This window comes from Lepidochelys olivacea (genome assembly GCF_965140295.1).
Source record: "Lepidochelys olivacea isolate rLepOli2 genome assembly, chromosome: 14".
Taxonomy (NCBI): Eukaryota; Metazoa; Chordata; order Testudines; family Cheloniidae; genus Lepidochelys; species Lepidochelys olivacea.
The window spans coordinates 45,743,270-45,811,035 of NC_140424.1; the positions used below are offsets into that span (position 1 = coordinate 45,743,270).

Sequence of the window (67,766 nt, forward strand, 5' to 3'; positions counted from 1 at the left end):
AGACAATATCCTGCACCGTTTTTCTCCCTGTCTCTCCCTCGTGGATTCACACCCTGCAGCTGCACGTGAACTGTGCGCTGGACGGGGACACCCCCGTGCGAGGGCACTTTCGCTTTGCTTTCGACGGGCAGGATTTCCTCGTCCTGGAGAGAAACCAATCCGCGTGGGCCCCGCTGGCACCCGGAGCCCTCAACGAGACGCTCTACCGGGAGGCCGGTCACACCTGGACCCTGCTTGCAAAGCAGTCCCTGCAGGGGCGGGCGTGGCCACCCTGAGGAGCCTGCTGCGGGGCGGGACGGAGGCCCCAGGACGGCAGGGTGAGTCCGAGCAGCCTTCCGCTTCCCACCCCGGGCCCTGCCCTTCCCAGGTAGCAGAGCCCAGCAAAGCCAGGCCGCGCCTTGCGACGAAGGGCTGATGGGTGGAGCTCGACCAACAGCTTTTAACATCCCACAAACCCTTGCTTCCTTCGCCGGATGGTGCACCCCGGGGTGACCCTCTCCCAGCTCAGCCTGTGGAACTCACTGCCACGGTCACAGGCCGGGAACTGACGGAGAGTCACAAAGACGCTGGACTCTTGTGAGCCACAAAAATACCCAGACTAGTTATTCCTGGCTGTTGCCGGCTTGTGTTCTCCCTGTGTCAGGACACAAGGACAAGGGGACGCTCAGGCTTGTCTACACTACCAAGCTGTCAACAAAACCTTTATCTTTCACGGGTGCTTAAAAAAGCCGCCCCCCGCCCCAAAAGACAGAAGTTTTGCCTTGGCAAGTGGGAGTGTGAACGCAGCTTTTTCGGCCGGAGCACTCTCCTGTCCCCAAAGCAAATGCCGCTCGCGGGACTGGAAGTATTCTGTCGGCCAAAGTGCCAACAAAGCACGTTTACACACTCCGACGTTCAGTCGACACACCCTTGTCGCTAAAAGCTGCGTGGTGTAGACCAGCCCTCCGTGGAACTGAAAGGGGGCAAGTTCCCACCTACTCACACCCAATAAAAGGATGCACATGGGATTGGCCTGTGGAACTCTCTGCCACAGGATGTTGCAGAGGCCAAGAACGGAGCATGATACAGCAAGGGAAACTTCTGTGACTCGCCACAATATCCAGAATAAAGAACAGGAGGACTCGTGGCACCTTAGAGACTAACCAATTTATTTGAGCCTAAGCTTTCGTGAGCTACAGCTCACTTCATCAGATGCCTGCAGTGGACAATACAGGGGGGAGATTTATATACACAGAGAACAGGAAACAAGGAGTGTTGCCGTACACCCCATAACGAGAGAGATCAGGTCAGGTGAGCTATTACTAGCAGGGGGGGGGACCTTTTGTAGCGATAATCAAGGTGGGCCATTTCCAGCAGCTGACAAGAACGCAGCCCAAAGGGCTTGTCCACACGGGAGCTTCACAGCGCTGCAACTTTCTCGCTTGGGGGGGACACACACCCCCCCCCGAGCGCAGCACGGTCCAGCACTGGGACTCGCTCCACGAGCCACGCTAACGAGTCACCAGCGAAGACGGGCCCTCAGGCAAGGCTACAGCACCGGAGGCGGTGGCTGGACCTGAGGAGTCCTCGGGAGGCATCTTGGCAGCCCCCCCCGCCCCGGGACCCAGCGGGAGGCGCTGCCGGGGGAGCTTCAGGCCAGGAGACGTCTGGAGCGGACCTCACTCACCTGAGCAGCGGCTGGGGCTACGGCGAGTGTCTGACCCTGTCACCCCCCCCACCCCCCCCGCAGTCGCCGCTCCTGCCCCATGCTGGGGGCTACGGCGAGTGTCTGACCCTGTGACCCCCCCCACCCCCCCCCGCAGTCGCCGCTCCTGCCCCATGCTGGGCAACGGGGAAGCCCCCTCCCCCACCCCCAGGGAGGGGCAGCAGCAGGGGAGGTGGCCACACATGATGGCAGCCCCCACCCCAGCCCCCAGCGCGGGGGAGGCGAGGGGGCTTCCTGGGCCTGGGAGGGGCCCGTGGAGCACGTGCAGTGACAGTGGTGGGGGGGAGTGTGCTGGCGGGGGGGAGAGGGGGGCCCCTCCCCCAGAGCTCACTGCTGCCGGCGGGGAGAGGGCTGGGGGGAGTCCTCCTCTCTGGCCCCAGCCCCGGCGCAGCCTGCCTGCCCCCAAACTCCTCATCCCCGGCCCCACCACGCCCCAGAGGCCGCACCCCCAGCCAGAGCCCTCACACCCTGCTCCCCAACCCTCAGCCCCGGGCCTCAGCCCCCTCCTGCACCCCAACTCCCTCCCAGAGCCCGTCCCCCTCACCCCAACCCCCTGCCCCAGCCCAGACCCCACCCCCCAACTCCCTCCCAGAGCCTGCCCCCCACACCTGCTCCTGCCCCCCAACCCCCTGCCCCAACCCAGATCCCACACCCTGCACCCAAACGCGCCCCCAGAGCCCGATGCCTCCTCCCTCTCATACCCAAACTTCCTCCCAGACCCTTAGGGAGGTGGCGGGGGGTGGGGGGCGCAACTTGAACCTGTTCTGGGCACCACCAAAAATTATACAAACCTGCCGCCCCTGTCTGGTGGGTTAGAGCAGGGGGGCTGGGAGCCAGGACTCCTGGGTTCTGTCCCAGCTCTGGGTGGGGAGTGGGGGCTGGTGGGTTAGAGCAGGGGGGACTGGGAGCCAGGACTCCTGGGTTCTCTCCCCAGCTCTGGGAGGGAAGTGGGGGCTGGTGGGTTAGAGCAGGGGGGGCTGGGAGCCTGGACTCCTGGGTTCTCTCCCCAGCTCTGGGAGGGAAGTGGGGGCTAGTGGGTTAGAGCGGGGGGGGGGGGGGCTGAGAGCCAGGACTCCTGGGTTCTCTCCCCAGCTCTGGGAGGGGAGTGGGGGCTAGTGGGTTAGAGCAGGGGGGGCTGGGAGCCAGGACTCCTGGGTTCGATCTCTGGGTGGGGAGGAACCAGTGCAGCCATCCACAGAGCATTCCCTGCTGCACCAGAGAGGATCTTTAATGTGGGGGGCGGCAGATTACAACAGCCACCCTCTCCGTATACACCACACACGGTCAGCACCCTGAATCGGGCACCCACTCCCTATAGCCCTGCCCGCGCCCCCCCCCCAGTGTGGAGAGTGCCACGGCCTGTCTGCCAGGCGGGGGGTGAGGATGTTCTGCCAGCCTGAGAGGAGGAGGGGTAACGGCGGGGGGGGGGGGGAGAGGGGGTGTCGGCTGCCAGGCTTGAGGGGTGGCTGGGTGAGTAATGGGGGAATCGTCTGAAGACCCAGGAGGGAGCCCAGGTCTAGGGTGACCCTGGTGGGGGGAGTGGGATTGTACCGGGGGTGGGGATTTGGGCACATCCCCCAGTGCTGAGGGATCTGGGGGGCTGGGGAGAGGCTAGGGGTCTGATCAGATCGGTATATCCCTGTATTGCCCCGCTGAGCTGTACAGGGCAGAGGACTCCAAGTCTGTGGGGACGGGGGTCTATCCTGGGGTTCCTCTAGCCCTTTAAGGGCCCTGCTATTCACAGCGGGTGCGTGGGGGGCAGTCCTTGTGGTCTCAGGGGCTCTCTCTCTGGAGGGGGTGGCAGGGTCTGGTCCCTATATCCACCTATAGCCCCAGTATACAAGTGCGGTGTGCAAGAGTGGGGGGCAGCCTGTCTGGGCTCTGGGGTTCGGCGTTGAGAATGGGGTGTGTAGGGGATCTCTTTTGAGGTCCTTATATCTCTGTATTGGCCTGCTGGTCTATACAGTGTCGTCGGCTCTAATTTGGGCTGGGGCTTGAGGCCAGCAATCAGGTCATTATATCGTTATTTTGTCCTACTTGCATCAGGCGCTTGGAGTTGGGAAGGGGAGGTCTCTACAGCCATCTATAGGCCCCCGTATATACAGCCACAGTGGGGGAGGGGTGCAGGAGGTGCTGGGCCGTACAGGCCCCACGGGGGATCTGGTCTGAGCCGTCCTCGCTGCGGTGCCCGGCTGGCACGGAGACAGGTTCCGTCTCGGTCCCATGGATCGAAACCCCATGGGGAGGGGTGGCTAAGCTGGGGGGCGACAGACAGGATGAGTCGGGATCCTCCACTGGGGCTGGGGGGCTGGAGCTGGGGGTCTCGGTGCCCAGGGGCGTTAGGTGCTGCCTGCAGGGTAAACACAGCGAGAGAGGCGTGAATGAACCGGGACAGAGACAGATGGATGGAGAGACCAAGACGGGGTGGGGGGGCAGACGGACAGACGGAGAGACCGAGACAGAGGGGGGCAGACGGACGGATGGAGAGACCGAGGCAGAGGGGGTGGTGGATGGAGGGATGGTTGGAGGAGGGGTCTGTGTGGGGATGGGGGGATGAGGGGAGGGATTGTTGGAGGGGTGGAGGAGTGTGGGGAAGGGTCTGTGGGGGGAGGAATGGAGGGGTGTGGGGAAGGGTCTGTGAGGAGATGGGGGATGAGGGAAGGGGTGTGGGGAGGGGTCTGTGGGGAGATGAGGGGAGGGATGGAGGGGTGTGGGGAAGGGTCTGTGGGGGGAGGAATGGAGGGGTGTGGGGAAGGGTCTGTGAGGAGATGGGGGATGAGGGAAGGGGTGTGGGGAGGGGTCTGTGGGGAGATGAGGGGAGGGATGGAGGGGTGTGGGGAGGGGTCTGTGGGGGGAGGGATGGACGGGTGTGGGGAAGGGTCTGTGAGGAGATGGGGGATGAGGGAAGCGGTGTGGGGAGGGGTCTGTGGGGAGATGGGGGGATGAGGGGAGGGATGGAGGGGTGTGGGGAGGGGTCTGTGGGGGGAGGGATGGAGGGTGTGGGGAGGGGTATGGAGGGAGGGGGGTGGGGAGGGGCCTGTGGGGAGATGGGGGGTGTGGGGAAGGGTCTGTGGGGGGAGGGATGGAGGGTGTGGGGAAGGGTCTGAGGAGATGGGGGGATGAGGGGAGGGATGGAGGGTGTGGGGAAGGGTCTGTGGGGAGATGGGGGGATGAGGGGAGGGATGGAGGGGTGTGGGGAGGGGTCTGTGGGGGGAGGGATGGAGGGTGTGGGGAGGGATATGGGGGGTGGGGAGGGGCCTGTGGGGAGATGGGGGGTGTGGGGAAGGGTCTGTGGGGGGAGGGATGGAGGGTGTGGGGAAGGGTCTGAGGAGATGGGGGGATGAGGGGAGGGATGGAGGGTGTGGGGAAGGGTCTGTGAGGGAGGGATGGAGGGTGTGGGGAGGGGTCTGTGGGGAGATGGGGGGATGAGGGGAGGGATGGAGGGGTGTGGGGAGGGGTCTGTGGGGGGAGGGATGGAGGGGTGTGGGGAAGGGTCTGTGAGGAGATGGGGGATGAGGGAAGGGGTGTGGGGAGGGGTCTGTGGGGAGATGGGGGGATGAGGGGAGGGATGGAGGGGTGTGGGGAGGGGTCTGTGGGGGGAGGGATGGAGGGTGTGGGGAGGGGTCTGTGGGGAGATGGGGGGGTGGGGAGGACGCAGGGACACTCAGCCAGGCGGCCGTTACCTCCAGCATAGTTGTGCCCGGGGAGGGGAGAATAACCTGGAAGGGGGAAGGAAACAGAGTCAGTCAGAGGGGATCCTGCCCCCCGCCGCACATGCGCTGCCCCAGCCAGCAGGGGGCAGCAGGGGACACACTCACACACACACACACACACACTCACCAGCAGGGAGCAGCAGGACACACAGACACACAGACACACACACCAGCAGGGGGCAGCAGGGGACACACACACACACACACACACTCACCAGCAGGGAGCAGCAGGACACACAGACACACACACACACACACACTCACCAGCAGGGAGCAGCAGGACACACAGACACACAGACACACACACCAGCAGGGGGCAGCAGGGGACACACACACACACACTCACCAGCAGGGAGCAGCAGGACACACAGACACACACACACTCACCAGCAGGGAGCAGCAGGACACACACACACACACACACACACACACACTCACCAGCAGGGAGCAGCAGGACACACACACACACACACACTCACCAGCAGGGGGCAGCAGGGGACACACACACACACACACACACACTCACCAGCAGGGAGCAGCAGGACACACAGACACACACACACACACACACTCACCAGCAGGGAGCAGCAGGACACACAGACACACACACCAGCAGGGGGCAGCAGGGGACACACACACACACACACACACACACACACACACACTCTCACCAGCAGGGGGCAGCAGGACACACACACACACACACCAGCAGGGGACACACACACACACACACACACTCACCAGCAGGGGGCAGCAGGGGACACACTCACACACACACACACCAGCAGGGGACACACACACAGACACACAGACACACACACCAGCAGGGGGCAGCAGGGGACACACACACACACACACACACTCACCAGCAGGGAGCAGCAGGACACACAGACACACACACACACACACACTCACCAGCAGGGAGCAGCAGGACACACACACACACACACACACACACACACACTCACCAGCAGGGAGCAGCAGGACACACACACACACACCAGCAGGGGGCAGCAGGGGACACACACACACACACACACACTCACCAGCAGGGGGCAGCAGGGGACACACTCACACACACACACACACACTCACCAGCAGGGAGCAGCAGGACACACAGACACACACACACACACACTCTCACCAGCAGGGGGCAGCAGGGGACACACACACTCAATCCCCAGCACCCCGGAAATGGGCCTCACATTGTCCCCATCTCTTGCAGGGACCCCGGGGACGCCCGCCCCCCTGCGTTGGGAATTGGGGGCTCAGGACCCCAGGCGAGAGGGACACATGGCCCCAGCCCCCCCCTTACCCGGGGCGGGCGCCCTCCACCAGAAGACCATGCCGGTGCCCAGCAGGATGAGGCCCAGGATCAGCACCACGACAGCCATGCTGACCTTGACCGTCAGCCCCGGGGACAGGCTGGGCCCTGGGGGACACAGCAGGGGAGGAGTTAACGGGGGGGTAGACTGAGGAGCCCCCCACAGCACCCCTGCACCCCCAGCCGAAGTCCTACCCAGATCCCCTTCACCCCGTGTTTCTCTCCCCGCTCCCTGCCCCAGACCACTGCCCCCCAGCACCCCATTCCCCTGTTCTGCACCCCACTCCTGCTGCCCCCCTAACCCCAGCATGCCCTCCCCCACCCTGTACCTCTGCCCCCTGCACCCCCTTCCCCCTACTCCATACCCTGCCCCCCAGCATGCCCTTCCCCTGCCCTGCACCCCTCTCCTGCTGCCCCCCATCACCCCAACCACCCAGCACTCTCTCCCCCCCACCCGATGCCTCTGCCCCCCAAACCCGTACCCTGCCCTGCTCGGGCTCACCCCACTGCTCCTGGTGGGGCTCGGGCAGGCTGGAGTGCTGCACGAGGCAGGTGTAGGTGTCCCCGGGCTTGGGGGCGGTGAGCAGGCTGAGGTGGGTCTGGTAGGTCCAGTCGCCATTGGCCAGCGCCGGGCTCAGGCCGTTCTCGGTGGGCTCCACGGGGCTCCTGTTCCGCAGCCAGGTGACCAGCACCTCCGCCGGGTAGAAGCCCCAGACGTGGCAGGTGAGGCGCATGGTCCCCGCGGGGTTCGGCAGGGCCGTGGAGACGATGCGGACGCTGGGGGGCGCTGTTGGGGGGGAGTCACTGTGTGAACCGGCTCCTGGTCCCCCCACCTCACACGGGGATCAGACCCACGGGCCCCCTGCCCAGTATCCCCCCACATCAAATCCTTCCCCTGCCCCGGCTCGGTGCCCCGGGCCCCGCAGCCCCCTCCCCCGCCCTGGCTCGGTGCCCTGGGCCCCGCAGCCCCCTCCCCCGCCCCGGCTCGGTGCCAGGGGCCCCGCAGCCCCCTCCCCCGCCCCAGCTCGGTGCCAGGGGCCCCGCAGCCCCCTCCCCCGCCCCGGCTCGGTGCCCCGGGCCCCGCAGCCCCCACCCCCGCCCCGGCTCGGTGCCCCGGGCCCCGGGCCCCGCAGCCCCCTCCCCCGCCCCGGCTCGGTGCCCCGGGCCCCGCAGCCCCCTCCCCCGCCCCGGCTCGGTGCCCCGGGCCCCGCAGCCCCCTCCCCCGCCCTGGCTCGGTGCCCTGGGCCCCGCAGCCCCCTCCCCCGCCCCGGCTCGGTGCCAGGGGCCCCGCAGCCCCCTCCCCCGCCCCGGCTCGGTGCCCCGGGCCCCGCAGCCCCCACCCCCGCCCCGGTTCGGTGCCCCGGGCCCCGGGCCCCGCAGCCCCCTCCCCCGCCCCGGCTCGGTGCCCCGGGCCCCGCAGCCCCCTCCCCCGCCCCGGCTCGGTGCCAGGGGCCCCGCAGCCCCCTCCCCCGCCCCGGCTCGGTGCCCTGCAGCCCCCTCCCCCGCCCCGGCTCGGTGCCCTGCAGCCCCCTCCCCCACCCCAGCTCGGTGCCCTGCAGCCCCCACTCACTCTTCCTTTGCCCCGTGCGGCTCCAGAGCCGCTGGCTCTGGTTCTGGCAGGCCTGGCGCCCCCCTGCCATATGCCGGCGCCAGTCGGGGTCCGCGTTGAGTTGGGTGGCCATGCCCGTGGCTATGTTGTGGAGCAGGCCCATGTCACAGGCCTCGAAGAGCTGGTCGTGGTCGTTGTAACACACCAGCGGGTTCTTGTTGAAGACGAAGGTGAAGCTGAACCAGAGCACGGAGCCGTTGGCTGCCAGGGGGCACTCGGTGGCCAGGTGCACAAGGAACCCGCCTGCGGGGTCGGGGCCGTCAGAAGCGGGTTCGGGGCAGGGCGGGACATGGGGGATGGGCACAGAGACGTTGGGACCATGGGGGGCGGGAGTGACCAGTGGGGTGACGGAGGGATGGGTCAAGGAGGGCGGGCCACTGGGGGGATGGGGATCAGGGAGGTTATGGGGACAGGTGGGGACCGGTTCCACACTAGGCCATGCCCCCGGGGTGTAGACCAGGGGACGTTGGGTTGAAACCCCATCCAGAGGGTTCCTCTGCAATTGTAGAGCCCTACTGTGGGTGTGTACGCTGGGAACCATGGGGTTAACCCCCCCTACACACACACAGCCCCGAGGGGTACAGATCGGGGCTACCCCCCCGACACACACAGCCCCCTAGGGCTACAGACTGGGATAATACCCCCCCCACACACAGACACAGCCCCCAAGGGGTACAGACAGACTGGGGTTATACCCCCTGCACACACAGACACAGCCCCCAAGGGGTACAGGCTGGGATAATACCCCCCCACACACAGACACAGCCCCCAAGGGGTACAGGCTGGGATAATACCCCCACACACACAGACACAGCCCCCAAGGGGTACAGACAGACTGGGATAATACCCCCACACACACAGACACAGCCCCCAAGGGGTACAGACTGGGATAATACCCCCACACACACAGACACAGCCCCCAAGGGGTACAGACAGACTGGGGTTATACCCCCTGCACACACAGACACAGCCCCCAAGGGGTACAGACTGGGATAATACCCCCACACACACAGACACAGCCCCCAAGGGGTACAGACAGACTGGGATAATACCCCCACACACACAGACACAGCCCCCAAGGGGTACAGACAGACTGGGGTTATACCCCCTGCACACACAGACACAGCCCCCAAGGGGTACAGACTGGGATAATACCCCCACACACACAGACACAGCCCCCAAGGGGTACAGACAGACTGGGGTTATACCCCCTGCACACACAGACACAGCCCCCAAGGGGTACAGACAGACTGGGGTTATACCCCCTGCACACACAGACACAGCCCCCAAGGGGTACAGGCTGGGATAATACCCCCCCACACACAGACACAGCCCCCTAGGGGTACACACGGGGTTTATATACACACACACACGACACACAGACACAGCTCTGTCGGGGTCCAGACAGACTGGAGTTATACCCGCATCCACATACAGACACAGTCCCTTAGGAGTAGAGACTAGGGTTATACCCCCCACACACACACAGATACGCTCCTCCCCCCAGGGGTACAGACAGACTGGAGTTATACCCCCGCACACACAGACACAGCCCCCTAGGGGTACAGTCTAGGGTTATCCCCCCCCACACACAGACAAGCCCCCCCCCTAGAGACAAAGCCCCTAGGGGTATAGACTGGGGTTATGCCCCACACACAGACACAGCCCCCAAGGGGTACAGGCTGGGGTTATCCCCCATCCACACACAGACACAGCCCCCAAGGGGTACAGGCTGGGGTTATACCCCCTGCACACACAGACACAGCCCCCAAGGGGTACAGACTGGGGTTATACCCCCTGCACACACAGACACAGCCCCCAAAGGGTACAGGCTGGGGTTATACCCCCTGCACACACAGACACAGCCCCCAAGGGGTACAGACTGGGGTTATACCCCCTGCACGCAGAGACACAGCCCCCAAGGGGTACAGACTGGGGTTATCCCCCATCCACACACAGACACAGCCCCCAAGGGGTACAGGCTGGGGTTATACCCCCTGCACGCAGAGACACAGCCCCCAAGGGGTACAGACTGGGGTTATCCCCCATCCACACACAGGCACTGTCCCCTAAGGTTAGACATGGGGTTTAAGCCCTAGCCTGACATCTCCAGCATGGGTCCTGGTCCCGGGGCACAGCCCTGGGGACAGGTGGTCAGACGGTCGCTAGGCCGGTTTCTGAAGCGGGGACCCCCGGAGAGGATTATAGGGGGCAGGGACCCTAAGCTCCCCCCAGGTCCGTGGCACCGACGGGCGCCCTCACCTGCTCCGTGGTGGCTCAGAGCCATGGACAGCAGCCACAGCACCAGCTTCATGGCGGCCCCTCGGTCCCAGGCCAGGGCAGGTCTGTGTGCGGGGTCCCCGGCTCGGCACGGGGGTCTCGGGTCTCTGCTCCTTGAAGCAAGTTTCCAGCTCCCTGGCTCTGCGGCGGGCGCGCTCTGGGATCTCTGGCTGGAGGATCTCTCAGGATCCCACAGGCCCTTCTCCCTGCTCCGGGATCCCCAGCTCTGCGGGGGGAGATCGCTGGATCCCAGGGGCTCCGGGAGAGGCTCTCTCTGGATCCTGGGTGTCGGACGTCTCTGCTGCTGGATTCCAGCTGCTTTGGGGTGATCCCACGGGATCCCTGGCTTGGTGGGGGGCGCTGGGGATCTCTGGGCCTGTTGCAGGAGAGCTGTCACTGGGATTCCTGGGTCTGGGGGGGCAGATCTCCCAGGCTCTGGGGGGGCAGATCTCTCTCTGGGATCTCTGGGTCTGGGGGGGCAGATCTCTCTCTAGGATCCCTGGGTTTGGGGGGGGTAGATCTCTCTCTGGGATCTCTGGGTCTGGGGGGGCAGATCTCTCTCCGGGATCCCTGGGTCTGGGGGGGCAGATCTCTCTCTAGGATCCCTGGGTCTGCGGGGGCAGATCTCTCTCTGGGATCTCTGGGTCTGGGGGGGGGCAGATCTCTCTCTAGCATCCCTGGGTCTGGGGGGGCAGATCTCTCTCTGGGATCCCTGGGCTCTGCAGGGGTCCCTCTGGCTCCGGACCGCACAGGCAGGTCCCGCTGTCCTGACCCCCCCGCCAGCCGGCCCTGGCCAATGGCAGCCGGCTCCGCTGCCGGCATCATCAGTCGCTGGGTGGAGGCGGCCGGGCGGGGAGCCCGACGGGGAGATGTCCCGCCGCGCCGTGGGGCTGGGCCCAGACTCGGGGCAGCCCTCGGGCCGTGGTGGGTTTATCTCCCCGGACCTCCCGCGGCACCGGGGACCTGTGACAGCCCCCCGCCCCCATTACAGGTGGGGAAACTGAGGCACGGAGCAGCCATGGGGCACGGGGCCAGACGTGTGGCGGAGGGCTTGGCTGCAGGGGAAAGGGACGAGTGCCGGGGGGAGGGGATCCCGGCCAAGGGGGCAGCTGGGGGGAGGGGATCCTGGCAGAGGGGGGCCCTGGAGGAGGGGATGGGATCCTGGCAGAGGGGGCAGTTTGGGGGAGAGGATGGGGTAGGAGATCCTGGCAGAGGGTGCAGCTGGGGGGGATCCTGGCAGAGGGGGGCCCTGGAGGCGGGGATGGGATCCTGGCAGAGGAGCAGCTGGGGGGGCTCCTGGCAGAGGGGGCAGCTGGGGGGGGATCCTGGCAGAGGGGGCCCTGGAGGCGGGGATGGGATCCTGGCAGAGGGGGCAGCTGGGGGGGCTCCTGGCAGAGGGGGCAGCTGGGGGGGATCATGGCAGAGGAGCAGCTGGGGGGGATCCTGGCAGAGGGGGGCCCTGGAGGCGGGGATGGGATCCTGGCAGAGGGGGCAGCTGGGGGGGATCCTGGCAGAGGAGCAGCTGGGGGGGGATCCTGGCAGAGGGAGGCCCTGGAGGCGGGGATGGGATCCTGGCAGAGGGGGCAGCTGGGGGGGATCCTGGCAGAGGAGCAGCTGGGGGGGAAGAGATCCCGGCAGAGGGGGCAGCTGGGGTGGATCCTGGCAGAGGGGGGCCCTGGAGGAGGGGATGGGATCCTGGCAGAGGGGGCAGCTGGGGGGGATCCTGGCAGAGGAGCAGCTGGGGGGGATCCTGGCAGAGGGGGGCCCTGGAGGCGGGGATGGGATCCTGGCAGAGGGGGCAGCTGGGGGGGATCCTGGCAGAGGAGCAGCTGGGGGGGGATCCTGGCAGAGGGAGGCCCTGGAGGCGGGGATGGGATCCTGGCAGAGGGGGCAGCTGGGGGGGATCCTGGCAGAGGAGCAGCTGGGGGGGAAGAGATCCCGGCAGAGGGGGCAGCTGGGGTGGATCCTGGCAGAGGGGGGCCCTGGAGGAGGGGATGGGATCCTGGCAGAGGAGCAGCTGGGGGGGATCCTGGCAGAGGGGGGCCCTGGAGGAGGGGATGGGATCCTGGCAGAGGAGCAGCTGGGGGGGATCCTGGCAGAGGGGGGCCCTGGAGGAGGGGAGGAGATCCCAGCAGAGGGGGCAGCTGGGGGGATCCTGGCAGAGGAGCAGCGGGACGGCTGCTCTCGCCGGAACAGGGGATGGGCCCCATTTCTCCCAGCCTGGGGATTTCACTTCCCTGGTGGGCAGGGCTGGCCCTGGCGTGTCTGAAACCTCGCGGCCTGCTGCTTCCCCTATTCTGGGCCCAGCTTCCCCTATTTCAGGGGTTCGCAACCGTTTCCTTTCTGGGGGCCCCACCCCCCACACCCCGCCCCCCCGTGCTATAAAAGCTCCACCGCCCACCTGTGCCTCCACACCTGGGTTTCTGCCCACGCAGCCGGGGCCAGCGTTAGGGGGCAGCCAGGGGGGCAGGTCCCTGGGGCCCCACCCCACGGGGCCTCCCATGGAGCTAAGCTGCTCAGGCTTCGGCTGCAGCCCCAGGTGGTAGGACTCGGGGCCCCCGGGCTTCAGCCCCATGTAGCGGGGCTTTGGCTTTCTGCCCTGAGTGTCTAACGCCGGCCATGCTTGGAGGACCCCCGGAAACCTGCTCGAGGCTCCCGAGGGGGCCCCTGGGTGAGAACCACGGCCCCATTTCTCCACGGTGCACCAGACACTTCCCCTCGGCCCAGGGCCAACGGCCTTCTGTTCCCAGGAAAGCTAACGCCCCCCCCCACGTATCCCCGCCCTTCTCCCCTCCCCCAGCCCCCGCATGGGGAAGTGGAGCCTGGCACTTCACAGGCATCTGGGCGGCAGCTGGCCCCCGGGACTCAGCTCCCAGCTGCATGGGGACGTGAAACCAACTGGCTCAGCTTAGACACTTTCATTTCCTCTCTGAGGGAGACAGAGACTTTGATTATCCAGAGGGAACTGGCCAGTTCGGGAACGGGAGTGAGGAATGGACCCAGGGCCTTTCCCTTCCAGGGGGCATTGGTTCCGATTCGGCCCCAGGGCAGGGACAGGCTGGCTCAGGGGGGCAGGGAATGGGACCCGGGGCCTTTCCCTTTCAGGGGGCGTTGGTTCCAATTCAGCCCCAGGGCAGGGACTGGCTGGCTCAGGGGGGCAGGGAATGGGACCCGGGGCCTTTCCCTTCCAGGGGGCGTTGGTTCCGATTCGGCCCCAGGGCAGGGACTGGCTGGCTCAGGCAGCAAGGAATAGGATGCAGGCTCTGATCAGTGTAACGAATTTGGTGGGTCTCAGCCCAGATCCTAGCAGGGCAGGTGCCCCCAGCACGGGCAGTAACCGGCCCCTTCGCCAGCAGCCAGGCTGAGGGCTGAACTGGCCGCAGCATGTGAGCTCCCCTCCCACCCAGCGGGGTCCCTGCAGGACAGGAGAGGGGGTGGGGGGTGGCATGGGGCGAAGGCTATGGGGAGAGGTCCCGATACAGAGGGGCAATGGCAAAACAGCTCCAGGAAATAGACCTTTATTAGCAGGAGGCTGGATAAGGCACCGATACGCCGGAGTGGGGCAACCCCTGGCACAGGCTGGGGGTCGGAGTCTGCCCCTGGGTGCTGCACTGCTGGAATGCTGGGGGGGGCAGAGCGTGGTACCCCCGGAGGAGAGGCACCAGGTTCCCAGGGACGTGCCCCGTGTGTAGGGAGTGTGTCCAGTCTCAGCTCCGTGCTGACTGCAGCTGGTCCAGGAACTGCCTTTCCCACAGTTCCCAAGGGCTGGAATGGGGAGGGGTTCGGGGAACACGGGGCGTCTCCTTATAGTTCTTCAGGCGTTTCCAGCCACTCGGTGTTCACTCTGAGGGTGAAAACACAGAACAAGGAGACTCAATGGCAGGGATAGAACCCAGGAGTCCTGGTGCCCAGCCTCCCTCTTTGTAATTCAACAGACGTCCCCCTTCCCTTCAGAGCCAGGGATAGAACCCAGGAGTCCTGGCTCCCAGCTCTAATCCACTGGACCCCACTTCCCTGCCAGAGCTAGGATAGAACCCAGAACTCCTGGCCCCCAGACCCCTGCACTAACCTTCCCTCCATCCCAGAGACAGAGACAGAACCCAGGAGTCCTGGCTCCCAGCCCCCCTGCTCTAACCCACGAGACCCCACTCCCCTCCCAGACCTGGGAAAAAACCCAGGAGTCCTGTCTCCCAGCCCCCCCGTTCTGCCCCAATAGACCCCACTCCCCTCCCAGAGCTGGGGCAAGAACCCAGGAGTCCTGGCCCCCAGCCCTGCCGCTTTACCCACCAGACCCCACCCTCCTCCCAGAGCTGGGGAGAGAACCCAGGAGTCCTGGCCCCCATCCCCCTGCTCTAACCCTCTAGACTCCCCCCATCCCCAGCTGGGGCAGCGCCTGGTGTACCTGTGGGGCTGGGCCTGCGGGATTTGAGGAGGAGGACGATCCCGGTGACCATGAAGAAGATGCCCAGGGCGATGGCCAGGCCACACAGTACGTTCTCCAGCAGCTCTGATGGGATGGGGTTCTGGGGCACTAGAGACACCGCGGGGGGGAGAGATACAGGGTGAGGCCAGGGCTACCAGGGAGGTTGGGGGGGCTCCTGGCAGTGGGGGAGGCGGGAGGTGTGGGGCACACAGGCCAAGGGCGGGAAATCAGGGAAGGATCCCAGCAGCAGGGGGGTAGCGAGGGAGGTGCAGGATCAGGTGGAAGGGGATTGGGTATGGAGGGGATCGAGTTCAGGGCGGGGGCTTGAATCAAGTGCAGGGGGGAAATTTCTCACCCCAGTCGGCCTCAGTGGAGAAGCGGTCCCCGGGCTGCGTGATGGTGCCGGTGGGGAGACGTGCAGGGGAGGGATAGAAGGATGGGGGAGGATCGAGGTGCAGGGGGGAGGATTGGGGTGCAGGGGGAGAATCGGGGTCAGGGGGAGGACTGGGGTGAGGAGGGAGGAATGGGGTGCAGGAGGGAGGATCGGGATGCAGGGAAAGGATTCGGTTGCAGCGGGAGGGCCGGGGTGCAGTGGGAGGATCAGGGTGCAGGCGGGAGGCGGAGGTGCAGAGGGAGGAACGGGGTGCAGTGGGAGGGTCAGGGTGCAGGGGGGAGGAACGGGGTGCAGGAGGGAGGAATGGGGTGCAGGAAGGAGGATTGGGGTGCAGGGAAAGGATTGGGTTGCAGCGGGAGGGCCGGGGTGCAGTGGGAGGGTCAGGGTGCAAGGGGGAGGAATGGGGTGCAGCAGGGAGGAATGGGGTGCAGGAGGCAGGATCGGGGTGCAGGGAAAGGATTGGGTTGCAGCGGGAGGGCCGGGGTGCAGTGGGAGGATCAGGGTGCAGGCGGGAGGCGGAGGTGCAGAGGGAGGAACGGGGTGCAGTGGGAGGGTCAGGGTGCAGGGGGGAGGAACGGGGTGCAGCAGGGAGGAATGGGGTGCAGGAGGGAGGATCGGGGTGCAGGGAAAGGATTGGGTTGCAGTGGGAGGGCCGGGGTGCAGTGGGAGGGTCAGGGTGCAGGGGGGAGGAGCGGGGTGCAGGAGGGAGGAATGGGGTGCAGGAAGGAGGATTGGGGTGCAGGGAAAGGATTGGGTTGCAGCGGGAGGGCCGGGGTGCAGTGGGAAGGTCAGGATGCAAGGGGGAGGAACGGGGTGCAGCAGGGAGGAATGGCGTGCAGGAGGATCGGGGTGCAGGGAAAGGATTGGGTTGCAGCGGGAGGGCCGGGGTGCAGTGGGAGGGTCAGGGTGCAGGCGGGAGGCGGAGGTGCAGAGGGAGGAACGGGGTGCAGTGGGAGGGTCAGGGTGCAGGGGGGAGGAACGGGGTGCAGGAGGGAGGAATGGGGTGCAACAGGAGGGCCAGGGTGCAGTGGGAGGGTCAGGGCGCAGGGGGGAGGAACGGGGTGCAGCAGGGAGGAATGGGGTGCAGGGGGAGGAACGGGGTGCAGCAGGGAGGAATGGGGTGCAGGAGGGAGGATCGGGGTGCAGGGAAAGGATTGGGTTGCAGCGGGAGGGCCGGGGTGCAGTGGGAGGGTCAGGGTGCAGGGGGGAGGAACGGGGTGCAGCAGGGAGGAACGGGGTGCAGGAGGAGGGTAGGGGTGCAAGCGGGAGGGGGGAGGTGCAGCGGGAGGGTCAGGGTGCAGGGGGGAGGAACGGGGTGCAGCGGGAGGGTAGGGGTGCAGGGGGGAGGGTCGGGGTGCAGCGGGAGGAACGGGGTGCAGGGGGGAGGATCGGAGTGCGGGGGGTGGATCAGGGAGCGGATCGGGGGGATCTCTCACCCCAGTAGGCCACGGTGGTGAAGCGGTCCCTGGGCCGCGTGATGGTGCAGGTGTAGACGTCCCCCTCCTGCGGGGTGAACTCCAGGTAGGAGAAGAGCAGGAAGCCCAGGTCCTCGGTGGGGTAGTACCGTGTGGTGTTGATGCCCTGGCTCACCGGCTCCCCCAGCCACTGCCATGACACTGTCACCGAGGCTGGGAAGAGGTTGCCCACCTGGCAGATCAGGGTGTTGGGTTTTCCCAGCTCCAGGGGCCGGGCTGTGAACACGTTGGCCATGGGGGTGCCTGCGGGGAGAGGGGAGATGGTAAGGGAGGGCCTGCAGGGGATGGAGCACTGGGGATATGTGGGGAGGAGGAGGAGGTGCTGGGGGGCCTGGGAAGGGGGGATGGGGTTGCTGGGGGGACGTGGGCAGGGAGGGGGTACCACCGTAAGGGGCATGGGCACCTGTGCAGGGGGTGCTGTGGGGTGAAGGGCATGGGTGCACAGACACAGGGAGGGTACCTTTGGCCTCGGGCAGGGCAGGGCAGTGTCAGGGATCGCTGGGGCTGCCGTGGGGAGGGGACGTGGGGCTGGGGGAGACAGGGGCACCGAGGGCCAGGTACCTTTGGCCTCGGGCAGGGCAGGGCAGTGTCAGGGATCGCTGGGGGTGCCGTGCGGAGGGGACGCGGGACTGGGGGAGACAGGGGCTCCGAGGGCCGGGTACCTTTGGCCTCGGGCAGGGCAGGGCAGTGTCAGGGATCGCTGGGGGTGCCGTGCGGAGGGGACGCGGGACTGGGGGAGACAGGGGCTCTGAGGGCCGGGTACATTTGGCCTCGGGCAGGGCAGTGTCAGGGATCGCTGGGGGCTGGGGGTGCCGTGCGGAGGGGATGCGGGACTGGGGGAGACAGGGGCTCCGAGGGCCGGGTACCTTTGGCCTCGGGCAGGGCAGGGCAGTGTCAGGGATCGCTGGGGGTGCCGTGCGGAGGGGCCGTGGGGCTGGGGGAGACAGGGGCTCCGAGGGCCGGGTACCTTTGGCCTCGGGCAGGGCAGGGCAGTGTCAGGGATCGCTGGGGGTGCCGTGCGGAGGGGACGTGGGGCTGGGGGAGACAGGGGCACCGAGGGCCGGGTACCTTTGGCCTCGGGCAGGGCAGTGTCAGGGATCGCTGGGGGTGCCGTGCGGAGGGGATGCGGGACTGGGGGAGACAGGGGCTCCGAGGGCCGGGTACCTTTGGCCTCGGGCAGGGCAGGGCAGTGTCAGGGATCGCTGGGGGTGCCGTGCGGAGGGGACGTGGGGCTGGGGGAGACAGGGGCACCGAGGGCCGGGTACCTTTGGCCTCGGGCAGGGCAGGGCAGTGTCAGGGATCGCTGGGGGTGCCGTGCGGAGGGGACGTGGGGCTGGGGGAGACAGGGGCACCGAGGGCCGGGTACCTTTGGCCTCGGGCAGGAGCAGGGCAGTGTCAGGGATCGCTGGGGGTGCCGTGCGGAGGGGCCGTGGGGCTGGGGGAGACAGGGGCACTAAGGGCCGGGTACCTTTGGCCTCGGGCAGGAGCAGGGCAGTGTCAGGGATCGCTGGGGGTGCCGTGCGGAGGGGCCGTGGGGCTGGGGGAGACAGGGGCTCCGAGGGCCGGGTACCTTTGGCCTCGGGCAGGAGCAGGGCAGTGTCAGGGATCGCTGGGGGTGCCGTGCGGAGGGGATGCGGGACTGGGGGAGACAGGGGCTCCGAGGGCCGGGTACCTTTGGCCTCGGGCAGGGCAGGGCAGTGTCAGGGATCGCTGGGGGTGCCGTGCGGAGGGGACGTGGGGCTGGGGGAGACAGGGGCTCCGAGGGCCGGGTACCTTTGGCCTCGGGCAGGGCAGGGCAGTGTCAGGGATCGCTGGGGGTGCCGTGCGGAGGGGATGCGGGACTGGGGGAGACAGGGGCTCCGAGGGCCGGGTACCTTTGGCCTCGGGCAGGGCAGGGCAGTGTCAGGGATCGCTGGGGGTGCCGTGCGGAGGGGCCGTGGGGCTGGGGGAGACAGGGGCACTAAGGGCCGGGTACCTTTGGCCTCGGGCAGGAGCAGGGCAGTGTCAGGGATCGCTGGGGGTGCCGTGCGGAGGGGACGTGGGGCTGGGGGAGACAGGGGCACCGAGGGCCGGGTACCTTTGGCCTCGGGCAGGGCAGGGCAGTGTCAGGGATCGCTGGGGGTGCCGTGCGGAGGGGCCGTGGGGCTGGGGGAGACAGGGGCTCCGAGGGCCGGGTACCTTTGGCCTCGGGCAGGAGCAGGGCAGTGTCAGGGATCGCTGGGGGTGCCGTGCGGAGGGGATGCGGGACTGGGGGAGACAGGGGCTCCGAGGGCCGGGTACCTTTGGCCTCGGGCAGGGCAGGGCAGTGTCAGGGATCGCTGGGGGTGCCGTGCGGAGGGGACGTGGGGCTGGGGGAGACAGGGGCACCGAGGGCCGGGTACCTTTGGCCTCGGGCAGGGCAGGGCAGTGTCAGGGATCGCTGGGGGTGCCGTGCGGAGGGGACGTGGGGCTGGGGGAGACAGGGGCACCGAGGGCCGGGTACCTTTGGCCTCGGGCAGGGCAGGGCAGTGTCAGGGATCGCTGGGGGTGCCGTGCGGAGGGGACGTGGGGCTGGGGGAGACAGGGGCACCGAGGGCCGGGTACCTTTGGCCTCGGGCAGGAGCAGGGCAGTGTCAGGGATCGCTGGGGGTGCCGTGCGGAGGGGATGCGGGACTGGGGGAGACAGGGGCTCCGAGGGCCGGGTACCTTTGGCCTCGGGCAGGGCAGGGCAGTGTCAGGGATCGCTGGGGGTGCCGTGCGGAGGGGCCGTGGGGCTGGGGGAGACAGGGGCACTAAGGGCCGGGTACCTTTGGCCTCGGGCAGGAGCAGGGCAGTGTCAGGGATCGCTGGGGGTGCCGTGCGGAGGGGCCGTGGGGCTGGGGGAGACAGGGGCTCCGAGGGCCGGGTACCTTTGGCCTCGGGCAGGAAGCCCGTGGTGATGTTGGTGAGTACCAAGAGCAGGTCCTGGCATAGTCGGGAGTTGTTGCGGATCTGCTCCGCGCTCTCCTGGGCGCCCACCCAGGGCTGGAAGTCGGGCAGCCGGGGCTCCCAGCGCGCCCCCGGGAAGTCGAAGGAGAAGAGCTGGTCCCCGTCGAAGGTGTCGGCCAGGCCCTGCGAGGGGCGGTCCGGCTGGCAGAACAGCACACGGGACAGGACGTGGGCCGGGGGCGCTGCGGGAGAGAGACACCGAGCGGGGTCAGCAACGGGGCACGCACTGCTGTGCATACACAACCCTACACAAACAATCCCCCACACGACACACTCCTCACCCCCCTGTCACACACACTGTGCACACCGTACCCCGTTTTCTGTGCCCACACCAGCTCCCACACTCCTCACGCACACAGACACCCCCCCTTACACACACATGTTCACACCCACGACGGCCACTCACATGCAAGCACACACAGTCACACACCCACAGGGGCATGACAGCCTCTGCACACACACATTCCTTTGCACACACACACTCCAGCCCCGGCACACCCAGAGCCCCCCACCACACCATGCTGCTATCCCTCACACACAAATCCACATCACAACCCATGTGGAAGCACACTCTTCCCACACACCCACACTCCACCCCCTGTACACACAACCACACACATGCATTAAATACCCTATCTACACACACAGTCTGCATGAGCACACAGTCACACAACACACCACAAGCCCCCCAACCCTGACCCCACACTGCACACCTACACAATCACACCCAACCAATCCCCCCCACTTTTCACTCCCCTGTGTGCACAATCACACACACGCAAAATCTACCGCCACCCCACACTCCCAGTTATATGGTTACACACCATACACACCCAGCAATACCCATGAACACAACACTGGACACGGACACACACTGAAAGAGCAGGGATAGCTGCCTCACCCACACACTCACACAATCCTCCCCACACACACCCAGGCAGCGCCTGGCTAAGCCCTGGGAAGGGCTTGCTCTCACGCACGCACAGTATAACACACCCTATTTACACACGATCTCCATGCGTGCCCAATTCCACACACACACACACACAACCCCGACACACTTTCACACACCCCCCCCGCAAAAACACACACTCCCCGAGATGCACGCAGGGACCGGTTCACACACAGTCCCACACACCGTCCCCACGTGCACAATCATTCGCAGACACAGTCCCCCTGTAGGTACACCCAGACAGGCCCCTTGTGCGCACACACACTGCCCGTGCGTGCACACCCACGGCGACACCCCCAACCCCCTTGTGCACAGAACACACACCCACACTGGCCGTGCAATAACGCCCGCGGGCAGCTCCTACCCTCAGTCGCGGGGGTGGCCGCCGCCCCCCGCAGCAGCCCCAGGGCCAGCAGCAGCCCCCAGCAGCCGGGCGCCTCCATCCCCGCCTGGCTGCCTCTGCTCCCGCGCCCGCCTGGGCTCCCGGGGCATCTGCGGCCGGCTGCCGGCCAATCCCCGGGCGCCCGCCGCCTCCTGGCCAATGGCTGGGCCCCGCCAGCGCTTGTCACCTGTTACCAGGGAGACGCCCGCCGCGGGGAGCCGGGTAGCACAGATGGGCCGCCGGGATGGAGACACGTGGGAAGGTCCGAGGCCAGGAGGGACCATTGTGAGCATCTGGTCTGACTCCTGTCTAGACAGGCCAGAGCCCTGCTCCGGATTCACCCCCGATAGCCCCTGCTCCGGATTCACTCCTGTCTAGACAGGCCAGAGCCCTGCTCCGGATTCACCCCCGATAGCCCCTGCTCTGGATTCGCTCCTGTCTAGACAGGCCAGAGCCCTGCTTCGGATTCACTTGTGTCTAGACAGGCCGGAGCCCTGCTCTGGATTCACCCCCGATAGCCCCTGCTCTGGATTCGCTCCTGTCTAGACAGGCCAGAGCCCTGCTCCGGATTCACCCCCGATAGCCCCTGCTCTGGATTCGCTCCTGTCTAGACAGGCCGGAGCCCTGCTCTGGATTCACCCCTGTATAGCACAGACCAGAGCCCTGTTCCAGATTCACCCCAGATAGCCCCTGCTCTGGATTCACTCCTGTATAAACAGGCCAGAGCCCTGTTCCAGATTCACCCCAGATAGCCCCTGCTCCAGATTCACTCCTGTATAGACAGGCCAGAGCCCTGCTCTGGATTCACCCCTGGCTAAATCAGAGCTGATCTCTTTGGGATGTCCACACAGCCAAACAAAAACCGGAGCCGCGCAGAGCCAGGGTCTGCAGAGGTGGTCGGCCGTGTCAGGGTTTTCCCCAGGAATTGAAATCAGAGGGGAGAGGGTGTTTGAATTTCCAGGGGGGTCAAGGGCTAGGCCCTGAGGCGAAGGTGGACCGTACGTTTTCACCAGGAAGGCCATTTGGCGCTAAGTCTGGGCCCCACGTTCTAGACAGGATAAAACACCAATAAACAGCAGCCTTGGGGCGGCTGCCGATTTCTAGTTGTTTATGAATCGGAATGTGACATTATCAGGTCGGCCAGCACGGCCGAAAGGAACGCACCGGGCCGGGCGCCGGCTGCCGGCGTTGGCAGAACAAACGCAGCGATGTGAGGCAACGCGTCGCCATTCCTCCTTTCAAACCCGTTACGGGCTCTCAGGGACGAGCCTCTCAGCACCCACCCGCTTTGAAAGGGAGTGTTCAGGGTTCGGTTTCAATTCAAATTTCCAGCCAGACTCAGTGGAATTGTTTTCCAACGAGAAAATTTGGAACTAGACCCAGTTGGAAAGTGGCTAAAGTGGCAACTCTGCATATAACGAGTTGACCACTAGGGGGATATGGGGGAGCTCGAGGGGGTGTACACCCCGCGGGGTGGGGGGGGGTAATGGGCCCAGGCACTGGACCTGGGGTGGGTGCAGAACCCGAGCTCCAGCCCCAGCCCAAATGGCTACATGGCTGTTTGTAGGGCCGTAGCATGAGCCCCAGTCTGCAGCCCCCACCCGGGGTCTGAGACTCACTGGTGTGTGTGGGGGGGTGTTGCCATGTAGACACACCCTGACAAACCCACCCCCCCATCTCAGTGCCCTACATTGCCAGGAACGGGGAATAATCCACCGCTGCCCTGGGCATCTTAGTCGTTAGTTCCACTGGGGTACAAATTCACACCTTATTTCCCGTCAGAATTTGTCCAGCTTCAACTTCCAGCCATAAGAGGTCGTTAGACCTTTGTCGGGGCTGGGCCAGTGGGCGCCTGGCCAGTGGGGTGCCCCCAATGCAGAGCCTCACTGCGTCCTTGTGCTCCCCCGTCTGTCTGTCTCAGATTGTGGAATGGCCTGTCTCTGTACAGCCCTGAGCCAGGACTGCAGCCTGCCGGCACCCCAGCAAGAGAGAGAATAATTAACAATAGGAGGCGAATAAGAGGGGACTTGAAAACAATAGTGGTGTGCTCATCTCATCAGAAGCTCTCAACACATTGTACAAAGGAGTCAGGATGATTATTCCCCTCATATAGAGGGGGAAACTGAGGCACAGAGAGGGGCTATGACTGGCTAACGTCACCCAGCAGAGCCAAGTATAGAAGCCACGTTTCCTGCGCCCTAGCCCAGTGCTCTAGCCACTAGGAAACACTGTCTCTCCTATAGTTAGACTGTGGAACTCATTACCACAAGACCTCATTGGGGCCAAGAGCTCAGCAGGATCCCCCAAAGGGTGGGAGATTTCTATGGACAGTGAGACAATCCAGAGTGACACTAGATAGGATCAAACATCAATTGACTGGGGTGTAAACTCTCAGACCCTAATATGATATGGCTGGGGAGTGGCGACTCATCTCCTGAAGGCAGATGAGCCCATCCTTGTAGGGCTTTTGCCCCTGTCTCTGGAGCAGCTGGTGCTGGCCGCTCTTAGAGACAGGATGCTGGGGTAGATGGGCCCACTGAACTGATCCAGGCAAGGAATTCCGCGGTTCCGCAGGTAGAAAAATTAGCGAAATGATAATAATACAATGCTAATTCTGCTTTGCCATCCAACCCCTGCATCTGTACCAGCTCCGTTGGATGTCAGCGACCCAGGGCAGGGACAGCACTTATCTGCGCCCAGACTCAGCAAAGCACTTACCCACGCATTCAGCCTTATGGGACTAACTTAAATCCCTTCGGAGTGAATGGGATTTAAGCACATGCTTCAAGTGAAGTACGTAAGTGCTTTGCCTTAATGTACACCCCCGAGCACGGGCCCCGATTCAGGAAAGCATGTGCTGTGCCAAGCATGGACTGGGGTGCTGTAAAACAGTCATTGGAAATGCTTTATTTATACGGATCAGGATGTCTATATGCATTGCCTAGGGTAGGGGCGCACAAATACCACCCTTCCTATGTATTTATTTCTACTGTGCTCATATTCGTGTATCGTTTATTTATAAATATTAACATTTGGATTAATTAATTATATGCAGTTCCGTGATTTCAGTTAGAGCCGGTAGGTGCTCTGGGAACATGATTTCTATCAGGGCGGACTGATTTAAATCAAATGGTGACATCACCAGCAACGCTTAGATCTATTTGCTGTCACTGGCAATGTTTTTCTATAAGATTTGCTCTAATTCTGGGGTTTGCAAACTACGTCCCCTGGGCCAGATCTGGCCCGCCAGCTGTTTTAATCCGGCCCTCGAGCTCCGCTGGGGAGTGGGGTCTGGGGCTTGCCCCACTCCTGCAGTCCAACCAGGGAGCAGGGTCGGGGACCGCTCCACAGGGCTCTTGGAAGCAGCGGCATGGCACCCCTCCGGCTCCTACGCATAGGGGCAGCCAGGGGGCTCTGCTCTGCCTGCTACACCCACCCCAATGCCACCCCCGCAGCACCCATTGGCCGGGAACCACAGCCAATGGGAGCTGCAGGGGTGGTGCCTGCGGATGGGGTAGCATGCAGAGACGCCTGACTGTGCCTCCACGTAGGAGCCGAAGGGGGTCATGCCCCTGCTTCCAGGAGCCACTTGAGGTAAGCATCACCCGCAGCCTGCACCCCTGAGCCTCTCCCTGTGGCCCAACCCCCTGCCACCCTCCAAACCACTCGATCCCAGCCCAGGGCACCCTCCTGCACCCCAAACCCCTCATCCCCAGCCCCACCCCAGAGTCTGCACCCCCAACCAGAGCCCTCACCCCCTCCTGCACCCCAACCCCAATTTTGTGAGCATTCATGGCCTGCCATACAATTTCTATTCCCAGATGTGGCCCTTGGGCCAAAAAATTTGCCTGCCCCAGCTCTAATTCAATCAGGATTGAATTCAGGGCAGTCCTATCGCCTGTGTATACATGAGGTCAGACTAGAATGATCCCAGTGGGTCCCTCAGGCCTAAGAGTCAATGAATACTTAATCCCAGCCTTATTATGGGAAATGAAATTCACATCATCACCAAGCACAAGGATTCAAAAAGTCATGAATCAGTGCCTCCCCCCAGCAAAAAACTCCCATAAGTTTGGTTTAAAAATCATGAAATTTTCAAAATAACAATTTTGAGATCTTTTATTTGCCTTCTAGATTTGTGTTTTCAAGCTTTTTTCTACAGCTAAGGGAGCTAGAAGCTTGGGTTTTTTTAAATGAAAGCTGAGATTCTTACATAATATCAGGTTTCAGAGTAACAGCCGTGTTAGCCTGTATTCGCAAAAAGAAAAGGAGGACTTGTGGCACCTTAGAGACTAACCAATTTATTTGAGCATGAGCTTTCGTGAGCTACAGCTCACTTCATCGGATAGTCTCTAAGGTGCCACAAGTACTCCTTTTTCTTTTTACATAATACCATGACTCTGGGACCTGGGGCTTTAAGAAAACCACCACATATCATGAGACTTGCAATGAAATGGGGAGAGTTGGCAACGCTGCATTCACTCCCCTTTAAAAGGCTAGCACAATAATTAAGTCTTTAGCAATTACGACTACAGCTCAGATCTGAGTGGGAACATACACAGAACATACCCTTCACTGCCCAACTAGTCCCATTAGAAGTATTTCCTCCAGGAGTCACTCTGGGATCCTTCTGCAGAGTGTATTCATTTAAAGCCATGACCTTTATGACTCATCAATGGAGTTACATCTATTTAATTTATCTTAGTAGAATGGCCTGTTTTGAATGACTCTTCTCTTCCGGGCTCTGAGAGACTCCCAAGGCTTTCACGGAATAGGTTACAGAATTCACCTTCCATTGGGCAGGTCTGCACTGGAGGTCTTATTAACTCAAGTTAATTGCCTGCCAATTAACCTGCGTTTACAAATGCTAGTCAGGGCACCCAGTGGGTATGGCACAATGAAATCAAAGGGAGCTGAAGCTAGATACGTTCAGAGTAGAAGTGAGGGGCAATTCTTTAAACAGGGAGGGTAACTAACCTGGGCTCTGGTGGTTCTCCATCACCTGGAGTCTTTACATCAAGATTGCAGCTCTTTCTAAATAGGGTGCCCAGATAGCAAGTATGAAAAATCGGGACAGAGTGTGGGGGGTAATAGGTGCCTATATAAGAAAAATCCCGGAATATCAGGAATGTCCCTATATAATCAGGACATCTGGTCACCCTATTTCTAAAGGACAAGATGGAGCTAAGCGAGGGCCGTGAGCTTGATGCTGGAATGAGTGGCTGAGATTCTCTGCCTATGATGTAGAGGAGGTCAGACTACAGGGGACCCTTTTGGCCTTAATAGCTATTAATCAAACTTCAGCTGGGATACAAACAGGTTGGAACAGGTTTCAGAGTAACAGCCAGTGTTAGTCTGTATTTGCAAAAAGAAAAGGAGGACTTGAGGCACCTTAGAGACTAACCAATTTATTTGAGCATAAGCTTTCGTGAGCTACAGCTCACTTCATCGGATGCATACTGTGGAAAGTGTAGAAGATCTTTTTATATACACACAAAGCATGAAAAAATACCTCCTCCCACCCCACTCTCCTGCTCGTAATAGCTTAAGAGTGATCACTTTAGATAAGCTATTACCAGCAGGAGAGTGGGGTGGGAGGAGGTATTTTTTCATGCTTTGTGTGTATATAAGAAGATCTTCCACACTTTCCACAGTATGCATCTGATGAAGTGAGCTGTAGCTCACGAAAGCTTATGCTCAAATAAATTGGTTAGTCTCTAAGGTGCCACAAGTCCTCCTTTTCTCTTGGAACAGAGGCTGTGTGGCCAGCTCTCTCGGGCAGGTGAGTGACCTCTCAGCTCCCGGGGTCGTGAGATTGTGTAAGAACCTCGGCGCTCGTCTTTAAAAAGCAAGTTGTTAACTCTAATGGTTGGGGAGAAAATCTTGAAGCAATGATCCCAAATGGCTCAAAAAACCAAACAATAATAGGAGGCAAGTAAAAAGAATCCAGCCTTTATTACTTTCTTTAGATTGCATGATTTTTAAGCCAATCTCATTATTTCTGTGGCTCTGGCTCACAATGGGTTCTCTGTCAGGGGCAATTTTAAAATCAAGCTTGGTTGTTTTTCTAAAAGCTACTCTAGCTCAAACCGGGGTTAATTCAAGGTAGCCCTGTGGCCTGTTCTCTACTAGCCTGGATGATCGCAGTGGTCCCTTCTGGTCCCAGCCTCACTGGTCTTTGGATGCAGGGGTGTCACTGTTTGCCCTGCACTGATCTCGATTGCACCCCAGGATGTGACCAGGGGGGTTGAGGAAATGCTGGAACTATTTATCCCTGACCCTTGCAGAGGAGTTAATGTCACTTTTTACGATCATTCCTCCTGAGTTAATTGCATGCAAATCACAACCTTCATGTCCCGTCCCTGGAGTCATTGTTCAAAGGGTTGGGATCCGTCTCTAGACTAGCCTTTCCAAACTAGTTCACACCATTGAGTTAAATTGCAATTTAATAACTTCAATGGAAACTTTCTTACCTTTAATTTCAACTGTGATCTTAACTGGGTGAATGGTTTGCAGAGCCCAGATCTGAGCCCTGGAAGGATTCACAGCTGGGCTGAATTAACAGGTCATTGAACTGAATGGGGTTTTGCTGAAGCTGTTATTTATTTCCTGCAACACTGTCTGACTGATGGGGTAAGAATTGACAGGGTTCACTCCATCTTTGCTGAAAAATTAAATAGAAATCTATTTTTTTAAACCAAATCTTAAACTCTGCAGAAGACAGCACTAAGACTAAAATCTTGCAAACTGCTCCAGGGCCTGAAGTCCATTTCGGCAGCAGCTAGCTCCCAATATCTATTTGCTTTTAAATTCCTTTCTGCCCAATATCAGGCTTGATCCTCTCATGCCCTAGAGGCAGTATAGCGTGAGCGTTCAGTGCTTTACAGCACTGGTCTGTCTTCTTGGATATGGACCTGCATGTATTTTGCAATATGTGATTTCATATTGCATTGCTCACCACTCTTTTACTTTGCATAATTGACGATAATATTTCACAGACTGCTACCCTATTTTATGCTGTAATATGCTGTTGTGCATTGCATTGCATTTCCTCTTGTATTGCCTAGAATGATTTCCTGGGTATATTTTTCCATTTTTTTATAGTGCATTGTATTAGTGACTATCGTATGGTTTTATTTCACTTGACATCAAGCTGTACTGCATTATTTCACAGTGCATGATTGTATTCTGTGCTGCATTGTAGAGGTCACACTGCACAGGCCCAGAACCTATGCAGTCTGTAGTAGCCTTGCTCCCCGTGCTCTGCTGTCACAAGCTGGAGTTCCTATATCTAAACCCCAATACTGTGATGTACATGTGTGACCGGGCTCCCAGGGGGCCACACTGGAGTTACTCAATTAGGGCAAACTGCAAAGAATGGGGCAGACAATCCCCAAAGCTGGTGAATAGTCCAGTACTTAGATTCACCAAGCCACAACACAGTTCCCTTGAAGCAATCCTGCTGTGGGCTCCCACCCAGCCAGCCAAGCCAAATATGATGAGGATTACTGAAAATCGTATTAATCATATAGGAAAGTTCTACCAATCCCAAAGGATTGGACACATTACCTCCCAGGTTAATGAATATTCCAGATCTTACCCAAATACACACTATAGCCAATTCTTATTAACTAAACTAAAATTTATTTAAAAAGAAAAGAGAATATTGGTTAAAAGATCAGTATACATACAGACATGAGTACAGTTCTGAGCTCAGATTCATGGTAAAGATGGTGAGCTTTGTAGTTGCAAAGAGTTCTTTCAGAATCAGTCCATATGTTATAGTCCAATGTTCATACTCAGGGTGATCCAGATTAGGACTGGAGATCTCAGTCTTACGATTTAAGATTCCCCTGCATGAAGCATCAAGCAGATCTGAAATAAAAAGGATCAGGACCCAAGGGATTTTTTATACAGTTCCAGGCCTTCTCTTGACAACTTGGAGTCCTTAGGTGAAAAACAGGCAATCATGGAGACTTTGAAGTAGACCTGTAATCCCCAGGTCCTTTTCTGCAGAACTGCTGCCGAGCCATTCGGTCCCCAGCCTGTAGCAGTGCATGGGGTTCTTCCTTCCTAAGTGCAGGACTCTGCACTTGTCCTTGATGAACCTCATCAGATTTCTTTTGGCCCGATCCTCCAATTTGACTAGGTCACTCTGGACCCTATCCCTACCCTCCAGCGTATCTACCTCTCCCCACAGTTTCGTGTCATCCGTGAACTTGCTGAGGGTGCAATCCACACCATCCTCAGGACCGACCTTGGGGCACTCCACTTAATACCGGCTGCCAACTAGACATCGAGCCGTTGATCACTACCCATTGGGCCCAATGATCGAGTCAGCTTTCTATCCACCTTGGAGTCCATTCATCCAGCCCATACTTCTTTAACTTGCTGGCAAGAATACTGTGGGAGACCGTACCAAAAGCTTTGCTAAAGTCAAGATACATCATGTCCACTGCTTTCCCCATATCCACAGAGCCAGTTATCTCATCATAGAAGGCAATCAGGTTGGTCAGGCATGACTTGCCCTTGGTGAATCCATGTTGACTGTTCCTGATCACCTTCCTCTCCTCCAAGTGCTTCAAAATGGATTCCTTGAGGACCTGCTTCATGATTTTTTCAGGGACTGAGGTGAGGCTGACTGGTCTGTAGTTCCCCAGGTTCTCCTTCTTCCCTTTTTAAAAGATGGGCACTATATTTGCCTTTTTCCAGTTGTCCGGGACCTCCCCCGATTGCCACGAGTTTTCAAAGATAATGGCCAATGGCTCTGCAATCACATCAGCCAAGTTCCTCAGCGCCCTCGGATGCAGCACATCCGGCCCCATGGACTTGTGCATGTCCAGCTTTTCTAAGTAGTCCTTAACCTGTTCCTTCACCACTGAAGGCTGCTTACCTGCTGCCCAGTGCACCTTGTCTGTGAAGACCGAGGCAAAAAAAGCATTGAGTACTTCAGCTTTTTCCACATCCTCTGTCACTAGGTTGCCTCCCCCATTCAGTAAGGGTCCCAAACTTTCCCTGACCACCTTCTTGTTGCTAACATACCCATAGAAACCTTTCTTGTTACCCTTCATATTCCTTGATAGCTGCATCTCTAATTGTGCTTTGGCCTTCCTGGTCGAGCAATATTTTTATACTCCTCCCTAGTCACCTGTCCAAGTTTCCACGTCTTGTAAGCTTCCTTTTTGTGTTTAAGCTCACCAAAGATTTCGCTGCTAAGCCATGCTGGTTGCCTGCCATATTTGCTATTCTTTCTGCATATAGGGATGGTTTGTTCCTGCACCCTCAATAAGGCTTCTTTAAAATACAGCCAGCTCTCCTGGACTCCTTCCCCCTCATATTCGCCTCCCTGGGGATCCTGCCCACCAGTTCCCTGAGGGAGTCAAAGTCTGCTTTTCTGAAGGCCAGGGTCCATATGCTGCTGCTCTCCTTGCTTCCTTTTTTCAGGATCCTGAACTCAACCATCTCATGGTCACTGCTGCCCAGGTTGCCACCCACTTCTACTTCCCCTACCAATTCTTCCCTGTTTGTGAGCAGCAGATCAAGAGAAGAACAGCCCCTAGTTGGTTCCTCCAGCACTTGCACCAGGAAGTTGTCCCTAACGCTCTCCAAAACCTTCCTGGATTGTCTGTGCACTGCTGTATTCCTCTCCCAGCAGATGTCAGATGTCACTATGTTTACAAAAAGAACAGGCGGACTTGTGGACTTTCTTAGAGACTAAGAAATTTATTAGAGCATAAGCTTTCGTGGGCTACAGCTCACTTCATCGGATGCATCCATTCTATGCATCCGATGAATTGGGCTGTAGCCCACGAAAGCTTATGCTCAGATAAATTGGTTAGTCTCTAAGATGCCACAAGTCCTCCTTTTTCTTTTTGCGAATACAGACTAACACGGCTGCTACTCTGAAACCTGTCACTATATTTACAGTTCATTTAAATTTTAATATTTCCTTTGGTCTCTGAATTAAGAGAATACAGCATAGACAGGAACTGTTTGATAACACTGTTAACCTCTAACCATACATATGGAAACACACAATGCCAAAATGTCTCTAAGGGTTGAATTTGGGTCACCCATCCTGCAGGATGCTTAACCCTTTCTGGCCCTGCATCACTCCAAGCACTAGAGTCATTCCACTGACGACTTGTGGGAGTAAAATCAGGCACTCGCTTAAGCGTTAGCAGGACTAGGACCTTCTAAACCTCCTCCCACGGTTGCCTTCTGCTACTTCATGCAGTATTCTTCCTGTTTTGCATGTGCTGAATTTCCACCTGCCTGGCACCTGTGCTTTGCACGATTAGCTAGTGTGCACAGGAACAAGGAGGAGCCCGCTGGCCCCTTAAGGAGGAACAGATTTCTTTGGGCATAAGCCTTCCTGGGTAACAACCCCACTTCTTCAGAGGCAGAGTTCAAGCGGGAATTCTGCAACGCACTTTCTTGCTTCGCGCTTCCAAATTCACTCGCGCAGAACGCGGCCCGCCGGGGCTCGGGCTGACGGCGCCCGCCGCAGCCGCCAGGTCGCCGCGCGGGTCTCCGGGGCCCGCCGCAGCCGCCAGGTCGCCGCGCGGGTCTCCGGGGCCCGCCGCAGCCGCCAGGTCGCCGCGCGGGTCTCCGGGGCCCGCCGCAGCCGCCAGGTCGCCGCGCGGGTCTCCGGCGCCCGCCGCAGCCGCCAGGTCGCCGCGCGGGTCTCCGGCGCCCGCCGCAGCCGCCAGGTCCCCGCGCGGGTCTCCGGCGCCCGCTGCCTGCCAGGGGCCCCAGGGGCCCGCTCCCGCTGCAGCCGCCAGGTCCCCGCGCGGGTCTCCGGCGCCCGCTGCCTGCCAGGGGCCCCAGGGGCCCGCTCCCGCCGCAGCCGCCAGGTCACCGCGCGGGTCTCCGGCGCCCGCTGCCTGCCAGGGGCCCCAGGGGCCCGCTCCCGCCGCAGCCGCCAGGTCACCGCGCGGGTCTCAGGCGCCCGCTGCCTGCCAGGGGCCCCAGGGGCCCGCTCCCGCCGCAGCCGCCAGGTCCCCGCGCGGGTCTCCGGCGCCCGCTGCCTGCCAGGGGCCCCAGGGGCCCGCTCCCGCCGCAGCCGCCAGGTCCCCGCGCGGGTCTCCGGCGCCCGCTGCAGCCGCCAGGTCGCCGCGCGGGTCTCCGGCGCCCGCTGCAGCCGCCAGGTCGCCGCGCGGGTCTCCCGCGCCCGCTGCCTGCCAGGGGCCCCAGGGGCCCGCTCCCGCTCTCCCCGCAGGGCTGCCCATTGCACCCTGCGGGACGCCGCCGCCGCCCCCCCGCTCCCGGGGGCGGCCCAGGCTCCCTTGCGGCGCCTCCGGCCGCCACAGCCGCGCCCCGCCCCGCCCCGCCCCGCGGGGCCACTGCATCCCCGCACTGCAGTCACGTGCGCGCTGCACGCTGCCCGGCACTGCAGAGCCCCTCCCCCGCCGAGCAGCTGCGCGCGGCCGGCCCCGCCCCGCCCTGGAGGGGGAGGGGGAGAGTCGGGTCTGCAGCGAGAGCCCCACGCGCATGCGCCCCCTCCCCGCGCATGCGCCCTGGGCTCCTTGTGCCGCCGCCATGCTGACATTAACCCAAAGCAGGAGCCCGGGGGGGGCCTGGTGGGCAGGGCCCCCCCCGCGGGCCCTGCGTCTCGGGCCCGGCCGGCGCGCGGCCCCCCAGCGGCCTTCCCGGCACCGAGCGGGGGCACGGGCCCCCCGGGGGGGAAGAGCGAGTTGGCGCGTCACGTGACGGCGGGAGCCAATCAGCGCGGCGGTGACGTAGGCGGCGGCCCCCTCCGCCCCGGGGTGTGCTGGGCCCCCGCGCGGGCGGGGCGCCGCGGGGATTGCGGCCGGGCTCCGCCGGGGGCGAGGCGATGGGACCCCCGCACCGCGGGCCGGGGCTTTGCCGCCCGCCCGGCAGCCCCTCCGGTGAGTGCGTCCTGTGCCTTTAAGGGCTGGGGGGAGGGGGAGCCACGTGGCGTGCGGAGCCGTCAATCAACCGCGTGCCCGCCCCCGGGCTGATTTTCCGCCAATCGGGGTCGAGGATGGCGGTGATTGTCGGGCGCCGGGCCTCGCGCCCATCGATGGGTCACGTGGTCTGCTAGTGGGGGGGCGCCACCATTGTGTGGGGCCGAACAATGGGGGGGGGCTCTATAGCCGGGGGGGGGTGAAGGTGCTGTAACGAACAGCCTAGAGGGGTAATTAGCAAACATTAGCATATGTCTGAATAAATTGGGGAAACTCGGGTGGGGGTGAGGACAGGCACTTGGGGGGCTGGGGATTCCTGGGGCAAAGGGGCCAGGCTTGACGGGGGGGCCTGGGGGGGGTCACTGGGGGAAGGGGGCAGTAAGCGCCTGGGGTGGGGCCAGTCGGGGGGGCTGAGGGATCCCTGGGGGGGAAGGGGGCAGTGAGAGCCTGGGGTGGGGCCAGTCGAGGGGGGGGCTGAGGGATCCCTGGGGGGGAAGGGGGCAGTGAGCCTGGGGTGGGGCGAGTCGGGGGGGGGTGAGGGATCCCTGGGGGGGAAGGGGGCAGTGAGAGCCTGGGGGGGCCAGTCGAGGGGGGCGCTGAGGGATCCCTGGGGGGGAAGGGGGCAGTGAGCCTGGGGTGGGGCGAGTCGGGGGGTGAGGGATCCCTGGGGGGGAAGGGGGCAGTGAGAGCCTGGGGGGGCCAGTCGAGGGGGGCGCTGAGGGATCCCTGGGGGGGAAGGGGGCAGTGAGAGCCTGGGATGGGGCCAGACGGGGGGGCTGAGGGATCCCTGGGGGGGAAGGGGGCAGTGAGAGCCTGGGGGGGCAGTCGAGGGGGGGGCTGAGGGATCCCTGGGGGGGAAGGGGGCAGTGAGAGCCTGGGGGGGGCTGAGGGATCCCTGGGGGGGAAGGGGGCAGTGAGAGCCTGGGGGGGGCTGAGGGATCCCTGGGGGGGAAGGGGGCAGTGAGAGCCTGGGGGGGCAGTCGAGGGGGGGCTGAGGGATCCCTGGGGGGGAAGGGGGCAGTGAGAGCCTGGGGGGGCAGTCGAGGGGGGGGCTGAGGGATCCCTGGGGGGGAAGGGGGCAGTGAGAGCCTGGGGGGGCAGTCGAGGGGGGGGCTGAGGGATCCCTGGGGGGGAAGGGGGCAGAGGGAGCTCGTGGAGGGCCCAGTCAGGACGCGGGGGTGGGGGAGGTCCCTGGCGGGGGGTCCCTGCGGGGAAGGGGGAGCCAGGGGCAGGCCGGGCGAGGGGGGCTGCGGGAGCTGGGGTGGGGCTCGCCAGGGGAAGGGGGCGGGCCCGGCGCGGGGGTCCCGCGGAGCAGGGGGAGTCCCGGTGGGGGAGGCGCACGGGGTGTGGCCGTGTCTCGGAGCCTGCGGCGGGGCCGCGGGGGGGGGGGCGCGGTTCGGATCCGCCGGGGCCCCCCCAGCTCCCGGCCGCCCGCCCGCCCGCAGCGCGAGGCGGGTGCGTGATGGGGTGACGCACCCCAACCCCGCGCCTCCCGCTCCCGACCCGCGCCGGGCTTGCGGCGAGGAGCAGGGCGGTGGCGAACTCCCCGGTGCGCAGGGCCGCCGCCGCGCTGGGTCATGGCGCGGGCCCTGCCCTGCCCTGGGGGCCCTGCCCTGCCCGGGGGGCCCCGCCCCGCCCCGCCCCGCGACCCGGTGACTCCGGCGGCTGCAGGGACTCAGGCCTCGCTGGCGGCCTCGCGTCCCCGCCCCGCAGGGCAGCGCCTCAGGCTGCCGGGGCCGACGCGGGCCTCGGGCCCGGGCCCCGCGCCAGCCCGGCCAGGCCTCTCCGTGTAAAATGGCGGCTGCGGGCAGAGCGAAGGGGGAGCCCCCTCCCCGCGGCGTGCGGCGCGAACCCCGGCTCTGAGCCCGCTGGCCCCCCGCGCCCCCTCGCTCCTGGGGTCCCCCCGCACCGGGCGGGTGACCTGCGGAAGGACACGCAGGGGCGGGCACCCACGGGCGGAGGAGAGGGAGGGGCCGCGCCCCCCCCCCCGCCCGCGGGAAAGGGGGGGTGGAAAGCACCGGACGCCCCCTCAAGTTACCCCGTAACCGTTGCCCTTTCCCCGCCCCCCGCAGCGCGTGCGGGAGGAGATTTGCTGCCTGCGTTGGAGGGGGAGCGGCCAAGATGGCGGCTGCCGGCCCCGTGGGGGCCGCCTGACGGCGGAGGGGAGAGGCCGGGGGAACGGGTTCCCAGGCCGGACCCCTTCCTGCCGGGGCCTGCCCGGGCGCCTTGGGAGCAGCCGTGTCCGCTTGCCTTTGCTGGTCCCTTGGGGGGGGCTCGGGAAACCCCACATCTGCCCCCTGGGGGGGCCAGGGCTGCCCCCGCGGCCTGAGGGGTGCTGGAGCCCAAGGTGGAGGTCGCTGGGGGGGGCGGCTCTGCGGGAGCGGGGGGCGTCTGCTCGGGGGGCTGCTGGCGGCAGGGCCGGGCGAGCGCCCCGGGGCTTTGCTGGGGTTTGGGGACAGACTTCTTGGTGACGTCTGTGTGGCTTGGGGGGGCTTGCTGGGAGGGGGGGCCGGTGCGGTTGACATCTGTTCCGGGGGGGGGGCTGCAGACAGGCTGGTGTCGGGGGGGGGCGTGGGGGGCTTGCTGGGAGGGGGGGCCGGTGCGGTTGACATCTGTTCCGGGGGGGGGCTGCAGACAGGCTGGTGTCGGGGGGGGGGCGTGGGGGGCTTGCTGGGAGGGAGGGCCGGTGCGGTTGACATCTGTTCCGGGGGGGGGCTGCAGACAGGCTGGTGTCGGGGGGGGGCGTGGGGGGCTTGCTGGGAGGGAGGGCCGGTGCGGTTGACATCTGTTCCGGGGGGGGGCTGCAGACAGGCTGGTGTCGGGGGGGGGCGTGGGGGGCTTGCTGGGAGGGGGGGCCGGTGCGGTTGACATCTGTTCCGGGGGGGGCTGCAGACAGGCTGGTGTCGGGGGGGGGCGTGGGGGGCTTGCTGGGAGGGGGGGCCGGTGCGGTTGACATCTGTTCCGGGGGGGGGCTGCAGACAGGCTGGTGTCGGGGGGGGGCGTGGGGGGCTTGCTGGGAGGGAGGGCCGGTGCGGTTGACATCTGTTCCGGGGGGGGGCTGCAGACAGGCTGGTGTCGGGGGGGGGGCGTGGGGGGCTTGCTGGGAGGGGGGGCCGGTGCGGTTGACATCTGTTCCGGGGGGGGCTGCAGACAGGCTGGTGTCGGGGGGGGGCGTGGGGGGCTTGCTGGGAGGGGGGGCCGGTGCGGTTGACATCTGTTCCGGGGGGGGGGCTGCAGACAGGCTGGTGTCGGGGGGGGGGCGTGGGGATGCGGCTCTGGCGGGATTTCGGGTCCCCGTGTTTGGGGGGCACCAGCGGCCGGGGGGGGGGGGCTGCTGTTCGCCTCGGAGCAGTGGAGGGAGCGCCAGGAGCCGGGGCCGCCCCACGCGCCAGGTTGGTTGGGGCAGGCTTGCGGGCGCCTTTCCTTGGCGCTCTCCGTCTTTTGGGGTGTGGGGCGCCGGGGGGGCGCCCAGGCTGGGGGGCGGCGTGACTTCGGGGCACGCCTGTGACAGGGTTTTTGGAGCGGTGGGCTGAGCATTGGGGGCCGCCTGAAGGGAGCCGCGGCTTTATTGTCCGCCCGGTTCCCGGCTGCGGCTCAAAATGGCGCTTCCCTCCCCCTCCTTCGCGGGGAGCAGAACAACAACATCCAACTGCCAGTTCCAACGGCCGCCCCGCCCCCACGTGACTCAGCAGCCAGTCAGCCAGCAACGAATGGCAGCGCTGGCCAATGGCGGCGCGCGCCGGCTAGGCCGGCGGCTCGAGCGCCTTACGAGGGGGCGGGGAAGAGCGGGTATGTGACTGATGGTTATGGAGGCCCATGAGAACGCGGCGCCTGGCAAGCATCCGTCCAATGAGCCGGCGAAGGGGCGAGCCCGGTCGGTGGGGTGATGTCACAGGTGTCGACGCCCAATCAGAGGCGAGCCGCTGTCTATATAAGGCCGACCGGGGGCAGGCCGAGAGGCGCCATTTCGCTGAAGCGGAGGAAGGAGCTGGTCGAGGCCTGGTCCGTGAAGGGGGCGGACTCAATCCGGATCCATCCTCCGCCGGGCGGCCCCCAACCCCCGCCTCCACACTACCGACGGGCTCGCAGGACCTCCCCGGCTTCCGTAGAGACCCCTGCCTGCGGCCTCGAGGGCCCTCGCAGAACGCCCCCATGCCCCCGGCAGCCAAGATGGAGCCGGGCCAGTGATCCCAGCGCAATCCAGTGCCATCCGCCTCCCTGACGGGGACCATCCTTCTGGGGACCGGCCTCTACGGGCAGAGCAGGCGCCGAGGGACCCAGCGAGCCCTATATTGACCGGATCCCGGCAGGATTTGGAGCCCGTCGGGGGCTCCGAAGAGGGGGCCCCCGCCCTGCATCCCCCCCTCCCTTCAGTGCCGCCGCCATTTTCTTTGCTCCCATTCATGTAAACTCCGGTGAATGGTGCTGGGGCCCCCGCTGCCTCGGATTGTTGCCCCCCGCCCCTGGCTGGTGCCGCCGCTAGCCTAGCTGGAGAGCGTCGGCCCCGCTGCTGCGCATGGGCCCGGCACCCCGGCTGCCGCTCGTCTGAGCCCCTGCGTCTGGGTAGCATCCCCCGGCGGGGAGGGGAGGGGGTGCCAGGCCGATCCCCCTCCCCTGGCGCCTTCCCCCGCGTGTGAAGGGCCTGCTGGGGGGAGCCGCCCGCCCGCCCCCCGCCTGTGATGCTCGGCCGCGGGCACCCCTGCTCCCAGAGGTGCGGGAGCAGCATGTGTCGCTAAGATTCCTCTTCCCCGCGCCCCCCCCCCGCATCCTGGCAAAGTGGGGGGGTCATCCGAGGACACAGAACCTGGAGGAGGAGGAGGAGGTGGACTCTTGGGAGAGAGACCCTGGAAAGCAGCAGCTGCAGGCATGTTGCAGAATGTGAATCCCCACAACAAGTAGGTACCTCGGGCTCTCCCTGGGGGAGCCCGGGCGCCCCCCCGGTTTGCATTTGGTGGGGTGATGTCTGCCCAGGGGATGGCGGCAGTGGACTCTGCCACCGGTTTTGATGGGGGTACCTTGTGTGCCCTGCTGTTACCCCCGCAGGCCCCATGTATGTTCTGCATCGCTGGCTTCACTGCGGGGAACCGGTGGGAATTCAGTGACCGCTTGTCATGTGTTGGGGGGCTTGGGTTTGTGTGCGCTGTCCCTGCCCCTTCCTGGGGGAAATGGGGCGACTGGGGCTTGGCGCTGGTTTGCCCTGGGGTGCGCTTGTCCCCCTGGCATGTCTTGGGGAAAGTTGGTATTCAGCCTTCCTGCTAAGCACTGTCCTAGGTGACTATTGCTGCGTTACATGGGGGAGAGCCAAGCAGATTGGGGCCCTTCTAGTTATGCAAGGTTAGGGTTTTCCATTGATTCGTTTTCTGGTAGCAAGGCGCCTGGCAGCCTGTGTTTCTGCGATGCACCCTTAATTGGGGGGGCCAGCTCCTACTAGCAAGTGTGTGCTTCGCCTGCTAATGGGTTGTGTAGTAACTGTTTGCTTCCTTGTGTTAATTGGGAGCGCCAGATGCTGCCAGGGTGTTTGTGGAGTGGTTTTTGGTTTTTTTAAATAATGCATTAAATGGGGGAGCTCTGCCTCTGGGCTTCCTGTGTTATGTAGGGAATTTATGCATTGGATGGTTTGGGTTTATTTACACAGAATCAATTTCTATCCTGCTCTTTTGTGGGAGGATACTGGGTCTGCACCTGCCACCTTTGGGCGTTAGGTGCATGGGTGCTCTGAGCCCTGCCACAGCTTTCATTGCACTGCTGTTTCTTGGCTGGGGTGTTTGATGGGGGCCTGCCCAGAGGGGGCGGGGGGACACTGTGCTGTCACTGGAGTTGTGCCTTGCAGCAGGGTCATTGGAATGGGGTTTGGGGCTTGGGCTTGGGTTGGGGAGTGTATTGGGAGGGGTGAGTTTTCTGTGCAGTCATGCTTGTGGCACAGGGAGGAGGGCTGCAGTCAGGCACATGTCAGCCCTGTGTGCGTGGCCAGTTTGCCAGCTTCCCCTGGCCTGCTCCCACCACTGTTCACTAGCCTTGCTCCTCTGGGAGAGAAGGGAGGTTGCCCCTAGTCCCTGGGGGTAGAAAGAGTTCATGTTAAGGCAAGAAGGGTCATTAGGAACATACCTGATTTGTACAACAGAGAGAATTCTACTCCATGATCCCTGCTTCCAGCTCCCTTGTTATCTCGGGTGCCTGAGAGGGGACAGGTGTGAGGTCAACCCTTTGGGGTTGCTTATGACCTCAGCCTGTCTCCAGACTTCCCAAGGGGACCACCTGGGCTGGACCTGACACTGAACCCAACCCAAACAGAAGCACATGCAGCCTTGTGGGGGTGACTTAAATCCCCTGAAAGAAAATAAGCTTCTCAGGTGTGGACTAGATCTACTATGTGGCTTTTGCCTCCACTCCAGTGACTCCCTCTACCATTGCTGAGCAAAGGATGGGTGCATCTCGCTTCTGGGCCTCTCCAGGCAGAGGGTGTGGGGCGGGTGTCGGCCACAGTGCTTGGGGGGGTTCAGCACTGGAACAGGTTGACCCCTCTGTCTGCCACACTTGTCCCCTGGGTGGGAAACGGGGAGTGACCCCCCGCCCTGTCATCCTGGGAATTAGGCTCCTGGCTCATCTGAGGCACTGTGATTCCTGTCCTTTTATCCTTGGCATTGGAGTGTGTCCCCGGGCAGCCTGGGGAATCCCTCCGCACATGGCCTCCTGCCCATGAGGGACGCTGCTGTGCTGACAGCTCCATGACCCTGACATGTCAGCTCAGGGCATTCTGACAGGGAGACGACCCCCCCCCCCCGGATCTGGACCCCCAGGGAAGGCAGGAACGGTCAGAACTAGTCCCCTGGCAAAGACCGCTTGCCTTGGAGTTGAATGGTAGTTGCTCAGGGAGGGATGAAGTGGTGATTTTGCTAGGAGTCTCCCAAGTGTTATGGGTGACAGCATGCAGGCCCCTGGGGCTGCTGTGGTTCTGCCAGCGTCACCCACTCCTGACTCACAGGCACCAGCCCTCCACCTTTGGTCAGCCTGTCCAAAGGCCCTGGCTGGTGTGGGGAGGGGGGGGGAATCTCAGTGTCCCAAGATTACTCCCTGATTTCTGGCTGGTTGCCAGGGATAGGAAACCCAGGTTCCCCAAACTGTGGAGCCAGGGGACCCCCCACCTCATTCCTTGTTAAGTGCGATGCAAGCTGTGAATTGGGATTGTAACAGCCGGTCAGTTCCCCTGGTTATTACAGGGCTGTGATTAGAGGGCCCCATAGCAACCTGGTGACACAGTCCTAGCTCTTGACATTGCCTTGCTGTGTGTGCCCCTAAAGAGTGGTGGGGATGTCTGGTTCCTAGGAGTTTGGCCCTGGGGATGCTGTTCCCCTGAGTTTATTCATTTTCTGTCTCTGGCTAGTATGCACAGCACAGCTCTGTATAGCGCAGGGGATTTGGTTCATTAGAGCAGCGGTTCTCAATAAAAATTACTAAATAACCCCAGGAGTGGGGACCTGAGCTGGCTGGGGGAGGTCAAAGCCAAAGGCCCAAGAGCTTCATGGGGGGTGGGGGGGGGGCAGGGTGCTGTAACCTGAGCTCATTTGCCCAGGGCTGAAGCAGAAGCCTGAGCCCTGGGCAGTGACAGTCTAAGCTGGCCCTGGCAACGCATTGCATTAGAGGGAAATGGCTGAAAGGTACCAGCCTGGGATAAGGTCAGACTGGCCTTAAAGTAGGAATGAATCTATAGCTTCTTCCATGCTAGATTACTGAGTAGCAGGAGACCTCCATGCAGTGTGACTTCTGGGCGTAATGCTGCGGAAGTGGAGTCCCCATCTCCTGTCCCTTCCATTTCCTTGGGCAGGGCCCTGCCCTGTGCCATTCGGTATCTTCTGCTTGGGACCTTGGGCAGTGACTTCTAGGGGGCAGTCCTGTCCAGAAGGGATAGCAATAGATGAGGCTTTTCATGGAGCTAATCTGCCGCCCTTTGTTTCCAGACATAACCTGGATGTGTGCCAGAACTTGGCTCTGCAGCCCTGAATCTCTCTGGTGCCTGCAGTGTGGATTCGTAGCTAGTCCCTCACTGGTGACACACTAGTGTTGTGTGGGGTGTTGGTGTTGGACAGCAAGATCTCTGGGGTCTGGGCCCTTAGGAAAGGCCTTTGGTTCGGGCTCCCATAGAAACAGTAGGGAATGCAGCCCTAGGCTAGCAGCAGCTGGCTAGAGTTCATGGCCTCTCCCTGGGCACACGTGGGGCTGAGAATTCAAGTCCCTGAGAAACAGATTGTCTTGTACACGTTTTGCTTCGTTTTGGATGGATGTTTTCGGAGCTTAGAAATAAGCAGAGCAATCTTCCCAGCACTAATTGTGTCCTGGGAGCGGGGGCATGTAGCACAGGCCCCTCTTGGCTTTGCTTCAGGAATGGTTTTGGGGAGGCTTTTCAGAAGAGCTCCTTCCCGGACCCAAGAGTAGCTGTCGCCAACAGGCACAGAGTTCTTTCCCTGCACTACAGGTGTCCTGCCCCAGTGGGGTCTGCAGGCCCTTTTGCTCGAAGTGTTGCTGTGTGCTGGTGGCCCAGGGCCAGATGGCATGAGCTTCTTTCTTAGTCCTAGAGTTGCCCTTTTAATGGTGTCTTTGCTCCCATTTCAGGATTTTGGGGGAGGGCAGTACTGGGCTCATGGGCCTGGCAACGGAGTCGACCCCGGGCAAGCGGATCCGCAAGCCGTCACTGCTCTACGAGGGTTTCGAGAGCCCCACCATGGCATCGGTGCCAGCCCTGCACCTGCCCCAGGTGAACCCTCCACCACCGGAGGTGTCCAACCCCAAAAAGCCAGGCAGGGTCACCAACCAGCTGCAGTATCTCCACAAGGTGGTGATGAAGGCCCTGTGGAAACATCAGTTCGCCTGGCCCTTCCGCCAGCCCGTCGATGCTGTCAAGCTGGGCCTGCCGGTAATGAGCCCTGTGGGCTGGGCATGGGAGTGTCTGAGGCCCAGGGGGTGGGAGGTGCGCATGCGTGTGTGTGTGTCCCCAGTTGATCCTTATTGGCTGGGGGAGTGTGTGCAGTTCCAGGGGTGTTAGGAGGATGCCTCGTTCAAATATTGCTTCACCGTGTGGCCTAACTTAAAGTATTCCCTGCCCCCCAGCCTGACAGTCCCAGGGACAGCACTGTCCCATCCTGGGATCTGTGCCACAAAGATGCAGCTGCAGGTGCCTGGGCTGTGCCATCCCCAACTCCTCCTTCCCGACCTGTGGTGTTCTCTCAGCTGGTTCCATGCTGTCCCAGAGCTGAGGGTCTCCAGGTCCCTGTAGATCCGGCCTGCTTGGCTTGTCCTGGGAGCTTCCCCAGAACAGCCGCTCCTCCCTACTGCTCCCTCCAAAGGTGTGGATGAGGTGAGGCAGCCGCTTTACAGGTAACCCGGACACTTCCCCACCTAATCTCTTGTGCCCTGAATGCGTTTTGCAGATTCCCATCCATGAATTTGTAGAAGACATCACGTGACCCCAATATTAAACGCCAGCCCCCCGTGCACCTGTGGCGCTCAAGGATTTAAAGCCCGGAGGTAAATTCCACTCTTTCCTTAGCTTTAGTCTCCCAGCCCCTGTCGCACCTCGCCTGGGACAGTAGTCGTCCAGGTTGTTGGGTCACTGGGGCCACAGCCATTCATGGTCGCCAGCTGTCCCAGTAGCTTAGGCTTCTCCCGGCAGAGCTGATCTCCGCTCTGGGGTGCGCAGGGGTCCCCGTCCCTGAGGCTGAATCCAGCATTGGCTGGAACGCTGCAGGCACCCTAGGAAGTGTTCCTGAGGCTATACAACCCCTGTCCTTTGCCAGGTGACTCGAGTGTAGAAACTGGAGTGAGATCTGTGTGCATGAGTGACATTACACAGCTCCTGCGTCCGTGAGCTGCTCTTGGGTATTTCTGGACTGAGATGCCACCCCCCTCCTTTGATCGTTTGCCTCTGGGGCGTGGGTGTGACTGGGATCCTTGTTGTAGGGCTCATGCCTTGTGACTCACCTCCTGGCCCCTTGTGCTCTTCTGCTGGCAGGATTATCACAAGATCATCAAGCAGCCCATGGACATGGGGACCATCAAGCGGCGCCTGGAGAACAACTATTATTGGGGGGCGGCGGAGTGCATGCAGGACTTCAACACCATGTTCACCAACTGTTACATCTACAACAAGGTGAGAGCCAGCCCTCCCTGCAGTGCACTTGTCGCGGAGTCCCCAGGCGATGCTCTGGAACTGCTCCCTATGAAGCCAGTCAGGACTCTGGGGGAGTCTCCTCTCTGGGAGCAGACTGTCTGCAGGGGACACAGCTCACCCTTCCTGGGTCTGACCTCGGAGCCTCCAGCCTCCTCTGCCCCTCCGTGCACTCCCCACAGCAAGTCCACCCAGGTGGGGTCCTGGGGAAGCCAGAGGGTCCTGACCCCCAACTTTGCAGTCAGATGTGACTCTCAGCCCGCTGGGGAAACAGAGGTTTATTAGATGACAGGAACATGGTCTAACACAGAGCTTGTAGGTATAGAGAACAGGACCCCTCAGGCGGGTCCATTTTGCGGGGGCAGTGAAACTGATTCATCCTCCACCCCTTCCTCATCTGGGCTTTGTCCCTTTCCCCACCTGATTCCTTTGTTCTCCAACCCTTTAGCTCTCACCTTGCAGGGGGGAAGGGCCAGGCCATCAGTTGCCAGGAGACAGCGTGTCAGCCATTTACGTACCCTGGCCCTGTGCTCTGCAACAATCACATCCCCTTATCCCACTACCTAGAGACATACGAAATGCCTAGGGGAAACTGAGGCACCCCTACAGTATTCAAAGGAAACATTAAAAACAGTCCCACTTCGTCACAGTTCTCCTTCTTGAGCTTTCCCTGGAGCCGGTGTGAGCCCCAGCCCCTTCCCTGCTCCCTCTAATCCCTCATCTCTGCGTTGACCTACAGCCCACGGATGACATTGTGCTGATGGCCCAGACCCTGGAGAAGATTTTCCTGCAGAAAGTGGCTCAGATGCCCGCGGAGGAGCAGGAGATCGTCATCACCGTGGCCAAGAACAGCCACAAGAAGGGGGCTTCCCGGGCGGCAGGTACCTGATCTCTGTGATGGGGAGACTAGCCGGAGTTGGCTCCAGAGGAGTGGGGGGCAGTAGGGAGCAGCTCCAGTGTGGGGGCAAGCAGATCCCAGACCTGGAGGAATGAGTGTCCCCCTGGAAGGGGGTGGTCTGGAAATGTGGGGGGAATGTCATGGTTAAGAGATGGGTGGGCTGGGAGCCAGGACTCCTGGGTTCCATGGTCAGCTGTGACACTGGGCCAGTCCTTGTGTGGTGGTGACTAAATGTCCAGATGCTGGTGCTAACTGGTGCTTGCGTATTCCCCCAGCTCTCCTGGCAGGAGCAGTTACTGCAGCTCACCAAGTGCCTGCAGTCTCCTCGGTCTCACACACCTCGCTCTACACCCCAAGCGCTGAGATCCCCGCCACTGTGCTCAATATTCCCCACCCCTCGGTGATCTCTGCACCGCTTCTCAAATCACTGCACTCCGCTGCCTGCCAGCCAGTGCTGGCCGTGCCTGCTCCCACGCAGCCTGTGGCCAAGGTAGGCACCCACCTGTCTGGCATAGGGCTGGGGGGGGTGGTCGAGTGAGCCGCTGGTGAGACTTGCAGGGGGATTGGTGGGTCAGCCCTGTGGGGCAAGGGGGTTTGGCTGGGTTGAGTTGTCTGCAGTCTGTCCTGCTGTGGAGAGGGTGGCGTTTGCAGACCTGGAGGAAGGGGCTGCGGTTGGCCCTGTGGGGGTCAGAAAACACTTGGCTGTGGTGGGGCTTCTGCAGTTGGCCCGCACGGGATGGGTGCTGGGTGGTTTGGGGCTTCCGTTGGTCCTGTATGGGCATGGAACTGGGGGGGGCTGGCTCAGCGCACTGCTCACTTTCTCTGTCCCTGCCCCACAGAAGAAGGGTGTGAAGCGAAAAGCGGACACCACCACCCCCACCACCACAGCCATCATCGCCACTAGCGGGGAGTCATCCCCGTCAGCCCCCCTTCTGGAGCCCAAAGCAGCCAAGATCCCCACCCGGCGGGAGAGCGGGCGCCCCATCAAGCCCCCCAAGAAGGACCTGCCCGACTCGCAGCAGCACCAGACCTCCAAGAAGGGCAAGCTGTCCGAGCAGCTCAAGTACTGCAACGGCATCCTCAAGGACCTGGTGTCCAAGAAGCACGCTGCCTATGCCTGGCCGTTCTACAAGCCTGTCGATGCCTCGGCCCTGGGGCTGCACGACTACCACGAGATCATCAAGTGCCCCATGGACCTCAGCACCATCAAGGTACAGCTGGGGGCTCTGCAGGAAGGGAGGGAAAGGGGTGCTGGGGAACCTCCGGGTGTGTCCTGGCGTCTCTCTCTGGGGATTGGGAGAGAGCTTAGTCCCAAGGCATCATTGAAGTACAGCCTGTGACCTGGCCCTGGGAAGGGGGCATCCCAGAAACCTCTGTGCCATCCCAGGCATGAGCTGAGGCCTTCCTGGTGCAGGTCTACAGGAGACAGGTTCCCCATTGAGGAGCCTGCGGGGTTGCCCTGCATCTCTGCCCTGTGGAAGGCGGCGTCACTGGCTCACAGGCTTCCTGTGGCAGCCTGAGACCCTGTCCCTCCTCGGGGGCGGTGGGGGCTGTCCTGCCCCCAGCAGTGCCTGGAAGGCTCTGGCCAGTGGTAACTGCCTGATGGGCTGGTATGAGCCCCCTTGCTGCAGCCCAGTCTGGGGAGAACCTTGGGGGTGGGGGGTCTGTGCCCCTTCCCTGGTGCAGCCACCCCCACTCACCCTGTGTTCTCTGCCCGTGGTGCAGCGGAAGATGGAGAACCGGGATTACCACGACGCGCAGGAATTTGCTGCCGACGTCCGGTTAATGTTCTCCAACTGCTACAAGTACAACCCGCCTGACCACGACGTCGTGGCCATGGCTCGCAAGCTGCAGGTGAGTGGGGCAGCGGGGCCAGCTGACGTTTCCCCTCCCCTGCCCCAGGTCTAAGCACGCCTTTGTTTCCCCACTGCACCCGCTAACCCTCCCCTCCCTCCCCCTCCCGCAGGACGTGTTCGAGTTCAGCTACGCCAAGATGCCAGACGAGCCCCTGGACACCAACCTGCCGTCGGCAGCGCTGTCTGGAGCCCTCTCAAAATCCTCCTCCGAGGAGTCGTCCAGCGACGACGAGGATGAGGACGAGGATGAGGATGAGGACGAGGAGGAGAGCAGCAGCGAGAGTTCGTCAGAGAGCGAGGAGAGCTCCGACTCGGAGGAGGAGCGCGCCAACCGGCTGGCGGAGCTGCAGGAGCAGGTGAGGCCGTCGCCCCTGAGCGTAGGGGCGTGTAGGTGGCGCCTTGTCTTGGGGGGCCAGTGCTTGGCTTGGTCCCCCCACTCAGCACTTGGCTCCTCTGTGGGGTGCTGTTTCCCTGCCACGTGTCCCGTAGTTAGCAGTTAGATCCCCCTGCCCCTAGTTGTGCCTTCCTTCCTGTCTAGTTTCCATCTCCCTCCTGGCCACGGGCAGGGCACTATCTTCCCTGGCTGTGTCCTGGCCCCCTTGCATGGGGGCCCTGTCTCTGAGCTAGTGCTGAGCTCCCTTCCCCTGCTCCCTGGCATCTGTCCCCAGCTGCAGCTGGTGAGAATTCATGAGTAGCTGGCCGCCCTGTCGCAGGGTTCCCCTCGTGTCTCTGGGTCCCCTCACTGGTGTGTCTCCCCCCAGCTGCGGGCAGTGCATGAGCAGCTCGCGGCCCTGTCGCAGGGCCCGGTCTCCAAGCCCAAGAAGAAGCGGGAGAGGAAGGAGAAGAGAAAGAAGAAGAAATCGGAGAAGCACAAGGGCCGGGGAGGCGATGAGGAGGCGCGGGCACGCCAGGCCCAGCTGAAGAAGGCCAAAAAGGCCGCGGGCAGCAGTGGAGGGACCAGCGGGGGGAGCAGCAGCAGCATCACGAAGTGAGCAGGGTGGGGCCCTGCGGGTGGTGGGAATACGTGGGGGTGACAGGGCAGCCTGTGTTCCACCCAGCGGAGAAGCGGTGAGGGCAGCTGTGTGATGACTCTCTTTCCCCGGCGGATCGACCGTGGCGATGACCTTGTGAACAAGCCAAAGCATGTCTGATGGCTGCCTGCTGCCGACTCCCCGAGATCCCAGGCCGGTGGCCCTTGCCGGGATGGGGGTAGCATGGGTCTGACACCGACTGGGCAGTTCCTGGGGTCCCCGCACTGTGGCTGCAGGGTTTTCCTGGGAGCCCCGGGAGGAGCTTGGTGTGTGAGCACCTCTCCCCTTCTACATGAGTCCCAAGGCAGGTCCCATCTCAGCAGCATCAACTTCCTGATGGGTGTGTCTGACAGGGAGTGAGCAAAGGGTCTTGCTCACCCCTCAGCTTCCCCCCCCCCCCCCCCCCCCAAGTTCCACAGCAGATCTCTTGGGTGGTGGGTTGGCTTCTGTGATAGCCACAGGAGGTGGATCTGTGGCCATCACGGTGGATTGATTTCAATTAGCAAGCAGATAATCTGGATTGAAATTTTGTTCTGCAATTGTATTTAGTTCTTTTCCTACCAAGTGTCATTCTCCCTAGTTGCAAACCATTAAAACGTATTGATTTGCAACTGAACGTAACCTTTATGCTAAACTTGGTGGTTCTTTTGCTATCCAGGAGTGTGTACGAGACCTACTGTACGCTTTTATTTAAGCCATTATATTATGTGTTTTATTCTGCAAGGAAATTGGGAATGATGCATTTATTGGTTAAACTTGTCATGGTCTGTTGTGAGGGAAGTTGGAATGCAATTTAAGAAGGTCCCACATTTTTAGATAATTCGGTGAAATGACCTTAACAGTGGTGGACACGTAAAGAAAAAGGAAACTTATCAAAATGTTTTGTGTTTAAAACTGATTTAGTGAACAAAGAGTGTCTTATCGCTAGTTAGTGGATTGAAGTGGCTGTTTCTGGTCACCGTTTCCTTCAAGCCTTTGGAACCAGTAGAGCTCACACCTAACTTACCCCCTTCCAGTCTCTGGAGAGCAACAAGCTTTGCCCTGCTTTTTCAGTTCCCAGTTGGTTTGTTTGGAATTGCACGCTGGCGCTGTGGTGCATCATGGCTCTGAGGATGGGGTCTCTGGCTCCGCGGGTGGCAGGTTGGCTCTCTGGGCACGGTGGCCCGGAGGAGCGGGGTCTCTGGTGCACGGTGGCAGTGCGTGACACCCTCCTTCTCCGCACAGGAATTCCAGTAAGGTGTTGAAGGCGGCGCTGCCGGCACCCCCCATGCTCTACGACTCGGAGGAGGAGGAGGAGAGCAAGCCCATGACCTATGACGAGAAGCGCCAGCTCAGCCTGGACATCAACAAGCTGCCGGGGGAGAAGCTGGGGCGGGTGGTGCACATCATCCAGTCGCGGGAGCCCTCGCTGCGCGACTCCAACCCCGAGGAGATCGAGATCGACTTCGAGACCCTCAAGCCCTCCACCCTGCGGGAGCTGGAGCGCTACGTGCTGTCCTGCCTGCGCAAGAAGCCACGCAAGCCCTACAGCGAGAGTGAGTGGGGAGGATGGGGGATGGTCCCGGGGCTGGGCTCTGGCCTAGGATGTGGGAGCCCTGGGTTCAGTTCCCGGCCCTGCCACAGACCCCTGTGGTCTCAGGCCAGTCCTGGAGCCTCCGGAGGCCAGTCCTGGAGCCTCCGGAGGCCAGTCCTGGAGCCTCCGGAGGCCAGTCCTGGAGCCTCCGGAGGCCAGTCCTGGAGCCTCCGGAGGCCAGTCCTGGAGCCTCCGGAGGCCAGTCCTGGAGCCTCCGGAGGCCAGTCCTGGAGCCTCCGGGTGCCAGTGTGAGAACAGCCCTGCCATGCTGCCCGGGGCTGCGGGGTAAAGACCTGACCGAATGCAGTGCCCAGAGACCTACTGCAGAAATTGGGGAGCAGTGCGCTCTGCACCCTGTGCACATGGTACAGAGATGGGGTGGGAGTGGAGCCACGGGGTCCCCCGACGGGGTCGTTACAACAGCTGAGTGCAGCAGTGGGCTTGTCTGCTCCCCAAGCTGGGTGGGGGTAGCGCGGGCGCAGGCAGGCAGCCTGGCCCTGTTCAACAGGGCAGCCAGCTGCGGGGAGCCCTCTGAGCACGTCTGTCCTGCCCGCTGCAGCCATGAAGAAGCCGGTGGGGAAGACGAAGGAGGAGCTGGCGTTGGAGAAGAAACGGGAGCTGGAGAAGCGGCTGCAGGACGTGAGCGGCCAGCTCAACTCCACCAAGAAGCCCCCCAAGAAGGGTGAGTGCTGGGCAGGGGGCGGGAGGGCCCCTGCCTTCCCTCCGTGGAGCGTCCGCCTTGGCGGGTGGATGATTCCAGTCCCGGCTCCCCCACGCGCTGCCGGTGCCCCTCACTCCCCACCTGAAGCCCCTGCTAGCCCAGCCTGGCTCCCCAGCGCCGGATAAAGAGGGCATGTTCTGTTTGCTGACCGGCTCCCTCCTTCCCCTGCAGCCAACGAGAAGCCGGAGTCTGCCCAACAGGCGCCCGTGTCGCGGCTCAGTGCCAGCAGCTCCAGCTCCGACTCCAGCAGCTCCTCGTCCTCGTCCTCGTCCTCGGACACCAGCGACTCGGACTCTGGCTAGAGCGGCAGCGATGGCGGCAGCGGTGGCAGTGGGCAGGTGCGGCGCGGCCGGGTGGAAGCGGGGCAGGTTCAGAAGAGGCTCTGCGGGACCGGACCCCCTGTGAACCGGACTGAGCGGCTCCACCCGGCGGGCAGCACCCCCGAGGCGAGGGAGGGCGCTGAGGACTCCCTGCCTGTGGGGCGCCAGTGACTGCCCCCTGCACGGACATGGGCACTGCCCCAGTGTTTACAGTTCGGAGGCCCCTGGGGGTTGTCGGCGCCACGGCACCTGCCGGGCACGGCCTGCGCAGGCCCCGGCACGACCCCGGCCAGGTTTTACCGTTTGGTTTGGTTTGGTTCTGACACATGGGAGCTTTTCCCAGGGCAGAGTTTGGGTTTTAAAGGGTTTGGAAACCTCCATGTTTGGATTTGCTCTTGGGAGGGGTGGGGGCTGTGGGTTTTGTGGGGGCCTGGCTGGACAGACGGATGCCGCGGGCCCCTCACATGCTCTGGGCTGCATTGCCGGGTCCCCCCATCTCACGTCCCGCCGGTGGCATCGTCCCCTTCTTTGGGGAGGGTTTATTTATTTGAGCAGCGGTTGGGCCGTGGGGCCCTGCAGAGGCGGGTGTCGCCCGCCCGGCTTCAGGACTGCAGTGTACAGAGTCCGCCGGGGGCACGGCCCGGGCAGCATGCTCCTTACTGGGGGGGGAGCGGGGAGGGGGGTTGTTTTTTATGTTGACTGTACAATTGTTTTCTACTCCTCCTTCCTTTTCCCTCCCCCATCCCCTGCCTGGCCCTGTGAGACCCTGAGGGCGGGTTCAGCTGTTCAGACCTTTCCAGCCTGGAACATGTAAATAAAGAAAATATTATTGGAGTCCCTGTTGTCTCTCCTCGGTGCCAGCTGGGCCTGGGAATAGGGTCACCCAGCCTGTGGCAGACGTGGGATTGAGTCCTAGACACCCCCCCACTTGCTGAGATGGACCCCCAGAGTCCTGAATCACGGACCCCGTCCCCCCCCAACTCCCATAGCTGGAACTGGAGCCCCGGGGTGTGCAGAGCAGCCCCTGGAGGGGGACGGAGCCCCGGGCACTCAGCCGGGGGTCGGCACTCTAGCACCCTGTGATGGGCTGAGTCGTGAGCCCTCCGGCTGGAAGGGTGTGAGGGGGGAGCTGGGCTTGGGGCCAGCCGGGGGCACTGGGAGTCGGGGACCCACCCTGCAGCGTTGGGGTCTCCCAGCACATCCCATCTCTGCCTGGCTCCCAGCAGGGGAGCTCAAGGGGTCTCAGACCAGGCTGTGGCCAAGGATGGAGTTGGGAGCCCCCAGCCCCTGCTTTGGGTTCAGAGCCGGTGCTGCTACACCCCCTTCCTGACACTTTCAGCCTGGGGCAGTGGTGCCAGGGGGAGCCCCAGACCCTCCCCACCCAGCACTTCCCCAAAGGGCAGGTCCCCACCCAGGCCCCCGCGCTCCCACATGATGGGAATGAACCCCAGGAACAGCTGGGTCCAAGCCGGCATTGGGTCAGGGGCGTGCTCTGGCCTGGGCTGGCCAGTGTCCGTTAGCAACATTCCCAGGGCTCAGTCATGTAGATGCTCAGGGGGCATGTGTAAGCGCACCTCGTGGATGGGCAGGAACGAGGTCGCTGGAGAACGTTGTCTTCCCTCCATGACTCCGCTGGGCTCAGGCGGGCTGCGCGGCACTGCTCAGGCCCGTGAGTTTTAGCTAGTGTTTGGTGCAGATCCGGCCTGGCTGGTCACAGGGTCCTTTGCCCTGGAAATGAGCCCCCTCCCTCCTCCCCAGCTGGCCCCCCGGGGTTGTGGAGGGCAGGCTGGGGCTGCTGTTCCCTCCTTGCCCTGCAGAGGGTGCCCTCTGCTCTCAGGAGGCTGGGGTTTGGCTGGCTATGGGCTGGGGGGTCTCCGCGGCCCAGTGTGAAGCGGTGCCCAGCATTGTGACGGGGCCGGGTCCCTGGGCCACGCGCTCGGAGCTGCTCTCCCTGGCGGGGAGCCGGGGCACGAGGAGCCGCTGGGCGCAGGCTGGACCCTGCCGCGGGCAGCAGCCCCGAGGGGAGGAAAGCTGCTGCGGCTAAGAACGGTTGTGGGGTGTCTGTGAAGAGTCGTGGTTGTCGCAACCCCACCGTGGCCCGGGAGTTTCTTACGGCCCGGCCTGTGGCGCTGACATGCCAGCCAGCCAGCAGGGGTGTGTGTAAGGAGGGAGGCGTCCACTAGGGGGCAGCAGGGGCTAGGGCGGGGGTGGCTGGGAGCTGGGGCTGTGCACGGGGGTAAATCCTTCTCTCTGGGTCTCCGTTCCCAGCTGTAATGCGGGGGGCTGATCCCACCTTCGTCCTGTTGTCTCAGGCTCCTGCGAGCAGAGCCCATGGGTCTGGGCAGCCCCTTTATGCTAAATCGGGACAGTCGCGTGCTGTCCCTATGTGTCCCCACCTGTGGGTCGCCCGTGCTCCAGGCCCCTGGGACCGGGGGTCTGTAGCCAGCAGTTCCGCGGTGCGTAGAACCCAGCCAGTGACCCCCTCGTCCATTGCTGAGTAACGGAGGGGAGCAGCTGGCTCCTGGCTCTGTCCAGGCAGAGGGTGTGGGGTGGGTGTCAGCCACAGTGCTGGGGGGGGGGGGTGCAGCACTGGAACAGATTGACCCCTCTGTCTGCCACACTTGTCCCCTGGGTGGGAAAGGGGGAGTGACCCCCCGCCCTGTCATCCTGGGAATTAGGCTCCTGGCTCGTCGGAGGCACTGTGATTCCTGTCCTTTTATCCTTGGCATTGGAGTGTGTCCCCAGGCAGTCTGGGGGGGTGTCGGGGGGGAAATCTCAGTATCCCAAGGTTACTCCCTGACTTCTGGCTGTGACGGGAAACCCAGGTTCTTCAAGTGCTTGCTCGTGTCCATTCCAGGTGCCCGCGCCCGCCCGTGTGGTTGTCGGTGCCCGCAGGGCTGGCCGTGCCGCCCTCGGGAGGGTTCATGCCGCAGCACGCCAGGCTCCGCCGGCCCTGCTCAGGTCCTTCTTCGCGCCCGGGGTGGTCAGTCGGAGCCGCCTCTCGCTTGGCAGGAGCCAGCGGTTTCCCCTCTTGGAACTTAGTGCCTCAGGGCCTCTGTCCGTAGTTTGCAGACAGCAGCATGAAGCAGTTGTTTAGCGCTAGTGGTTAGCGTCCCAGCGGGGACTGGGTCCCAGGGTCCCAGGTCCAAGCCCTGCTCGGACTGCAGCAGGCCCCTGCCCGTCAGTGACCCCACAGCAGCTGTGTCACTGCGTGGGGGAGTCGCATGTTAAGGAGGGGTGCCGGTTCTGCAATATCTCTCAGGCCGGCACCCGAAAGGAGCGGGACGTCCGCCTCAGGGCCCTGCTGGTCGAGCCCGTCCTCCGCCCAGCTTCCCAGCCGTCCAGGCAGGTTGCACCGAGCTCCTCGGCCTCCGTACGCAGCGCACGGCTCCTCCCGGCACCGTTCGCCATGGCCGTGGCCAAAAAAGAAAACCAGAAAGCGCAGCTCCCCGGCACTGAGCAGAGCAACCCAAGGGGTCGTTGGCCAGGGGACCTGGGCCTGGCTGCCAGGCTACTGCGGAGCCACACGATTGTGCCTCCCCGGTTGGGGCCCCCAGCTCCCTCAAAGGGACCCACTCCCCGGCCGGCACCGTCATCCTCCCTGGCTCCCCAGGCGCAGGACGGGCAGAGGTCTCCACCTGCTCCGATGACCCCTCTGGTGCCGCAGGACTCAGCTAAGGTTCCCCGAGGGGGAGGCCCGCCTCTAAGACCCCTCAGGGGGCAGGGGAACCGCGCCGGCCACCAGAGAAGAGTCAACAATCCTCTCCACTGCGCCAAGGATCCCGGGACAGGTCCGAGGCTCGCTATCGGTCACCGAGACGAGCGTCAAGGTCCCCTCGGTGTTACTCATCTGTGCAGGGGCGACCTTCCCCACACGATTCCCGGCACCGGTCATCCTTTCAACGTCAGCCCTGATGGCCGCCGGCTGCAGCGGGAGGGTTCCCCCTCTCAGCACCGGTCTCCCTGGTACTGACACCTGGTCTCCCGTGTCTGCTCATCGGTCGCCAGGAGCCACAACCGCAAAACAAACCCAGGTGTGGACGGCCCCTCCCTGGCCGGCAGAGGGGGATTCCTCTGGCATGGAGGGCCAGTTCAGCCCATCACCAAGCTCCCACCGGCGAGATCGGGCTGTCGTCGGTGGCATCGCAATGGCTTTATGGGCGTACGTGGGATGTACTGGCCGTGACGATGCCCCCTTCGCAGCTCTTCCCTCACTGCGTGCAGAGCACTGGTCGGCGGCACCGGCCTCGGTGCCGGGGGCCCATTCGGAGTCGGGGTGGAAGAACCTGTGCCCACCCTAAGCCTCCCTCTCCCCTGGGACCCCCTCTAGTGATCCAATCTTCCTCGTCGTCCCCAGGCGAGGCGGTCGCGGGACCTTGGAGGGCTAGCTCGCCGGACGGCTTCAGGGATCGTCAGGCCCTACTTCGGCGACTGGCTGAGAATTTGGGTCTGGAGGTACAGGAGATGGTGGAGCAGGAGGAAACCCTCGTCAGTGTCCTCTCAGCCTCTACGCCCTCCCGGGTCACCCTACCCATGCATGAAGGGGTTCTTCAGATTGCTACGGCCCTATGGCAAACCCCCTCTTCATTCTTCCCACTTCCAAAAGGGCCAAAAAGAAGCACTTTGTTCTGGCCCAAGGGTTTGAATAGCTTTATACCCACCCACTGCCAGGCTCGCTGGTTTTCTGTGGCCAACGAGAAGGACAAGCAGGGTCACACGTCCTCAACTCCAAGAACAAAGAGGCCAAAAGGCTCGATCTCTTTGGGAGAAAAATGTATTCAACCGCCAGCTTAAAATTTCAGGTGGTGAATCGTCAGGCTGTGTTGGGACAGTCTCAGAAAGTTGCAGGAGTCTCTCCTGCGGGGTCTGGCCCAGGAGTGCGGCACCCTGGTGGAGGAGGGCACCGCGGTGGCCAGGTGCTCCCTGCGAACGGCCTGGGACATGGGGGACTTGCCGGCTCCGGTGGTCGCGGCGGTGGTCATGCGATGCAGCTCCGGGCTCCAAACAGCGGGTCTCTCCCAGCAGATGCAGACCTCCATTCAGGGCCTTCCTTTCGACGGGGTTGGTCTCTTCTCCGAGCGGACGGACGCCAGGCTGCACAGGTTGAAGGGCACTAGGGCCCCCCTTCGCTTGTTGGGATGCCCCCCGCAGTCTGCTCATAAGCCCTTCTGGCCCTCCCTGCTGCCAAGGCCCCGTCAGGGCTCTGTGAGAAGGGGAGACGCTAGTTTTACTCATCGACGTCCTTCTTCGTCCTGCTCGCCAGCCAAGCCTGGGCCCGCCAAACACCCCGGGGGCCAGGAGCGATCGTATTGAGGGTGTGCTCGAGAGCAATGCCCCAGATCCTCCCCATCTCTTCCTCAACCATCTGTCCCCCCTTCCATTCGGCCTGGGGAGCGGTTCTCCACTCCACGCAGGCCAGGGCCTTCCTTCCGGAAGAGCTCTTCCAGGCCATGTCAGACCTGATCCCCCACGTGAGGATCCATCTGCTCACCGTGGCCCACACCCGCTTGCAACTGCCTGCACGGACCTGGTCAGCCGTGCTCAACTTCATCTGTGGTCCCTGCAAGCGTGGTCTGTATCCCCAGCAGGCAGGCCCTGGACCGAGTGGTCACGGGGCTGAGCCACGTCCTTTCGTCCACAGACTGGTGGCTGGATCCCAAGTCGGTGCTGCAAGGAGCTCCCTTCGCGTCCACTTCACTCGCCCTGGTCACAGACGCGTCAGATCTGGGCTGGGGAGCCCATCTGGGCGAGCTCAGCACCCAGGGCCGGTGGTTGTAACACGACCTGGCCCTTCATAGCAACATCAGGGAGCTCAGAGCGGTTCTCCTGGCCTGCCAGGTGGTGCAGGTCCTGCCAGACAGGACAGCCGCGATGTCGGGAGGCGTTCAGCCATTCACCTGGTAGCCACCCGCCTGCCTGGCCCCAAGAGCGTCCTGGCGGATCCCCTCAGCAGGGCCTTCTCGTCTCCCCACGAGCGGTCGCTCCATCCAGAGGTGGTCAGCCTCCTCTCCCGCAGGTGGGCGACTCCCCAGGTGGACCTGTCCGCATCCCGGCAGAACAGGAAGTGCCCCGGGTTCTGGTCTCTGCAGGGCAGGGACAAGGGCTCCGTGTCAGACGCCTTCCTGGTCCCGTGGTCAGGGACGCTGATGTTCGCCTTCCCGCCGGTGCCGCTGCTCCACAGGGTCCTGCTACAGGTGAAGCAAGACAAAGCGAGTGTCACCCTCCTAGCCCCGGCCTGGCCTCGCCAGCACTGGTCTGTCAGCAGCCAGCCCCCTGCAGCGGCCTCTTCGGCCGGACTGGCTGTCCCCGAGCCCCGGGAACCTGCTGCACCCGAACCTGCCCCTGACGGCCTGGCTGCTGCGTGGCTGAGTCTGGGTGAACAGGCGTTCGCTCCGCTGTGTCTGGCAGGTCCTGCCGGGCAGCAGGAAACCCTCCCCCAGGGCTGCCCACGTGGGGAAGGGGAAGCGGGTCAGGTGCTGGGCCTTGGACCGACACATTCGAGCTGAAGAGGCCCCGCTGCAGAACATCCTGGGCTATTTGCTGCACCTTAAACTCCAGGGCTGGTCGCTCTCTTCGGTCAAGGTCCCCCTGGCGGCCATTTCGTCGTTCCACCCTCCGTTTCACGGCAGGTCGGTCTTCGCCCATCCCATGTCGGCGCGGTTCCTGAAAGGTCTGGCGCACCTTTACCCACACGTCTGGGAGCTGGTCCCCCAGTGGGACCTGAATCTGGTGCTGTCGAGGTTCATGGGTCCCCCACTTAGAACCCTTGGCTTCCTGCTCCTTCCTTCCTTCTCTCCTGGAAGGTCTCCTTCTTGGTCGCTATAACCTTGGCCCGCAGGGTGTCCCACATCAGGGCGCTCATGTCAGAGCCACCTTATAAGGTCTTCTACATTGACAAGGTCCAGCTGCGTCCACACCCGGCCTTTCTGCCCAAGGTCGTCTCCCCGGTCCATACTGGTCAACACATATATTTACCAGTCCTCTGTCCAAAGCCTCATGCGAGGATTGAGGAAAATAGACTACATACCCTGGCCGTCAGACGGGTGCTGGCCTTGTACATTGATAGAACGAAGCCATTCTGTGAGTCAACGCAGCTGTTTGTCGCTTTTGCGGACAGGATGAAGGGTTGCCCGGGGTCAACCCAGAGAGTCTCGTCCTGGATCATGGCCTCCATCCCCTACTGTTATGAGCTGGCAAAGATCCTGTGACGAAGTGGGAATGTTCTTAATGTTGCCTCTGAATAGTGTGGGGGTGCCTCAGTTTCCCCTAGGCAGTTCTTAAGTATCTAGGGGGTGGGGTAAGGGTGTATGATCATTGCAGAGCCCTAGAGGGCAGGTGTGGGCAGGGGTCTGGACACAGAGAATGGCCGACACCCTGTTTCCTGGCAACTGATGGCCTGGGCCCTTCCCCCCTGCCAGGTGAGAGCTAAAGGGTTGGAGAACAAAGAAATCAGGTGACCACCTGGCCCGGGAAAGGAACAAAGCCCAGAGGAGGAGGGGCTGGAGGGAGTTTCAGTTTGGGGCTGGCTGGGACATGGAGTGAAGTGCAGACGTGGTTGTCTGGCTCACTGCCCCCCAGAATGGACCCAGCTGAGGGGTCCCGTTCTCTGCACCTGCAAGCTCTCTTTTAGACCATGTTCCTGTCGTCTAATAAACCTTCTGTTTTACTGGCTGGCTGAGAGTCACGTCTGACTGCGAAGTTGGGGTGCAGGACCCTCTGGCTTCCCCAGGAGCCCTGCCTGAGCGGACTCGCTGGGGGGAAGCACACGGTGGGGCAGAGGATGCTGAATGCTCCGAGGTCAGACCCAGGAAGGTGTGAGCTGTGTGTCCTGAAGACAGGCTGCTCACAGAAAGGCGACTGCCCCAGAGTCCTGACTGGCTTCATGGGGAGCAGTTCCAGAGCATCGCCCGGGGACTCCGTGACAACTGGTGGCAGCGGTGGGATGTACTGCACCCCGTGGATGGCGCTTCCTGCAGTAAGTGACTGGGGAGCAGTAACACGAAGGGGGATTGCCGAGGACCAGGCCTGCTGAAGGCTCGGAGAGGAGCGGTTTCGGGGGGCGGTTAACCCCTGGGAGTGTGTGACCAGCGAGAAGGACTGTGCAGTAACAGGGTTCCCCTGGGGATTGCAGCGAGCAGTCCAAGGGGCGGAGGAGTCTGCAGCTCGACCCTGGCAAAGAGGTGGTGACCTCGAGAAGGGCTGGCACACTAGGGGTTCTCCCTGGAAACCGTGGGGAGCTGAGAACACACGGGCCTGTGAGTCCACAACACCTTGGGAGGAGCGGAGTGATGGCCTGTCCCCGTCTCCTTAAGAAGGACATTGTAACCCTGTGCAGAAAGAGAGGGTTGAGTGTTGGAAAGTTCACCAAAGCAGAGTTAATCGCGCAGCTGGAGGAGGATGACCGCTCTAAGGAACAGATTCCTGACCCCCAATGGGGCTATAGCAGGATCTGGGAGCAGCTGGAGTGGGAGCCAGGCATCCCCAAGACTCCTGTCCCCGACCAGACGGGGGTCTTCCATCCGGGGATCGGAGATGGACGGGATTGGCGCTGAGTCCGAGGGAGCAAGAGGACTGTGGGAGACAGCGAGAGCCCGAGAAAGAGCTGCAGAAGCAGCAGCAGCATGAACTGGCGGTGGGGGAGCGGAGAGGCCTAGGGGACCTCCCCGGGGTGAGTGGGGATAGACCCCGGGGGGCCAGTTCCGCAGGGAACCTCAAGACTAAATTGCTGCCCCTGGTTAAGGAGGGGGGGATGTGGATGCCCACCTCACTGCCTTTGAGCAGGCTGGCGATTTGAACCAAGGGGACCCTGCGGAAAAGCCCCGGTGTCTAGCTCCCTTGCTGGGTCCCAAGGCCACAGACTCCATCAGCCAGATGGGTGGGGAGGTGGACACGCTCCCACTCCTGACCCCAACCTATATGTCTGTGTGGAGTTTCCTGGGGCCAGGCCCCTCGGACCCCCAGTGGGAGCGGAAGGTGATGGTCAATGGGGAGACATTCCTGGGGTGGCAAGATCCTGGGACAGAGAGAACTGGTGTCAGGCCCTGGGTGGTGCAGCCTCAGATGCTGAGGGGCTGTGTGAGCTGGGTGAGGGTCCCAGGGACAAAGCCCCTCGCCTTCCCTATGGTCCAGATCCCTGTGCAGACCCAGGAGGGGTGGGGCTGGCTGGTCGTTGGGGTGCCCCAGGACACCAGCTGCGAGACCCTGTTGTGGGGTGACTGTGTCTCTTTGGGACAGGATCCAGGCCGTTCCTGTAACTGCCAAGGGTTTGAATTTGAATCCAGGGAACCAATCGGCGGAGAGGGAAATGGTCAGTGAAAATGCAGATGACCTGGCTGGCAGCAGGGAGGAGCTGCTAGGCTCAGGATACCTGCCTGCCTGTAACCAGACCCCTGGGGCTGGGTGAGACAGAGAGATGCTCCCTGCCCCCTTGCACACCAGAGAGGGGGCTCAGGCTGGCTCTGATGCATTGAGGAAAGCAGTGGCCTGCCCCACTGGGACAGCCAGGGCAGCGCTGAGCACAGTGGGAGCTGAGACCCCAGCAGAGTGGGGGGAGACACAGGCAGGGCAGGGGATCTGTGGGGAGTGGCAAGGTGCTTGGTAAGGAAAGTTTGGATGAGCCTAGGCAGCCTTGTGATCTGATGGCTGTGTCCAGTCAGCAGGGTGGGAAGGCGAGGAGAGTGGAAGATGAGAGTCCCTGGACCTTACCTGTTAGCTGGGTGGAGAATTGGGACAGTGAAGGAAATGGGTCTCTGTCTGTCAGGGGTATTGACTTGCCTATGGAGGGAGCTACCCTGATCTCCAAGCAGTTGTCTGTGACCAGCCTTGTGTGCTGGGACAAAGGGAATGAGATCCCAACCTGTGTGTCTGGTAAAGGAGAAAGTGTGTCCGGCTCTTCTTTGTCTGTGGAGCAGACAGAAGGGGCCTTTCAGCCTGTGATGGTTGAGGGTCGTGCAGTTGTCTCAGAGCTGGTTCTGGATTCAGCTAAAGCCCAGGAAGGGAAGGGTCCTAAGTTTCTGTCTGCTCGGGAGAATGGCCCTGTAACTAGGTCGCATCCAGTTAGGGTCTATGTAAAATCCCAGAGACCAGACAATTCTGGTGCTTGTATTTTGCCTGTTGCTAGTGTGTTGTTGGAAAGGGTGGAGCAACTCTGTCTAATCAGGGTGAGATCCTAGCCAGGGCACAAGGAGAGCATGAAGGTGTGTGATTGTGTTACCTACTGAGGGTGTGGAAACCTGTAGCAAGAAGGAAAAGATTCCTGAACTTGTGTGTGGCAAAGGGAAGGAGAATGCTTCTAACCTTTTATCTAGGAAGTCTGTAAGTTTGCCTCAAAGGGGATTGTGTAGGAATCCGCCTGATGGGCCAGAGGTGATTCTGGATGTAAGGGAGACCCAGAAAGAGTCTGTTGTTGCTCAGGAAAGTGTTCCCCTAGAGCAAGCCCTAGGTAAAGAGGGTAAGAGCAGAATTTCTGGGAGGGGTGAATTGTTGCATAGAGAAGCCCTAGGGAAAGGAATCCTCATGGAGTCTTTGCAAGCAGTTTACTGCAACTGAAGGGTGTGAAAATGATTTAATCAAGAAAGTTTCAGTTCCTAACAGCCAGAAATTTTCTGTTGTGAATGGATCCACTGACTTTCCTGTTGAAAGATCCAGTGTGGAGAGCTTTGAGAAGGTCTCAGATGGAGTGAAAGCTGTTAAGAAAGGTACACCGTCCTATAACCAAGTGGCTGTGTTTGGCCAGCTTGTTGGGGAGACAAGGTTGTGGAGAAAGGGATGTCTCCATGCTAGTTCTGTAAGTGAACAGTATGTGGCCCAGGTCAAGATGGGGGCCCTTAACCAAGAGAGCCCGAATTGCAGCCCTCCAGACTGGAGCACTCGGAGAAAACCCAATCCCAGTTTGACCCCCTGGGGTTTTGGGGTGGCCAAAGGGCATGGGCTGCAGAAACCTTCCCACATGCAGCCTGCTAGTGCTATCGACCACCCCCGACCTAAGGGAGGGCGTGAAACTGGAAGGGCCTGGTGTAACTCCTACCAAGGAATGGGAGAGATGCTGGGGCATCCATGGGAACGTTGGTGGCTTCGAACTTCCCCAGGTCACCGGGTAAAGTGACCCCGCTCAGTTCGATCTCGAAGGGGGGAGAGATGTGATGAAGTGGGACTCTTCTTAATGTTTCCTCCGAATATTGTGGGGGTGCCTCAGTTTCCCCTATGCAGTTCTTAAGTATCTAGGGGGTGGGGTAAGGGTGTATGATCATTGCAGAGCCCTAGAGGGCCGGTGTGTGCAGGAGTCTGGACACAGAGAATGGCCGACACCCTGTTTCCTGGCAACTGATGGCCTGGGCCCTTCCCCCCTGCGAGGTGAGAGCTAAAGGGTTGGAGAACAAAGGAATCAGGTGACCACCTGGCCCGGGAAAGGAACAAAGCCCAGAGGAGGAGGGGCTGGAGGGAGTGTCAGTTTGGGGCTGGCTGGGACATGGAGTGAAGTGCAGACGTGGTTGTCTGGCTCACTGCCCCCCCAGAATGGACCCAGCTGAGGGGTCCCGTTCTCTGCACCTGCAAGCTCTGTGTTAGACCATGTTCCTGTCGTCTAATAAACCTTCTGTTTTACTGGCTGGCTGAGAGTCCCGTCTGACTGCGGAGTTGGGGGGCAGGACCCTCTGGCTTCCCCAGGAGCCCCGCCTGAGCGGACTCGCTGGGGGGAAGCGCACGGAGGGGCAGAGGATGCTGAAGGCTCCGAGGTCAGACCCAGGAAGGTGGAAGCTGGGTGAGCTGTGTGTCCTGCAGACAGGCTGCTCACAGAGAGGAGACTACCCCAGAGTCCTGACTGGCTTCATGGGGAGCAGTTCCAGAGCATCGCCCAGGGACTCCGTGACAGATCCCCCCAACCGGTGATCGTGATGGCTCACTCAACTAGGGCACAGGGGCCTATCCAAGAAATCTGTCGGGCTGCTACCGGGTCATCCGTCCTCATGATGGCTTTGCACTTTGTGCTGACCCAGCAAGCTCGAGATGACGCCGGTTTCGGCAGAGCTGTGCTCCAGTGGGTAAGACTGTGAACTCGGAGCCCACCTCCCTGGAGTCTGCTGGTGAGTCCCCGAGAACGGAACGGGCATGAGCAACGCGGCTTGAACAACAGTTATGAATAGGTGGGTGACCGGGGTTTTTTTTTGGGGGGGGGGGGGCGTTTGGTACAGACTCAGCCTAGCTGGTCACGGGGTCCTTTGCCCTCGAAATCCCGGCGCTGTCCGGACAGGGGCTCAGGCTGGCGGAGCTGGTCGCTCAGGGTGAGTTTGTCACACCCCGGAGCGCTGCACTCCGTTGACCCAAGCGTTTGGTGCAGACCAGGCCGGGCTGGTCCCGGGGCCCTTCGCCCGCTGACGTCTGTGACTGGGCCCTGCAGGGCGCCCGACCCCCGTCCCTTCTCCCCAGCCTGCCCCGGGGCGCCCGCTGCGGCTGCTGTTCCCTCCTTGCCCTGCCGAGGGCGCCCTCTCCTTCCTCACGGGGCTGGGGTTTGGCTGGCTATGGGCTGGCGGGTCCCCAGCTGGCTGCCGTGGGGGGACAGACACGTGTGGGGCTGGTGGCTCTTGGCCTGGGGTCTCTGGGTCTCCCGTGGCTCAGGTGGGAAGAAAGTTGGGACTGGTTCTGTTCAGCAGTTTGGTAGAGTTGCTATTTTGAGCACTCACAAGAACAGCTCCTCTGCCCCACGTCCAGCACTGCCCCTGCCCCCGCCCCCGCCCAGTGCCCCCATCCGACCCTGCCCACTGTCCCTGCCCCCCATCCAGCCTTGATCCCCCCTCGCTGCCCCACATCCGGCCCTGCCCCCCCATCTGGCCCTGCCCCCACCTCACTGCCCCCCATCCAGCCTTGATCCCCCCTCGCTGCCCCCCATCTGGCCTCGCTGACCCTGCTCCCCAGGCGCAATCTGCCATCACAGCCTCGGTGGGCGGACAGGCCCGGCCCAGACCCCCTGCCCCAGCATGGCCAGGCGACCCCTCAGCACTGCCGGGCTGCCAGGGGTCACTTAAGCGCCCCCAGCCCGGGCATGCTCTGTGCCCCGCGGCCCAGTGTGAAGCGGTGCCCGGCGTTGTGACGGGGCCGGGTCCCTGGGCCACGCGCTCGGAGCTGCTCTCCCTGGCGGGGAGCCGGGGCACGAGGAGCCGCTGGGCGCAGGCTGGACCCTGCCATGGGCAGCAGCCCCGAGGGGAGGAAAGCTGCTGCGGCTAAGAACGGTTGTGGGGTGTCTGCGAAGAGTCGTGGTTGTCGCAACCCCACCGTGGCCCGGGAGTTTCTTACGGCCCGGCCCGTGGCGCTGACATGTCAGCCGGGCAGCGGGGTGTGTGTAAGGAGGGAGGCGTCCACTAAGGGGCAGCAGGGGCTAGGGCGGGGGTGGCTGGGAGCCAGGACTCCTGGGTTCAGCTCCCACTTTGCCACTAATTTGATGTGTCATCTTGGCCAATCCCTCGCTCTGCCCAGGTCTCTGTTCCCCGGGGGGCCGGTCCCACCTTTGTCCTGGCGTCAGGCTCCTGCGGGCAGAGCCCGTGGGTCTGGGCAGCCCCCGGCACGGCACAGCCCTGCTCTCGGTTGTTTCTGGGAGGTGTGCTATGGGCGGTGATAGAAGGGACCTGGGGTGTCTGAGGGAATTGCTCGTTGGACTTCTGCTTAGCCAGTGGGGTGAGACCGAAGTCCTCTCTGTCTGGCTGGTGGGTGCCTTAGTAGCGAAGGACCCCAGCCGTGGGCTCTGACTCCCCTGCTCTAAGCAGTTTGTCCTGAATTGACACTCCCAGTGGGGCCCCCCAAAGGCCGCCTTGTCACACCTGCGGACCCCATCCCTGGCGGTTTGGCACCGGTGGCTCTGCCCCCACCCGGGGGTGCTCCGAGCAGTGACGGCTCCAGGGCAGACCCCGCTTCTCTGCCCCCCGTGTCTGAAAGGGCAGAGAAGACGCGTCACCTGCCTGCAGAAGGGTTTGACTCTCTGTGCCCCCCGGGGCTCTCTGGGGGTCACCGCAGCCAGCGAGCGGGAGAGGCAGGGCCAGGCCCGCGCTACCCCGAGAACCAGGAGGCAAAGCGCTGGGACCTGTCCGGTACAAAGCCTCCTCCTGCTGCGAGCCTCCAGCCACGTCTGCCGAACCAGCGGGTGTGGCTGGGGCGATAGGATTTTGGCGTCTGGGACTCCCTGGCTCCACTCCAGGGTTGGCTGTCCCAAGGCCTGTGGCAGGAATTCCCGCCGTCGTGCGGCAGGGACCGAGGGTGGCGAGAACCTCCCCCCAGCCTGCCTGGGACACGGCGGACTCGGTGGCCAGACCGGTCGCCCTGCAGAGAGGCCTGTGGCTGCAGACGTCGGGGCTCTCGCAGGAGGTGCAGCACCGACCTCAGGGCCTTCCCTTCGACGGGGCCTCGCTCTTCTGGGACCCCACGAAGCTGCCTGGCCTCAAGGGCTCCAGAGCCGCACTGCGATCGGCCCCGGGCCCTGTGTGCGTCAGTTGTCTGGCGCAAGCGTGTCAGGCCTCAGCGGCCCTCTCGGGTCCCTCCCGGCACGAGCCTCACAAACGAAAGGGGCGAGGGCAGCGGTGCAGTCAGGGCCTGCTGGTCCCCACCTCTGCCCAGCGGGGCACTAGCCTGCCGCGTGGGCACAGACAGGCCTTTTGAAGGCAGGCCGGGGAGGGACGATCAGTCTCCCTCCTGGATCATCAACACCCCCCCCCCCGTTTATTTTTGCACCCCCCTTTCCCCGTCCTTCCCCGCTTGGGCAGCAATAACATCAGAGCGCTGGGGGCTCAGCACCTCGCTGCGGGGTGCACCCCTCAGTGTATTCCCATCCCGCCTCCTCACCCCCCCATCCCTGTCCCTCTTCAGGGGCCTCCTCCCCAGCAGCTTCTCACCCAGGAGCTGCCGGCCCGGCTGTGGGCTGGGGCGGTGGAGGCGGTTGCCCCAGAGCGGAGAGCAAAGGGATTCTTCTCCTGCTGTTTCCTTGTTCCCAAGGCGAAGGGGGGTCTACGGCCAACCCTAGACCTGCGTCGACTCCCCGCGTCTCTCAGGAAGGTGAGATTCCGTCCGGCCTCCCTCGTCCCCTCGCTAGATCCAGGCACTGGGATGCCGCCCTCGATTTGAAGGACACGTATTTTCATATCTCCTTTTTCCGGGGACTCAGGCGCTTCCTTGAGTTCGTGGTGGGCCACTCTTGTTACCAGTTCACTGCGCTTCCCTTTGGCCTTTTGGTGGCCCCGCGAGGCTTCACACCGTGCAGGGCGGTGGTCGCGGCCCACCTCAGACCTACCCGTCCCTGGAGGAGCGGGTGATAAAGGGGGACGCGGAAGGTCACGTCCAGCCAGCATCCCGGGGGTACAGCCCGAGCCGGCATCATTTGGACCCTATCCTCACCTTCCAGCCTCAGTCCCGGCTTCCCTCAAGTGGGGATTGTGGCCGCGTGTGCCGATTTCTCTCCCAGTGTATCCACCGGGCTGGCTCTGGCGCCCCCGGAGCGCTCACGCGTCGGTCCCTGCGCCCTCTCGCTTCCTTCTCACCGAACTCCGGGGCAGGAGGGCGGGTTTGGGCGCGGGCAACGCGTCCCGAGGAACAAGCTACGAGAGGCCGGGAACCGAGTGCTGGCTCGTGTCGACTCCATTCCCGGTGACTCACAAGCAGCATCCCCAGAGGGGGCTCAGAGCTCTCGGGCCTGCCGATCGCGACACAGCTCTCCCAAAGCCGGTGCCATCCCTGGCTTGGTGGCTGATGGCGTCATGGGAAGTGAACCTCTGGATCGAGGCGACGTCGCAGCCCTGAAAATGTCCTGGATCGGAACCGGTGCCAGGAAGGCTGCGGAAAACCCTTGCACTCTCGTAAAACGGGCCTTTGCGATGGCTGGAGGCAGGATCTTTCCCTGCTCGTAGCCCGCCCGGATGCGGGCCCTGATCCCTATGGGACCTTTCGTTCTACCCGTGACTGTGACAAACAGCTGCGTCGATCTGTGGAAGGGGCTCGTCCGGTCAATATAAAAGGCTAGGGCCCTTCTCACGTCCAGAGAGTGCAGGCGTCTTTCCGCCTCTGACTCATGCGGCTCTGAGAAGAAGACCGGCAGAACAATGTCTGGCTTGACATGGAACAGCGAGACCACCTTGGGTAGGAAGGCTGGCGGGGGATGCAGCTGGACCTTGTCCGAAAAGAAACCGTATAGGAAGGCCCCGAGGTGAAGGCCTGAAGCCCTGAGACTCTCCTGGCCGGAGTGATTGCCACCAGGAAAGTGACCTTCACAAGAGGAGCAGCAAGGAGCAGGATGCAGGGCTCGAATGGAGGCCTCGTGAGCCTAGACAGGACCAGGTTTAGGGCCCACGGTGGGATCGGGTCCCGGACCTGTGGATGGAGCCTCTCCAACCCTTTAATGACCCTGCTTGTCACCTCCCGGGCCGAGACCAATCTGCCTCAGATGGGGGGATGGGACGCAGAGATGGCCGCCAGGTGGACCCTGGCTGAAGGCAGTGATCGGCCGGGCTGCTCCAGGCGCAGGAGATATTCCACGATGGATGGCCAGGGCGCCGGCGACGGGCACAGGTTCTGCTCGGCTGCACGGCAAGAGAAGCGTTTCCACTTAGCCAGGTCGGCGGCCCTGGTCACCTGGCGGAGTTGGCTGGACCTGCTCAGAGCCTGCTCCCTCGGCCGGGTTCAGCCATGCGGCCGCCACGCCGTCAAGGGCAGGGCTGCTCGAGACAGATGGAGCAGGCGCCCGTGGTCCTGAGACAGCAAATCCGGTCTGAGGGGGGCATCCACGGGGCTGCTACCATGAGATCCCGGAGCATGCCGAACCAATGCCGGCGCGGCCAGGCTGCAGCGATCAGAACGCCCCTTGCCTTGTCCCCCTGGATCTCCAGGAGACCCTTGTGAACGAGGGGAACCGGAGGGAGAGCGTGCGGTCGCCGCCCGACCGTGACTGTAGGAAAGCGTCCGAGAGCCCCTGCCGTGACCGAGCCTCGCGCAAAAGAGGTGACAATTTCTTGCTCCGTGCGGCAGCCAGCAGGTCCCCTGGGGAGTCCCCCGCCTCTGGAAGACGGCACTGGGGACCTGAGGGCGGAGAGACCACTCGTGGTGAGAGGAGAAGGACCTGCTGAGTCGACCGGCGAATAGGTCCCACTCCCCGGGGAGGTGCGACACCCCCGGATGGGCCGAGTGTTTCACGCAGAACTCCCCCAGCCCGGGGCTTCCGGACCGAGGGCCCTGCCGCGGGCGCCCCGCCGGCTGACAGAGAACAGGGCGGCTGCTCTGGCCGTTAGCACGGGCCCGTTCGGGCCGGAGAGCGGCGGGAGGAACACCTCGCGGGCCAAGCTATCGCTCTGAGCTCCGACGTCTGCGTGCCAGGAGATCTCATCCCGCGACCTTGGGCCCGGAGGTGTCCGAGGGGGGGCTCCCGACCCCACCTCCGACGCACCCGACACCAGCGTTGCCACGGCCGCGGGTACTGGACTGGCGCTCCGGCGAGGGCCGAAGGCGGGTCTGATCCTGTCACGGAGTCCCCGGGCGATGCTCTGGAACTGCTCCCTGCGAAGCCAGTCAGGACTCTGGGGAAGTCTCCTCTCTGGGAGCAGCCTGTCTGCAGGACACACAGCTCCCCCGGCTTCCACCTTCCTGGGTCTGACCTCTGAGCATTCAGCCTCCTCTGCCCCTCCGTGCGCTTCCCACAGCCAGTCCGCCCAGGCGGGGTCCTGGGGGGGCCAGAGGGTCCTGCCCCACAACTCCGCAGTCTGACGGGACTCTCAACCAGCCAGGAAAACAGAAGGTTTATTACAGGTTTCAGAGTAGCAGCCGTGTTAGTCTGTATCTGCAAAAAATCATGGAGCAGGTCCTCAAAGAATCAAAAAATCAAAAAGTTCCTGGAAAAATCATGGAGCAGGTCCCCAAAGAATCAATCCTGAAGCACTTGCATGAGAGGAAAGTGATCAGGAACAGCCAGCATGGATTCACCAAGGGAAGGTCATGCCTGACTAATCTAATCACCTTTTATGATGAGATTACTAGTTCTGTGGATGAAGGGAAAGCAGTGGATGTATTGTTTCTTGACTTTAGCAAAGCTTT

At 62.5% G+C, this 67,766-nt stretch overlaps 3 protein-coding genes across 6 annotated transcripts; 1 reads left to right on the plus strand and 2 right to left on the minus strand.

Moving 5' to 3' along the window:
* Positions 1–3,181: 3,181 nt before the first annotated feature.
* Positions 3,182–11,081, minus strand: LOC311531180 (HLA class II histocompatibility antigen, DM beta chain). The gene is made up of 6 exons (XM_084648332.1): positions 10,614–11,081; positions 8,313–8,594; positions 7,245–7,529; positions 6,734–6,850; positions 5,389–5,424; positions 3,182–4,055 (listed from the first exon to the last, which is right to left on the minus strand). The coding sequence occupies exons 1-6, from the start codon at positions 10,663–10,665 to the stop codon at positions 4,045–4,047; spliced, it is 783 nt and encodes a 260-aa protein (XP_084504458.1). The 5' UTR covers positions 10,666–11,081; the 3' UTR covers positions 3,182–4,044.
* A 3,052-nt stretch (positions 11,082–14,133) lies between these two features.
* Positions 14,134–21,355, minus strand: LOC311530113 (class II histocompatibility antigen, M alpha chain). Its single transcript, XM_084646493.1, has 5 exons — positions 21,207–21,355; positions 19,812–20,072; positions 16,885–17,166; positions 15,034–15,162; positions 14,134–14,475 (listed from the first exon to the last, which is right to left on the minus strand). Exons 1-5 carry the CDS (start codon positions 21,283–21,285, stop codon positions 14,471–14,473), a joined length of 756 nt encoding a protein of 251 aa, XP_084502619.1. The 5' UTR covers positions 21,286–21,355; the 3' UTR covers positions 14,134–14,470.
* An 11,437-nt stretch (positions 21,356–32,792) lies between these two features.
* Positions 32,793–50,546, plus strand: BRD2 (bromodomain containing 2). 4 transcript variants are annotated; one of them, XM_084646655.1, is made up of 12 exons: positions 32,793–33,115; positions 41,762–42,062; positions 43,158–43,295; positions 44,053–44,194; positions 44,487–44,701; positions 45,051–45,422; positions 45,937–46,065; positions 46,178–46,423; positions 46,829–47,055; positions 48,323–48,633; positions 49,231–49,353; positions 49,564–50,546. In XM_084646655.1, exons 2-12 carry the CDS (start codon positions 41,790–41,792, stop codon positions 49,692–49,694), a joined length of 2,307 nt encoding a protein of 768 aa, XP_084502781.1. In that variant the 5' UTR covers positions 32,793–33,115; positions 41,762–41,789; the 3' UTR covers positions 49,695–50,546. The 4 variants fall into 4 exon arrangements, with proteins under 4 accessions (XP_084502781.1, XP_084502782.1, XP_084502780.1 ...); XM_084646654.1 differs by lacking the exon at positions 32,793–33,115 and adding an exon at positions 36,548–38,049; XM_084646657.1 differs by lacking the exon at positions 32,793–33,115 and adding an exon at positions 42,577–42,673 and having other exon boundaries at positions 42,045–42,062.
* Positions 50,547–67,766: the final 17,220 nt, after the last annotated feature.

Coding starts and splice junctions, on each gene's coding strand:
- LOC311531180 (XM_084648332.1), bottom strand. CDS start 10,665: ATGAAGCTGGTGCTGTGGCTGCTGTCCATGGCTCTGAGCCACCACGGA. Junction 8,595..10,613: donor TCTGAGCCACCACGGAGCAG/GTGAGGGCGCCC, acceptor CCGACCCCGCAG/GCGGGTTCCTTGTGCACCTG. Junction 5,425..6,733: donor GTGGAGGGCGCCCGCCCCGG/GTAAGGGGGGGG, acceptor TCCCCCTTCCAG/GTTATTCTCCCCTCCCCGGG.
- BRD2 (XM_084646654.1), top strand. CDS start 38,021: ATGTTGCAGAATGTGAATCCCCACAACAA. Junction 38,050..41,761: donor AATGTGAATCCCCACAACAA/GTAGGTACCTCG, acceptor CTCCCATTTCAG/GATTTTGGGGGAGGGCAGTA. Junction 49,354..49,563: donor CAAGAAGCCCCCCAAGAAGG/GTGAGTGCTGGG, acceptor CTTCCCCTGCAG/CCAACGAGAAGCCGGAGTCT.
- LOC311530113 (XM_084646493.1), bottom strand. CDS start 21,285: ATGGAGGCGCCCGGCTGCTGGGGGCTGCTGCTGGCCCTGGGGCTGCTG. Junction 20,073..21,206: donor GGCCACCCCCGCGACTGAGG/GTAGGAGCTGCC, acceptor TCTCTCCCGCAG/CGCCCCCGGCCCACGTCCTG. Junction 15,163..16,884: donor CACCACCGTGGCCTACTGGG/GTGAGAGATCCC, acceptor CGGTGTCTCTAG/TGCCCCAGAACCCCATCCCA.